The sequence below is a fragment of the Oryza glaberrima genome, chromosome 4, assembly GCF_000147395.1.
Source record: "Oryza glaberrima chromosome 4, OglaRS2, whole genome shotgun sequence".
Lineage (NCBI taxonomy): Eukaryota > Viridiplantae > Streptophyta > Magnoliopsida > Poales > Poaceae > Oryza > Oryza glaberrima.
Genome location: NC_068329.1, coordinates 2,431,810 through 2,503,898, shown reverse-complemented (window position 1 = coordinate 2,503,898; position 72,089 = coordinate 2,431,810). Strand labels below are relative to the sequence as shown.

At 41.9% G+C, this 72,089-nt stretch overlaps 5 protein-coding genes and 1 long non-coding RNA gene across 7 annotated transcripts; 3 read left to right on the top strand and 3 right to left on the bottom strand.

The window, feature by feature from the left end:
* Window positions 1–15,566: 15,566 nt before the first annotated feature.
* LOC127771818 (uncharacterized) lies at window positions 15,567–18,055 on the bottom strand. Its single transcript, XM_052297757.1, has 2 exons — window positions 17,980–18,055; window positions 15,567–17,824 (listed from the first exon to the last, which is right to left on the bottom strand). Exon 2 carries the CDS (start codon window positions 17,812–17,814, stop codon window positions 16,204–16,206), a length of 1,611 nt encoding a protein of 536 aa, XP_052153717.1. The 5' UTR covers window positions 17,815–17,824; window positions 17,980–18,055; the 3' UTR covers window positions 15,567–16,203.
* Window positions 18,056–23,563: 5,508 nt separating this feature from the next.
* On the bottom strand, window positions 23,564–25,840 carry LOC127771525 (uncharacterized). Its single transcript, XM_052297445.1, has one exon. It carries the CDS (start codon window positions 25,806–25,808, stop codon window positions 23,685–23,687), a length of 2,124 nt encoding a protein of 707 aa, XP_052153405.1. The 5' UTR covers window positions 25,809–25,840; the 3' UTR covers window positions 23,564–23,684.
* A 12,497-nt stretch (window positions 25,841–38,337) lies between these two features.
* On the top strand, window positions 38,338–40,375 carry LOC127772027 (uncharacterized). The gene has a single exon (XM_052297996.1). The coding sequence runs from the start codon at window positions 38,380–38,382 to the stop codon at window positions 40,225–40,227; it is 1,848 nt and encodes a 615-aa protein (XP_052153956.1). The 5' UTR covers window positions 38,338–38,379; the 3' UTR covers window positions 40,228–40,375.
* Window positions 40,376–46,603: 6,228 nt separating this feature from the next.
* Window positions 46,604–52,802, top strand: LOC127770181 (uncharacterized). The gene is made up of 2 exons (XM_052295847.1): window positions 46,604–48,780; window positions 50,594–52,802. Exons 1-2 carry the CDS (start codon window positions 46,604–46,606, stop codon window positions 52,710–52,712), a joined length of 4,296 nt encoding a protein of 1,431 aa, XP_052151807.1. The 3' UTR covers window positions 52,713–52,802.
* Window positions 52,803–53,940: 1,138 nt separating this feature from the next.
* Window positions 53,941–56,427, bottom strand: LOC127769283 (uncharacterized). The gene is made up of 3 exons (XR_008016752.1): window positions 56,350–56,427; window positions 54,981–55,140; window positions 53,941–54,324 (listed from the first exon to the last, which is right to left on the bottom strand). It is a non-coding gene; the product is annotated as an uncharacterized LOC127769283 (long non-coding RNA).
* A 5,340-nt stretch (window positions 56,428–61,767) lies between these two features.
* LOC127771904 (plant cysteine oxidase 4-like) lies at window positions 61,768–67,953 on the top strand. 2 transcript variants are annotated; one of them, XM_052297851.1, is made up of 8 exons: window positions 61,768–61,906; window positions 62,443–62,594; window positions 63,293–63,455; window positions 64,358–64,591; window positions 66,141–66,304; window positions 66,448–66,595; window positions 67,117–67,329; window positions 67,423–67,953. In XM_052297851.1, exons 4-8 carry the CDS (start codon window positions 64,492–64,494, stop codon window positions 67,545–67,547), a joined length of 750 nt encoding a protein of 249 aa, XP_052153811.1. In that variant the 5' UTR covers window positions 61,768–61,906; window positions 62,443–62,594; window positions 63,293–63,455; window positions 64,358–64,491; the 3' UTR covers window positions 67,548–67,953. The 2 variants fall into 2 exon arrangements, with proteins under 2 accessions (XP_052153811.1, XP_052153810.1); XM_052297850.1 differs by lacking the exon at window positions 63,293–63,455.
* The last annotated feature ends 4,136 nt before the right edge of the window (window positions 67,954–72,089 follow it).

Below are 72,089 nucleotides of genomic sequence, written 5' to 3'. Positions count from 1 at the left end.
GAGATTCAGGGATATGAGGAACATGTGTTATAGCTTGGCCTTGATAGATTCTCAGTTGGCCGATCTTGCTTTCCAAGGTTTAATAACTCCAATTAAGGAGAAATTCTCTGCTCAGGCTTTTGAGAGTTTGGCTCACCTTGCTCAAAAGGTGACATTGCATGAACAGAGGTTTGCACAGGCTAAAAAGAACTTCAAGAAGGTTAATCATGTTTATCCTTATGTTTCTGATTCCGAAGAAGATAATGATCCTGAGGTAGCAGCAGCCGAATAGGCAAGAAACAAGAAGGTTGTGACATGTCAGTGCGTGAAGAGTTCTGGGAAAGATGAAATATATGATTTTGATATCACCAAAGCTGACAAAATATTCGATCTACTACTTCGGGAGAAGCAAATCCAACTTCTTGCTGGCCATATAATCCCATCGGTTGAGGAGTTAGAAAAAAGGAAATATTGCAAATGGCATAACAATAGGTCTCATACCACCAATGATTGCAAGGTGTTTAGGCAGCAGATCCAGTCGGCTATTGAACAAGCAAAGATAAAGTTTGATGATTCAAGGAGGTCGATGAAGGTGGATGGTCACCATTTTCCTGTTAACATGGTCCACTCATCCGGGAGAGCAGCCAATGGGAGAAATCATCGGAGTTCATAGCTTAACTCGGTTATAATTATTGACAAATATCAAAGGAGGCATGATAAATAGGAAGAAAAGTATTTTGAAAATGATGGTGGTTTTGATCCACATTGGGACAGTGAGTTCTTCAGGTTTTGTTGGAATAAAGGGATGAAACTACCATCCATAGAAGATTGTCCAGGATGCAGTGATTCTACAGGGAGTTCGAGCCGATCTTATGATAGAGAAAATCGGCTGGGTCAGAGAAGGTTGCCTGTTCATCAAAGATTGGGTCCGATACATCAGGATTGCTCTCAGGATGAGGATGAGGGCAGGAATTCGCAATGGTGCCCTTCACTAAAAATCATAAAGAGAAGGGTTCAGAGGATGAGGAACATGGAGCTTTTTCAGGAAGTACAGCAGGAGATCAACCATCGGCTAAAGAAAACAAAGCAAGAGCGGAGTGTTAAGAGTAAGATTCTGACAGCTGATGAGGTTGAAGCTGACAAAGCGAAGATGTTAATTAAGGGGAAAGCTGTTGCATCGTCATTAGTCAACATGGTTTTCATGCTACCAGCAGAGTATGAAGCTAATCAAGCTGATGATGATGATGTGGAAGAAGCTTCTGCTGAGTTGGTTTTGTCACCTGATCAAGCAATCTTTGAGAAACTAGAGGGAATGTAGAATCGGCATCTCAAGCCATTGTATGTGAAGGGGTTTGTCAATGGTAAGCCGATGTTCTAAGATTATGGTTGATGGTGGGGCTGTTGTTAATCTAATGCCTTATGCTACATTCAGAAAGTTAGGAAAGAATGCAGATGATCTCATCAAGACCAATATGGTTCTTAAAGACTTTGGTGGCAATCCTTTAGAAACTAAAGGAGTATTGAATGTGTAATTGACGATTGGCAGTAAAACTATTCCTACTACAATTTTTTGTCATTGATGGGAAGGGTTCCTATAGTCTGTTGTTGGGAAGGGATTGGATTCAGTTGCATTCCTTCAACCAAGCACCAGAGTTTGATTCAATGGCAAGGTGACAAGATATAGATCGTGCCAGCTGATAGGTCAGTTAATGTTGCTAGTGCCAATTTAGCTGTTTGGGAGATGGATGGAATTAATTGGTTGTCTAGAAAAGTATGGGAAGGATATTATTTAAAAGTGTCCGATTATAATATACAGCCAATTGAAGATGGAGAGCCCAAATTGTTGCTTTGAGGGCATCGTGGAGGGTTCAAATTTCTACACCAAGGATATTGTAGATGATCTCGATGGCAAGTTAGGACAAGGTTTTATATCGGCCGATGATTTAGAGGAAGTTGATATAGTTCCAGGAGATAGACCAAGGCCGACTTTTATCAGCAAGATTTTATCATTAGAATTTAAAACCAAGTTGATAGAGCTTTTGAAAGAATATAGAGATTGCTTTGCTTGGGAGTATTTTGAAATGCCAGGACTTAGCCAATCGATTGTCGAACATCAGGTTCCTATTAAGCCAGGATATCAGCCATATCAACAATCGCCTAGGAGATGTAAAGCCGATATGTATGATGCGCTATTAAAGCTGAAATTACTCGCTTATATGATGCTGGTTTTATTCGGCCATGCCGATATGCTGAGTGGGTTTCTGATATAGCTCCAGTCATCAAGAAGAATGGTAAGCTTAGGGTTTGCAATGATTTTCGGAATTTAAACAAAGCTACCCCTAAGGATGAGTACCCAATGCCGCCTACCGATCAATTAGTTGATGCTACTTCAGGACATAAAATTATAAGTTTTATGGATGATAATGCTGGTTACAATCAGATTTTTATGGCCGAAGAAGATATTCATAAGACTTCTTTTAGATGTCCTGGTGCAATTGGTTTGTATGAGTGGATTGTAATGACTTTTGGTTTAAAGAGTGCTGGAGCTACATACCAAAGAGCTATGAATTATATATTCCGTAGTCTGATCGGCTTATTGGTTGAAGTCTCTATAGATCATGTGGTAGTAAAGTCAAAAGAGGTGGACGATCATATAGCCGATTTAAGGAAAGTTTTTGAAAGAACAAAGAAGTAGCTACATACCAAAGAGCTATGAATTATATATTCCGTAGTCTGATCGGCTTATTTGTTGAAGTCTCTATAGATCATGTGGTAGTAAAGTCAAAGGAGGTGGACGATCATATAGCCGATTTAAGGAAAGTTTTTGAAAGAACAATGAAGTATGGTTTAAAGATGAATCCCACAAAATGTGTTTTCGGCGTATCGGCTAGGCACTTCTTGGGTTTTCTTGTTCATGATAGGGGAATTGAAGTAACTCAGAGGAGTATTAATGCGATGAAGAAGATTCAACCTGCGGAGGACAAGAAACAGCTACAATCATTGATCGGCAAAGTTAATTTCGTTAGAAGGTTTATTTCTAATTTGTCTGGACGATTAGAACCTTTTACACCTTTGCTCAAATTAAAAGCCGATCAAGAGTTTATGTCATGCCCAGAAATTCACTAGTAATTTCCGAACTAATTTGTGCATGAAATCCTCGTCCAGGAATCAGCCGAGGCACACAAACCGACAATTTAATATACAGATTCATCATAATAATAACGTTTACATACTTACAAAAGAAAAGAGAAAACAGCAGCGGAATTACGGTCTAGTGAAGCGCTCCACTCCCACAGGCAGCTCAACTGGGGTATAAGCCAAACGTCTTCTCCTTCTGCATCCTTTTTCTTCCACTAAGGTTTGATTGTTTATTGCAAGGTGAGCATATGACATACTCCGCAAGCCACACAGCAAATATGCAAGTGCACAAGGATACCAAAGAATGGCATAATATAGGGCTCATTTGCAAAAGCAGCATTTAGCAAACATTTAAGAGAAGTAAAACAGTAGAGTAATTAATCATCAATTTTAATCAACACTGTACAGCACACCCATGCTGCACAGGCCCAACCAAACCTGAACAACCATACCCGGTTGTACAGATCTATCTCCAAACTAGGAATGTACCATTCCAAACCAGGAGCTAATCAAATTATTAGCTGTCATAGCATCGTTTATTATGGTGAGAAGTGTGAGACTAATCACGAAAGACATTGTTAGACTCGCCCATAACCGCGGGCACGACTATTCGAATAGTTTTACTCTGGCCAGAGGAGTACCACTGTACCCACAAGACACAGCCCCACAACATGTCACCATGCACCTCAATACCACCATGGTACCTTGGAAAGGAGCTGTGACAGTACCCCTCGCATAACACAATCCACCACAGCGCACCGTTCCTGGATCATAATCACCCCCTTATAAACAAGGCATGGACTCCCTAGCGACCCCCGTGGGCTTATCTCTGCCACTTCTTAGTCTGGTGCCCCGCAATGAACCATGCTATACAAAAGGTAAAGCCGTTGCCCATGCTGGCCTGTGGTTGGCACGGTTAATGTTTCACAACCGAAACTCGTGAACCGTTCCTTAATTGTCATGAGCGCGACCATCAAAACCAAGTGCTCACAACCCACCATTATCAAGTTTTAGTTGGCAAATTAATTAATTAACCAATCACGATTGACCATCGTGAGCTACCATTAAATATCCATCATTAAGTAATAGTGAAACATTAGTTATCCCAATCGTGTGCTAATGTTTCTAAGCATGGCTAATCAATTATATCTAATATATCTAGTTGAACGAATATATATAAATCCAACTAGTCAAATTATAACCCGAGGTAATCAAGAAATAGGGTAATCAATGCAAATTGGCCATAACAAAGGAATAGGTTCACACCACCCCATGGCATTCCAAAATAAATGCACAGTTAAAATAAATAGAGAATTTAAATATAGGATCAACATGCTCAAAGGAATTGTGTTTGGGATCTGTATGACTTGCCTTGCAATAATGAGTCTTCAATTAATCTTCTTGGATACTTCCGACGCACTCGCGAGCCTCCGAAACGACGGAAACGACAAGCTAACACGCAAAATGACGAAAAAGACTAATAAACACCAAATAAACAGTACATAAAAGTAAACAAACATGTAGATCAAGATTTTAGATGAATTTAGAGACTTGAACGGCCTCATTCCGATTTCATATGAATTAGTTATGAATTTTACAAGATTTAATCCAATTAAGCCTATTAAAGAAAAGACTATTCAAATTAATTAAACAATTTAGAAATGATTTATAACTGAGATAAAGATTAAAACAACCTCCGGAAAAGATTAGATTATATTTAGTAGATGACATATATTAAAAAGGAATATTATGTCATTGAAAAGAGGGAACGGATAGAAGTCTCACCGAACCAAAGCGATCGGAGAGGAAGGGTCGACGATGACAGTCCGGCGACAACACACAGAGACGATGATGACGCTAGGGCCAAACAAGATTAGATTAGATTAGATAGGATTAAGACCCTAGGGACAAACTACACCGGTGAACGACATGGGAGCAGCAGTTGCCGGCGAACCACGGCACAATAAAGCAAACGGAGGGCACCAGGAGGAAGAAGAGGCAACGGCGATGCTTACCAACACTTACACAGCGACGAACAGCAAAGGAGATGGCCGCGGACGAGCTCCGAAGGGTGGCGAGGTACTGTCCATGGCGGCGACGACTTTCCGGTGATCTTCGGCGGATGACAGATGGTGGACGGGCTTCTCCTCGCAGCTGCGAATCCAATGGAGACGACGGCGACCGAAGGCGACGACGGACGACGACGAACGGCGCGGCTAAACTAGTAGCGACGGTGCACGGGCTAGGGCAGCAGCGCGGCGAACAACAACGCAACAGGCACAGCTGCGGCACAGCACGGCCCGGCGGCCAGTGGCTCGGTGGTTGCAATAGCGGGACGGCAGCAACTTGGCACACACGAGCAGCGCCCAAACAGCAGCTAGCGGCAAGCGGTAACACACAGCAGCAGCAACACGACTGTGGCAGGGAGCGGCAAAATGGCGGCTAGGCGACTAGCGCAGCGGCGACGGCAAGCAACAGCGGCACAACCGGTAGCGACAGCACTGGGCGGAGGCGATCGAGGCGACGGCGAGGTGCGGCTGAACCAGCGGCCGGCGATGGAGAGAGAAGGTGCTCGCGGGGAGAGCGATTCCGGCGAGAGGGAGAGATGGCGGCCGAAAGAGGGGAGGGAGGGGGCTCTATATATAGCCATGGGAGCCCGGAATCGAGCCCACATCGACGGGAAAAACTCGGGAAAGTTTAGGATCCTCGCCGGAAAAAGGAAAGATTGAACCGCGAAATTGGAAAGGATTTCCATAGAAACTTTTGGGGATTTCTTGGGAAAATTGTAGAGGAGATTGAGAGGATTCCATTCCCGCAACTAATTTGGAAAAAGGAACAACGAGTAGGCCGGATTTGGAAGGGGATCAGCGGCAACTGTGCACGGCACAACTGTCCAGAGGTTGCAGAAGGAGCACTGTAGCGAGAGGGAGGATAAACAGACTTCTATGCGGGCTGAGAGGAAGGGAGAGAGAAGGGGAGGGAATGGGCTGAATTCGGCCCAAGACTGGAAGGAAGATTTTATTGCTTTTCCAAATAAATTAACCAATGAGATGATCTTTCAATTGTTAAAAATACTTCCAATGCTCAAATAATTCCAAGAAAAATCTTGAACATACTTGGACACTCTAAGTATTTAATAAAATTGAAACCAGCTCATTTAATGATTAATTTAACATGTGAATAATTATTAAAATGTTCTTTGTATTATTAAAATTAATAATTGAGCTCTGAAAAATCCGAGAAAATTCTAGAGAGTATAATTAATCATGGAGAATTTAATAAAAATTAAATCCAGCCATGCTTTAAATTTAGGAAATTTTATTTCCCACATTTAACTTCACCTATAAATTAATGTACATTTAATATAAATTCTATTAATAATTTATTAAATAATTTATAAATCTTGAAACGGAAATTCAGGCTGTGACAGTTTACCTGAGGGACAGAGTAGCATAAAGCTTTGGATAGTATTAAGGAATATTTAAGTTCCCCTCCAGTTATAATTCCTCCGCAAAAGAGAGTACCTTTCAAGTTATATCTATCAGCCGATCAGAAATCAATCGGTTCGGTTTTGATCCAGGAGTTTGAGGGCAAAGAAAGGGCAATCTTTTATTTAAGTCGAAGACTTCTGGATGCGGAGACAAGGTATTCTTTGGTGGAGAAATTGTGTTTGTGTTTATATTTTTCTTGCACAAAGTTAAGGCATTATTAGTTGTCCAATGAGTGCACCATAGTCTGTAAAGCCGACATTGTCAAATATATGCTATCAGCTCCAGCTCTGAAAGGAAGAATTGGAAAATGGATATATGCTTTGACAGAATTTGTTCTTAGATATGAATGGCCCAAAGCAGTTAAGGAACAACCTATAGCCGATTTCATTGTTGAGCATTGTGATGATTCAATTGGCTCTGTTGATATAGTGCCTTGGACATTATTTTTCGACGGCTCGGTTTGCACTCATGGTTGTGGCATCGGCTTAGTTATAATATCACCAAGGGGGGCAAGTATTGAGTTTGCTTATACTATTAAACCTTATGCTACCAATAATCAACCTGAGTATGAAGCAGTTCTCAAGGGGTTACAACTATTGAAGGAAGTTGAAGCCGATGCTGTTGAGATTATGGGTGATTCCTTGTTGGTTATCAGTCAGTTAGCAAGGGAGTTTGAATGCAAGAACGATATATTAATAACTTACAATGAGAAGTGCCGAGAATTGATGAATGGTTTTCGGTTGGTGAATTTGAAGCATGTCTCTCGGGAGGAGAATGTTGAAGCTAATGATTTGGCTCAGGGGGCATCAAGATATAAACCAACGGTGCAAGACATTGAGGTCGACATTGCTACGATTACAGCCGATGATTGGAGGTACGATGTGTTTCAGTATTTGAAGGATCCTTCTCAATCGGCTTCACGAAAATTGCGATATAAAGCTTTGAAATATGCCTTGTTGGGTGATGAATTATATTATCGGACGATTGATAGGATATTACTTAGATGTTTGAGTACCGATCAAGCTAAGGTCATAATGGGAGAGGTGCATGAAGGTATATGTGGTACTCATCAATCAGCTCATAAAATAAAGTGGTTGCTTCGGCGTGCTAGGTATTTTTGGCCGACGATGTTAGAAGATTGTTTCCGATACTACAAGGGTTGTCAAGATTGCCAGAAATTCGGAGCAAATCAGAGAGCGCCAGCATCGGATATGAATCCTATCATTAAGCAATGGCCATTTAGAGGTTGGGGAATTGATATGATTGGTCAGATCAATCCACCTTCAGGCAAGGGACATAAGTTCATCTTGGTAGCAACAGATTACTTCACAAAATTGGTGGAGGCAGTTCCATTGAAGAAGGTTGATTCTGGGGATGCGATTCAATTTGTTAAAGAACATATTGTTTACCGATTCGGTGTTCCTCAAACTATCACGACAGATCAGGGGTCCATCTTTGTTTCCGATGAGTTTGTTCAGTTTGCCAACAGCACGGGCATGAAATTGTTGAATTCTTCACCATACTATGCGCAAGCTAATGGACAGGCTGAAGCATCTAACAAGATTTCTGATTTCCCTCGGTAATGGCATACATGGTTAGCCGAGGCACAATGGTCCTATCGGATGGCATGTCATGGATCGATTCAAGTTACTCCTTACAAACTTGTTTATAGGCATGAAGCAGTTTTACCATGGGAAAGTGTTATCGGCTCGAGAAGAATAGATTTACAAGATGAATTGACAACCAATGATTATTATAATATTATGGTAGATGAAACAGAAGATCTAGTTCAATCTAGATTTCGTGCTTTGGAAAAGGTAACACGGGATAAGGAAAGAGTTGCTCGTCATTACAATAAGAAAGTTGTGCCTAAGTCCTTTTCTAAAGGCGAGTTGGTTTGGAAATTGATTTTGCCAATAGGAACCCGTGACAACAAATTCGGCAAGTGGTCGCCAAATTGGGAAGGACCGTTTCGAATATACAAGGTTGTATCTAAAGGAGCTTATATGTTACAAGGGCTTGATGGCAAAGTTTTTTGGACGAGAACTCAATGGTAAGTATTTGAAGAAGTGTTTGGATTAATTCATGATCGGCTGGGTTATACCGATACATGGTAGCCGATGTGTTGACATCGCCTTTAGATGGCCGATATAAACTATATCGCCCTTAGCATTTTTATTTTTATCATAATCAGTTGTGTTGTACTGATGTATGATGGCCGATATAAGGTATATCGCCCTTAGCATTTGTATTTTTATCATAATCGGTTGTGTTGTACCGATGTATGATGGCCGAACAAGGTATATCGCCCTAAGCATTTTTATTTTTATCATAATCGGTTGTGTTGTACCGATGTATGATGGGCGATATAACTAATATTGCCCTTAACATAGTTATAATTTTATCAATGTGTATTCAGCATTGCAAAATTAGTGGGCATACATATATGTAAAATAGGCGAATTTGAAAATCGGATTTCAAAAGCAAAAGCAAAGCATTTTCGTCTGGGTAACAAATATGGCAGACAGATAGTTTTTAGCCAGATACAAGCTTGTTGATAGCCGATATAGCTCGTTGCCTAATTTGTTCTATATCATTTATGGCTTGGGCATCGGTTGCATCGGTTCCGGGGATCACTTTCAAGGATTTACTCAGATCTGACAGATACTTGATGGAATTCCTTATTTTAGACTTTTGCTCTTCTATGGCTCTTCGGAGATCGGCAAGATTCTGTTCTTCCGATGCTATCTCGGCTTCACATTTCTCTAGTTCAGCCAGGAGTTCTGCTCTGCGAATCTTCAGCCGATCAATGTTGACTTGTACAAAATCGGCGGTCATTCTATCAAGCTTGGATTTGTCTTCGTTGATAGTTTGCCGATTTCTTTTCGCACACGCTTATCGGTAATCCTCTGTCTTGCTTTTTCCAGCTTGAACCGATGTTTCTCAAGGTACACAGCAGGGGAGATGATTTCATCTTGATCCTCAGGAATCCGATCATGGATCGCTTCAAATCTCACCCTTATCCAGGAGTGTTGCTTTGACATCATCAGTCACAAGGGCTAAAGGCAGGCTGGTGATCTCTTCTCTCTCGTCAAAGAATTGTTTTATGTCAAAGGAGAACATATCGGCTAAAACCTAGAAAAAGAAAATATTGAGATTGCTAATTAGTAAAAAAAATATAACAGCCGATATGTGTTATCGGAAGGAGCATTTACAGGGATAGCAGGGGCTGGTGCTACTTCTTCTTCAATATGGTGGCTGCCCACAGCCGATGGAGTATGCTCACTTGATTTATGATGAGGAGGAGTTGGAGAACGAGGAGGCTGAAAAAAGACAAGTTTGAGTTAGCATCGGTTGTTTGGAGTGTGAAAGGAAAGATTTTAAGATTATAACAGTTTCACCGATGGGATTGGTGCCTGTTGTTTTTTGGAAGCCAGCTTCTTTCTCTACAAAGTATAAGTTAGGAATCGGCATGTGAGACTTAAACAGTGGATTTAGAAGAAATACATACCCTTGGTTGACAAGTTGGATGTGTTGGAGTTAGTGGGGTTCTTTGAGGAGCAGGGATGTCGGTTGGCGGTGTTTGTTCTCTTGCTTCACTGATATCTGTAGCTCTATCATCCACGGCTTCTGCTATCTCTTCATCATCATCTAAAAATTGCTCTACATCCGGATCAATAGATGGCAAATCATCGGCAGCGACAGCTTTCTCTTTCTTGGGCTTCTTCTTTGTGACCGATGGAACAGTAGCCGATGATTTGGTTCTCTTTATCTTGCCGGCTTCAGGAGGAATATGCTCATGAGTTTGCCCATGAAGTAATGTAGAGGTCTTGGGGGCATTGTAGCCGATGATTGAAGGAGCAAATCCGTCACCATTGGAAGAAGTCTGGCATCATAGTTAATGTCTATGCCACTTTGACTGACGTGAGGAGGTGAGGATTCTGTGGTCTGCAAGTAAAAAAAAAGGTTAAAACATTGAAAGCTGTTGAGTTGCAATAAAGAGGTAAAGATACTTATTCGAGGGACCAGCTCTGGATGAATGTTGGTGTTGACGATCGTTAGCGATCAGTTTCGACCGCCAATATTACCAAAATAAAGGAGAACTAGTTATGCTTGCAATGCATATACATGTTAGAATAATAATATTCCACTAGGATTAGGTTCACTAACCTTTTGTCGATAATAACCATAAAGTGGAGGAGAATCGACATCAACTCAGACGATAAATCAATCGAACGATATCAAGAATTAGACTTATGCATGAATGGGCCAAGAACTCAGAATTAACATGACGAATTGGGCCAAAATTCATAAGTCTGCGGAGAGGAGCAGTAGAGGAGGCCACCAGCCAAATTGTGGGCTGGATGGGCCGGCCCCTGGTTCGGCCGAACACACCTGGTCACCGTTGGATCCAGGTTTTTGTTGGATGGCTGAGATGAAGCCCCTACGACGGTTGGAGGGTAATTCCGACCATTCCAACCGTCATAACCTTCATAGTTCAGCTATAAAAGGGCTTCACCTCCTCACTTCCTCCACACACCTCAAGCAAGAGATCTCTCATATTCTCTCAAGTTTAGTTTAGTGTTCTTAAGCTAGTGGAATAGGAATAGAGTAGAAATCGGAGTCCAGAAGCCTTCGGAAGAGTTCGGGTATGGCTCTAGTAGCTCTTCTCTTCTCTTTTATAAGCTTTGTACTTTATTTACAATACTCTTCTTTATACATTTATGGTATTGAAATACTTTCCGAGTATATGAATGCCAACTTTACATTATGTTCATGTTATACTGAATATACTGCTAGCTTATCTGAGAGATGCTTTGGTGTGGGTATAATGTTTGCATATGCAATTACTCTATGTCATGACGATGATATTAGAGTAGTATATGGTAGTTTAGACGTGATGTTTAGATTACGGTATATTATTATTTGGGGTTATATGCTGCGGATAAGAGGTGGGCCGCTGATGGTGACAGCTCAGTACGGGTATTCCTCAGCGCATGTATATAGTCCTAATTTAATTTCCTAGGGAGGATACTCCTCCGTATTTAGCCCCAGTTGTATGGTCATGATGGGCTGTTGTAAGGAACTCGATAGTCAGGGGTGGCTTCTCGAAGTACCATGCGGGCATCGGATAGAGGGTATTAGCTAGTATATCAGATGACTAGAATGTATGTATACTATGTATACTAGAAGTACATGAATAGATTCTCTTTCTCTTTTCTTTCCACTTAGCTTAGATAATTTAGTATGAGAATGAGTAGCTTACTGCTTGTGTGTCACTCTACCCTTGGATTATCTTAACCCCTACCTAGACTATGATTATTACAAGTAATATATAAATTATTAGTCAAGTTCTCTCTACCATGATCTTCCCACGAGATTAAATAAATACGATACCCTTGGTATACTCTCGGGTGAAATGCTACAATGGTATATCCGTGCGCTTGCGGATGAACTCTGTGACCATAATATACCAGGAGTATTTCTGCACCATTGCTGGGAATTATATTTCCAGTAATGTCATTAAGAAATACCAACAGTTGGTCAGATACATTGAAGCCGATTGATGAAAAAGGTGTTTTTTCCATTCAATCCACCATCGGTTGAAAGCTGCACTTCTAGCTAGGGCAAGTTGAATATTTTCAATACTGCCTAGAGGGGACCTTGGGATATTTAGGAGTCTGTCCATCATAAGGGCTGAGGTAATCTCTCCTCTAGTGTAGATCTTGTCAGCAAAAAATAGTCCGATCGACAGTTGGACCATTCCAAGTTGTCTTGCGGCACTGATGGAATGGTAGAATTCATAGGACACTTGGATATTTTTGCCTTGATGTATGACGACAGGGAGAATGCAAGGAGAAAAAGCCACACTAAAGACTTCCCGGGACTTCTCAAATTTTTCAGAGTTAATTTCGTCGAATCTGAAATTGGCTAGGTATTCAAAATTGTTTGAGTGTTCATAGGCAAACCAAACTCTTGAGTCCCTTGGGAATCCATCATAGAAGTTGCCGAACCAGTTTGAGAAGAACTCAGCCGATTGTTTTGATCCAGTATAGCTAGAAGCTGCCTCTCCAAATGACATACACCGGCGAGTTGTGATCTCATTCCCTGCATCATCTTCAGTTGGTTCTAGAGTTGGGAAATCGGCTTCAGCTAAGTCTGATTTGTGTGATACTTTGATGGTATGGAGATTGAGCCAGACTTGAAGGAGCCACCATGGACCTCCCGCACCGACAACAGAGTTTACAGCTATCCTAGCCGACGCAGCACTCAGAGTTTGGTACAAGTACCCTAGCAAGTATTTTCCGAGGGTTGATTGCTTCTTGTGTACAAGGGCTTCGACTATATGCTGCCAATTGGTGGTTGGACCACAACTTGGGCCACAAAACAGAAATCATTCTAGCCACATGAGTAAAAAGGTTGTATGCTCCTTGGGGGAAACAGGGCCAGTACCCATATTCAGAGTAATAAAACCAGACCAACCTCCAATGGATCTAGTTCTGAAGGAGACCTTATTCTTGGTATTCATACTGATTGGATTAGCAGATGAGGTGATATCTAAGCCTATGATCATGGTTATGTCCAACACGGTGGGTGTCATTGGTCCTTGGTTGAACAAGAAGGCATTTAAAGTATCAGACCAGAAATAGGGGGCAGCCGAGATAATTGGTTCATCCTTATCCTTGTTATAAATCGTATGAAATCATGAATTTTGATTGTTGATTTGAACTTAATTATAAAATCTTTGGTTCATGATTATATTTTAATGCATGCTTGCTATATTATAGATGGGTTCATCCTTTTTTTATTTCAACACATGACTTGATATGCTATATGTATGCTAAGCTCTTGAATATTAATGCACATAATTCCTATGCTTGATGAAATCATTGTCAAAAGGGGGAGAAGCAATGAGTTTTTGGGAGAAGAGAAGAATTTTTGGAGAGTTTTTGAGAAGATCATGTTTCTCTGGTTCAAGGGGGAATTTCTTTCTTTTCAAAAGTGGGAGAAGTTTTCTTTTGGATTTTTGAGCACGATGTGTACATTTTGTACGAAGTGTGCCTTTTACCTCTTTTGTTTTTTATTTTTTCAAACATCAAAACATTTTTTATGGGTTTACCAATATGTTCATCACGGGGGGAGATTGTAAAATTAAAGTGTTTTTGATTGTTATTCTGTGATGAATAATTGGCATTGGAGATTATTGGTTTTGATATTTGGAATTTATGTTCGAAGTGGTTTTGGAGGTGATTGGATTTTTGGGTGATGAACAACTTTGCTGTTTTGTCAGGTCCGGTCAGATCGGACATGTGATGCCGGTCAAACCAGCGGTGATTGAGTGGTAAGACCGGCCCAGCCCGCGGTCTGACTAGCCGACTCTGTGTCGGTTTCAGTTTCGGGTTGTTTGTTTGGATATCCGTGAATGTTTCATATTTATGGCTTCTAGATGGATACTATGCATATGTAATACTGTTGTTTGCTACTAATGAGTCAAGTTGGAGATAGCTTGGTCTCGAAATATGTATTCTTTGTTTGATTCATGTGTAAGTGACTTGATGCCTCTGGAGAGTATTGCCGGTGATGGATCGGGAGTCGGCTTGGGGATAGGACGATGTCCGTGATGGTCAGATATCATGCGTGATACTTAGGCTAGAGCTCAATGCACGTGGTTGGTGAAGATTCCATATGGCATACGATGGAGGTATTATGTGCGTATGGGATGTGGAGTCGAATTTGGAAGGAGTCCAAATTTGGTATGATTGGAGTTTGTAAAGTTTGTTTCTTGTACGAGAAGGTTTCCTAGGTGGTTTAGGACTTCTAGTATGAGTTTGGTTCGTGGCTTTAGGTTACCTACCTCATGTATAAATAGAGAGACAGCGTGAGGCTTCCCGGTATCACTTTTGAGAGCAATTGTGTTGATAGTTTAGTTAGGGTTTCGAGTTTAGTCGAGATTATTGTAAGTAGTGCTGTTGTTGCACTTTGTAAACACAGAGAGAAGCAATAAAGTTTTCATCTACTTTGAGAGTTCTTCAATTTGTGTTTCATTGGATTCGGCGGTCTAACCGACGACATACCGCGGTCGGACCGGTGACATCGCGGCGGTCAGACCGGCGTTGGCGTCAGGAGGCTGAGGCAACTTCGGAGCGGTCTGACCGGACAATCTACATTGGTCAGACCGGCAGCACAGGCAGGGTCAGACCGACGGGACTACTCCGGTCAGACCGATCTACATCGAATTTGAGGGTAACTTTTAATTCCGCAAAAAGTTTAGGATTTTAGGTATACCAACCATTCACCCCCCTCTCTGGTTGGCTTAGTTCTGGTGTTTCGATATTACATTTTCAACTGAGTAAAGACATGGTGTGGCACAAAAAGGGCCACCCTCTGAGCCAGTCCATACCGAGAGATATAAATATTTCAAGAAAAAAAATGGACTAAATATTCTCCTTGAGCCAATTAATTCTGCTTTTGACAGACTATGTTTCTGTTCTGCAGTTAAAATGTCCAATTGAAGCTTATTATATTCACCCTTCATGAAATCAGCAGCCAGGATATCCTTCACTTTCCCCTTAAGGTCTCCAGACTCCTTCGTGATTTTGCATGCTTCCTTCACCTCCACTAACACATCTAGTTCCATCTTGAGCCTCTCAACCCCTACTTCAAACAAGCTATGTTTCTGCACTGCTGTCAAGACCTCCAACCGAGTATTATCATTTTCACCCTTCATCAAATCCATGCTAGTCGGAATTTCCTCCTCTTTCATCTTATGGTCTTCCAGTTCTTTCATCGTTTCTGCCTTCTCAGCATCAAATGCATTTGCAGCTGCCTCTTTCCTGTGGCTTGCTCGGCCTGCATTCGAATAATTAGGCTATGTACTTCAGATAAATAAGCTTGCTTGAGAGGATTTTGGATGCAGGATGAATACCACTACTCAAGAGACAATCCCATGTTTTTCAGCTTACATTGTCGAACAGCTTACAGCCACTTACAGATTACAACCATATATAGGAAAAAAGAGAATTAAAACATTTTCATTCACCTCCGAATATTATCTTTTCCAACAAGGGAAGATGGATTGTCTACTGTCGCTATTCATTTACTTGTATAAAAAAGTTTTCTAACTTGGTAAAGGTGTTCTGTTAAAAGCCACAGGACAGTTGTTAACTCACCTCCACTATTAAGTTTCTTAGCATGAGCTTCCGTGCTGCATCGGTTAGCCGCATAGACAAGAAAATCGATCCACATTTGGAGGAGCACTTCCAACGAGCATGTCTTCTCTTTCTCTTTGTCATCTCTCTTCGCTTTCTCTTTTTCAAGTAGGTCTTTTGCCACATCAATTGCAAATCTGACACGAGAATTCTCAGGTGTCAGCTCTGGTTTTTTTTCAAGTAGTTTGCTCGCAAGCTTCTCCCATGGCGGGCACCGAGGATCATAGTTTGGGCTATCATGCAGGCGGAATAGTTCCTTAAGGATTGTGTATACATTACTGGTAGGATGATGGTTGGTAGGGTCATCCATAACTTTACACCATTCTTTCTCCAAAGATGTGCAGGTTCGTTGGTACAACCTATTCTGAGCAAGGCCAGGAAGCATATCAGGGCGGTCGACTAGGAGGAACATCATATAGTTGGATAGTGCCTTGATAGCCTCCACTGTGGGCGCTGCATCGTCGTCCTTGGCTCTCCTGCATCTTGCATCTAGTGAGGAAAAGTTCAGTTGCAATGTGCCAGATAATGATACCTTCCTGTAATTCAGCGCCCAAGTATGTGCTGGGACTGTCCACCAGCTTCCTCGACAGGAGTTTCAGTGTCTCCTCACCCCAGTTTTTCCTGATTACTCCGAGGGTATTCACATCATCCTTTCTGCCAATTTCTTTTATATATTTGAACACATCATGCTTGACCTCCCATGGAATTTTCACAGTCCCGGAGTAATGGAATGTTTCCCACCAATCGTCCTGACCGAGCAACTTGGCCAACCAGCCAAGTAGGGGACTGTAGGATGTGCAGTGACGAGTGCAGAAGTACAACATGTTATACTGCTCAATGGAACCAGACAACCTCCTTGAAGGTGTGCAGTATCTGTTGATTCCCGTTACCTTGAAAAGGTGGCGAAGAGACACAATTTTGTGACGAAACCAATGCCACTTTCCACTGCACAGAGCAGCGTGCTTAAGCCAATTCCACCGTGCGGCACAAAGAAAAGGAAATGTCCAACTCGACCCTAGGGCACGCAGCAGAGAAATCACCTCCAGGAGTAAAGCACCGGTTAGCAAAACATATGTGATAGCAATATCTACTATGTTTTGACCATATTTACCACTGAACTGGAAGATGATTACCGAACCAGTTATGGTGACAGGTGAGGCCACTCGGATGAAATAGCCAATCCAGGTATGGATCACACTCGCCTTGGTGTACAAGATATCATACATAAGGGAGAGCTCAATTCCCATCACCACATACAATTTCTCTTCATTAAGCTCCCCAACTAATGTGGTGTCACGGGTTTGGATATCTCCAGCACTATCATCCGAAGAATCATCAACAACCGCATACTTGCAAATGTGGAATAGTGTGTGAGCACAACAGACGAGGAATTCCTCTTCATCGGCCTCCGTCTCAAAGCTCCTCTGGTGGGGTTTATCCTTAATGTAAGAATAACACTTAGTACGTGGTTCCTTCTTGAGTGATCTCCGGATGGTTTCAGTGTTGCCGCACCTGAGTGCCCATGTCCTCTCCCCGTACTTGACCACACCTACAACGAACATCAAGACAGCGGCTAGCCGGAGCGAATTCTGGCTGCCGCTGAATTGTTTATAGAGGACATATGCAGCGCCAGATACTTGCACAAGGACAGAAACCAAGTGTCGGAGCCAGAGCTTGGTGTCCTCAAGGGAATAGGCGGTGATGCTGTCTGGTCCACCGAGGTGCAGAAGGAGGAATGGTGCCCAGAACGGCACCAGCTGATGCCCTGGTTGTGGGTCGCAGAGGGAGAGGTGGCCGATGGCGTATATCGCAGTGGAGTCAGCCAGCTGGTACGCCAGCCACAGCACGCCCTTCAGCACGGCCGTCAGCAAACTTGAGGCTCCCCGGTGCTGACGGATTCGAGCAAGGAGGAGCAGGATGAGCTGCAGAGTAAAGCTCAAGACAACCAGGATCTGGGGCGCCCACTCATTCCAAACGTCCGTCGGCCCTCGTGCCATATTGCGCGTTCTGAAAGATCATGTTCAGCATTTAGTTGCATCGTTGATTCAGATATATAAACATGTATATGCCTAGCATGTTAGAGAAAAAAAAATGAATATGCATATGCATGCCTCGTCATTCCATGCTGTTATGAATTAGGAGAAGGCAGCCGTTCAACTTACAGAGTGCCTGCGTGAAGCTTGAGAACAGCGAACTAGTCACAGACTAGCAACACCGGTAGCATCCACATGATGCCTAGTGGGCGAGTGATTGATTCAATATTGTTGGTGCTATATATATGTAGAGTACGTATTGTGTTAGAAAACCAGCCTCGAAATCGACATCGGTAGCTAAACGTGCAAGAAACGTCATAGGATATCCAAACATGATGACAACACTGAGACATGATATTTGGTAACGGAGTTCAGCCGTAACCTAAATCTTTGGGACACTATTTACGGGGTACTCCTCCCTAATCCAGCATATACAACGTATCAGAGTTACAACGACTCACGGCCCCTCTCGCTATACTAAGTCGCCATGCGATTACAACAGGCACGCCCCTCTATTTATGAGAGATCCTAAGGATAGAGTCCGACTATTACTCTAGTCCTAATATCTATTACAACTCCAAGTTCTAAACTGTAACCGACTTTGTACATATATTCGACACAAACTCTAACATATAGCTTGGCTAAGGAGACACTTGGCTAAGCAATGAGACAATTAAGGAGCTTTAGAATCGATATTATATTGTACAAGTTGGGCACATGCAATGGTCGATTGAACGTACATCACATTATTTGTTTAAATGATAAATAGTGATTGATAAAATTTTCTTATTTTACGATGCTTTTGGTTGGTTTAGTCCGATTTTAATTTTTTGTTTCCTGATTATAAAGAAGATACAGATGTTTTCCTGGTTAGGGCTAAGAAATTGGACTTTGGAAACAATTCAACCGCCCAAGTAAAGGGATTTCTATTTCTCATTTCTTTATGTGGTTCTACAGTTTTTCTTTATTTCCTTCTAGTCTTTTCTACATTAAGATGATCATTGTTTTTTAAGTATATGGAAGGCACACATGTACACGGCTCCGAATGCTCGTCATAACAAATGCTCGAAGAGATGAGGTAAAGTAATAAATTTTTGTTCTCACTAAATTCCTTTGAAAACACAGGATGTACACATAGTTGATATGGCATTAAGTTTTACACCATACTGGATTGAGTCATTTACTCACGATCATTCACCATACCACACGTGTTTCCACAGAGTCGGAAAATTATTTTACCTTCATGAAAGATATGCGGTTTAGGGCATCAATTTATATCAAAGTTACAGTTTTTTACATGGTGTATATTTAATTTATGCATTATAAACTTTAGGTCAATGGTAGAAAAATCAAGCGATTTGTCCCATCACCCTAAATCATTTCACTCTATCCATTCAACCGATCGAATACAGAGACCGTCAAGATTCAGGAAAGGGACATGTATCCTCCTTTGAATGCTCATTCTGTTACATCCTTAATTAATTGATTCTTTATTAGGTAGCTCAGAATAAAAAAAAACGATGTTAACAAATTAAACAGCAACGCCGACAACAATTTGTCAACTTGGTCGGACACGTCCTCTCTGCATACGTGCCCTCTTTCTTTTCTTCAAAAATTGGGAAAAAAAAAAACAATCTGTGCAAGTGACCGATAGCCCGGTTGAAACTCGATCGCCTCCTCCGATATCACATCACAATAACACTTGCACAGATTCGGCTGGTCATCGGCCTCAATCACGGCGGCGGATGATAGCCAGTGAGGAGTTGATTGCGATGCGGTCAATGCGACGCGATGGCTGTAGGAATCACAGTATATAATCCGCAACTTGCCAACAAATAATTGGACCGTACGATTGGGATGGAGCCTAACGTTTAAATTCTGGGTTTGGAGCCTTCGGAGAGTGCCCGCGTGAGCGGCCGGAGGCACGGGGGACATGGCCGTACCGGTACCTTCGAAATTGAAAGCCAAGATGAGATGGATGTGTGCTGCGTCGTGGCTCTTGGGCTGGGGCCGGTTGTTGTTGGTGTTAAATCCTGGCAACCCACACAAACGGCAATTGCAACAGCCCTCCGCGCGCCAACGCTTGATTTCTGGTGATCGCTGCCTCGTTCTGTGGTACAAATGGCTTAGAAGAAAAACAACCGTGAACCGTTGGAAACAAGAAGAGAGACCGGAATTAGATTTGAGATTTGCTCGTGTCCAGTGAAAAGTACATTGAGGCACCGGTAACTCACAGTATTAAATCGTTTCTGATCATTGGTTCTAGCTGGGTATTGTTAGTTCCAACGATTGAAAACGATTTGGTATCATGAGTTACCGGTACCTCGAGGTTCTTTTTTTGTTGGACCGGAACAAATCTCATTAGATTTTGGTGTTGAATTGTGTAGGAAGAGGGAAATACCATGTAAAGTGGATGATTCTAGAGTAAATTTCAAAAAACCACATGTTTTATGGTCAAAGTTGTAGCAAACCATATCTTGTAATTGGTTTTTCCCTACATTTAATACTCCATGCATATATCTAAACATTCGATGTGACGGTGTGAATTTTTTTGTTTTGGTACTAAACATTCGATGTGACAGCGTGATTTTTTGTTGTTGCATATATTGAGTACACAACCAACAGGGAGTAGAGCTAGGCTTCACATCCAATCTCAGCAAGAAGCCAAAGAGACAGCTCAAAGTTTTGAGGACTGACGTACGAGTCACCCATGTGAACCGTACTTCTTGCATCTGAGAACAATACTAAGTACAGTTAGGTAGCTCTGAGTAGTAATTCTGGATCATTAGGTACTTAAGTACGTACAGGTTCCAAACTTGCGGCCGGTTGATTGTAGTGATGGTCGATCTGATCTCGTTTAGTTAGCAGGTGACCAATGGACAAACACAAAGGCGCAAGAATTTGGAGTGCAATAATTTTAAAATTGGATAATTAAAAGTGTTTTACAATGCAGACTTTTGCCTCTTAGGCTCATAGTAGTTCACATACCGCCTTGAATGTACACAATGGAAGGGAAAAGGAAGACAACTAAACGCTGCCTTCCCTGCAAAATAAGAACTATAGATAGAACCATCTAAAGTGACATAATATTGTTTTTGTTATAAAATTAGCCCCAATTCAGCATAATTACGTCGTAGCAAAGTTAAGATGACCCTCGGCTAGCTGCCAACTACAGCCATTCCCTATCACCTATACTAAGTCTCTATGTGGTTACCAATTATGCCTCTCTATTTAAGAGAGAGCCTGGGACAAAATCCGACTCTAGTTATACTCTACACATATTACAACTCTAAGTCTTAAACTACAACCGACTATGTATACATCTTTGACACAGACTCTAATAATCTCCACCTTGGCGAATATACCACATCAAAATGAATTTGTTCATTACTCAAAATCTCCGTGTGCCCAAATTTGAGTTGATCTTTTTCACCGCTCATGCAGAGTCACCCCAACGAGCCTTCACCAGTCTCACCGTAATTGAGAACCCTGCTATCCCTGTCACTTCTTCCTTTTTACTCCACCTGCATAATGTTCTACCTTCTCTCGTATCATCACAGTCGTCTAGTCAAGCACAATTAGATTCCACCCTAGCCAGCACATTCCAAACTTCCCAAAGATTATGTTCACATTCATCTTCCATCCTAAATTTGATATAATCTACTCCATGGCCAGATAACCGATGTAATTACCAAGCAGACAAACCAAACTCATCAGACTATTGAAGAAAACACTTTCTTCCTATCATTTTATGAACAGAGCTAACAAATCCAATATCCATGCTTCCCGCATCCATAGACTGGATCCATGAAACTCTGAGAAAAATCACTATTGCCTTGAATCACCCGAAGAAATTATCATCATAACTCTTTAGTGACGCAAATTCCATATATCCCCATCATGCTCATTCGAGGGTAAACCCCATTCCTACAGTCTTATCTTGAATAATATAATAGGACAATGTCACTCTCATGTAGTCAAGGGTAATGATGTAATTTTCCATTGCATATGAATAAAACATACCCTCAATGGGCAAAGTAGGGGACCGCACTTTCCCATTCTCATCTATTCCCACATACAGCTGCCATCTCAACTCTGGTCCTCTCATTCTCTCCATCGCACATCACTCTATTAGCAAGGACTTCCCTAGAGGGAGGAGGTACTTGCCAAAATGCCTGTTAGATTTTGTTTCAATTATGGTTTGAGTCAGTGTTGACTTGTTTTTTGTGGATTTTCTAGATGCTTCCTATATGTGACTTCTAAATGGTTTATAGTCGTATGTGATACTATTGTGTGCTGATGTGAGTCAAGTTGGTGTAAATTTGTACATGGATATGGAACCATGAGATTATAGCTAGTGTTGGATCGGGACTAGGCTTGGGGAAGTTGATGTCCCAACAGTTAAGGAGATCATGCATGATGCTCAAGCTCAAGAGCAATACATGTGGAGGTGAAGGTTTTCATATGGCATACACGTGGGTTTTCTATGTGATTATAAGTCCTAGTTCTAGTCGAATTCGTGGCAAAGGGCAACCATGTTTTGGGTATAAATAGAAGTAGGGTTGAGGCTAGAAGTAGATCGACTTTTTCGGAGAGAAAACTTAGGTTTGCTTCAAGGCTTCGATTCTAATTCTTGAGTTAAGAGAGGAGTGATTTGGATGTACTTTGTAAACACATCTTGATGCAATAAAGTTTATCTACTTTCAAGGGTTTCATCGAGGTGTGTTTTTCTGGATCTCAACGGTCAGACCAGCATATGACTACCGGTTAACCGGTGGGTGGTCCAACCGGAGGTAGGCAGGCGGTCCAACCGACAGCAAAACGGCGGTAAGACTGGCTGCGAGCAGGCGGTCAGACAGGCGGGTGTACAGTGGTTAGACCGGCAGTGATATAGCGGTGTAACTTCATCGAATTTGAGCTTGGTTTTTGGTGATTCTGCCATTCACCCCCCCCCCCCACCCCCCACCCCTCGCTTTGGTAGGCTTGGATTCTTGTATTTGATCCTACATTGACTTTCAGTTTGAATATTGTGTCCGTCGTACTTCCTAACTAAGTAATGTGTATTTCTTGCATATCTGCTGCTTTTTGTCAATTTGCATCCGTTGTCGAGCTTGTAGGGACCTTCGGAAATCAAACCTGCCAGTCATTGGTTTATTTTAAGAGAAAAGCTATTTGTTGGGATCCCATCTACCCATTTTGGATGGGATTCCCTCAATCCCACGCGCTTTGCTCAGTCAGGACAGCCCCCTTAAAAAAAAGTGCCCATGCAGTATCGGGAAGGAGGCACGATGGAAAGCAAGCAGCATCAGCACCAGAGGTGGAGTCTTCATCATGAACGCACCACAGTCGAGCATCCTCCCCATCCTCCCACTCACCTTCAAAATTAAACAAATACAACCAAATAAAATATACTCCCTCCGTTTCAAATTAGAAGGGCTATTTTTTTTATACGGTCTTTAATGACATACTTTGACCATCCATCTATTCTATGTTATGTTTCCTATAAATATAAAATTAGCATCACATTAAAGCACTTTAAAATATGAATGTATAATACATAGCATATATATGGTTAGTATGATTATTAGTCAAAAGTTATCGAGTTTGATTTTCTTAAAAAATTAAAAAGGACGCCCTATAATTATAATTTCGGACAGAGGAAGTAAAGTACAAGGAAAAACCAAAAATAGTAAAGAGATTCAAATACAGAAGATTCTCTGACCATTATTTCATTATATATTAACTTTCAGGATTTCACATTCTTGGGTACGTTACATATGTATATGCAGAGAACAATAGTAGTGGAAAGAGAACTGATCACCATCACCATCAGCCTATGTCTCACTTTTTGGTTTTTTTTCTTTTGTTTGGTATATGTGTTCAACCATTAGCCACACGACAGTTGTAAACTCGCCACCGGAGCTAAGCTTCTTGGCATGGCACTCTCTGTTGCATCGGTTGGCTGCATATATGAGAAACTTCAACCAAAAGCGAAGCAGCATATCCACTGGATCTAAATCTTTCAATTCTTCATCACTATTCCACTTTAGCCATATCTCAGCGATCCCGCGTGCATATCCGAGACGAGGAACTGAAGGGTCGAATTCCTTGGGAACATCCATCTTGAGTAGGATTTTGGCGAGTTCATTGGTCTGTTTGAGCCCAACAAACATAGTGGTTGTGCTATTGTGGTCCCCCAATAGCAACTTCTTCATGAGCCTGAATACCAGGTTATCAACCTTACCGCCGGAAGAAATGAGTTGCTGACGGTTCTCTCTGCATTTCTCATCGAGGTTTTCACACGTCCGTTGGTACAACCAGTTTTGGGGAATGCCAGGAAGCATGTCAGGTTGAGTCACAAGGAGAAACATGAGGTAGTTGGAGATTGCCCTGATCGAGTGCACGCGTTCGGCCTTCTTTTTGTTCTCTACATTGTCACCGCCGGACATGCTGCTTTCTCTCGCAAACAGGATCATATCTGTGGCGATGTGCCAGATGATGACGTTCTCGTGGAAGTCGACAGCTCGCAACTCCTTCAACCTTTTCGCTAGCTTAAGGTTGGGGTACTTGTCTTTATTCAGTGGCAGCTCGTCCCACTTATGCCTAAGCAAGCCCATGGTGTTGATATCATCCTTGTCGAGCCTTTTCACTACCTTGTCCTTCACCATCTCTGGAATGTCGAATCTGGATGAGTAACAAGTGCTATCCCACCAATCCTTGCCGCCCAGCATCTTAACTATCCTGCCCAACCAGTGGTTCGACTCATGGACTTGCGCAGCACGGAAGTAGAGCAAGTTGAACTGCCCAATCGTGTTTGGCCAATTCCTTGATCTGCCTAGTAAGCCTAGTGTCATTGCAGTTACAATCCAGCGAAGATTCACCACCACCCGGCGGAATCGCTGCCATCTTCCGCCGCATAGAGCCACGTGCTGAAGCCATCTCCACCGTGTGCCGCACAGGAAGGAGAGCGCCCAGCTTGACCCTAGCGCGCTCAGCAGCGAAGTTGTCTCCATCACGAGGGCACCACCCAACAAGACATAAGTGACAATGACGTCGACTCCGTTCCGTAGATCTTTGCTTCCACTGAAATGGAACAGCAAGAAGGAGGCAGCAATGGCGACTGATGTGAAGACTCGGATGCAGTAGCCAATGGAGGTGTGGATGACGGCTGCCTTGGTGTAGAGGATGTCATACATCAAGGACAGCTCCATCTCCATCACCTTCCACATCTTCTTGGGTGTTCTCTTCAAGTTATTGATTATCTTCTTGGTGGATTCGCTCTCTATTATTTCTGTATCCACATTGATCACAGAGTCTACTATCCCACGCTTGCAGATGTGGAACAGTGAGTGAGCACGCTGTAGAAGGAATCCATCATTGGAGTTGTAATGATCCTCACTCTGCAGGTGACCTCTGTACCAGCGGATTTGCTTACGCGGTAGATCCTTCACAGAGCTCTGGATACTACTGAAGTCACTCTGCTTCAGCGCCCATGTCCTCTCGCAATACTTAACAAGGCCAACCACGAACATCAAGACGGTGGCCAGCAAGAGAACGGTAGCCATGCCACCCATGATGATACGCTTGTAGAGGACATACCCGGCACCAAGGACCTGGACAACAAGAATCTGCAGGTGACGCAGCCACAGCTGGTTGTCCTGCAAGGCGTAGGCGGTGATATTGTCCGGCCCGCCAAGATGCAGCAACAAGAACGGTGCCCAAAACGCCACTAGCTTGTGTTCGCGTATTACGCTGCTCAGGGAGAGGTGGCCGAGGGCATATATCGCAGTGGTGTCAGCCAGCATGTAGGCCAGCCAGAGGAAGAACTTCAGCACGAAGGATGACCCACACCGGCGGATCCCTGCGAGGAGGAGGAGGAAAATCTGCAGCGCGAGGCTCAATAGAACCAGGATCTGCGTCGACCACGCATTCCAAAGGTCCAAAGGCCCTCCTGCCATTGTTGTAAATTTGGAGCTGTATGGAATACCAATTTTTGAGTGAGCTAGAGAGCAAGCAAGCTACCTACATGTTTATACTTTGAAACAAGGAGTGAGCTACTGACATAGTGCGAGAGTGCGAGTGCGAGCACAAATTGCAAGCTAGCTAGCACGCCACTGAGGGTACACTGTCCATATGTAATACTTTCTCCGTCTCAAAATATAGTGACATATGATCATATATATTAGATATATTCTAGTATAAAAATCTAGATAGAGTCAATATAGTAGCGTATGACCGGATTAAACATATCTTAGTACTAAAAATTTAACAGGTACCATATCCATAGTCGTAGTATTAGAATATATCCAACTATTATATTTTGGGATGGAAGAAGTGTAGAGTGTAACGACATGTAGTACAGGGCTGATAGGCTTCATCATATCCACTTTCAACAAGAAGCCAAAGAAACAGCAAAAAAAAGTTTTAAGCACTGACAAAATCAGGCCACTTGCTTCCATCTGATTACAGTACTAAGTACAGTTTGGTAGGTTTAACTAGTAAATTTTGGGATCATGCGTTAGGTAGCCAGTCATGTACGGTTCCAAACCATGTGCCTTGCCGGTTGCATTGTACTAGTGATGATCCATCTGTGGCTGCAGTGGATAAACAGAAAAACAAGGCTTGGAGCTTAGTAAATATAAAGAGGATAATAAGAAAGTGTTTTGCTAACTAATCATGCTTCTACTTTTTGGTTCACACAGTCATGAAAGGACAAAATGAAAGGAAAAGAAAAGGAGACGGGACAAAACAGTGCCTGCCCTACAAAATAAAATGACAAAAGATTTCTCTGCTGTACCAGGATAACTTCAACTTTTTCGGATCGGGGGCGGTCGGCTTGTTGGAGGCGATCGAAGGAGTGTCAGGGATGTGCCGGATACTAAACAGGACCAAGACCAAGGCTCAGTTCAAGACCAGGTGTAGCTGCAGCTGCACCTAGGCTAGCAGCCGCATAATGTGCTTCAAGATTCGGTATAGAACAAACAGCGCCAAAACTCCTGACCAGTGCTAAAATACAGCACGAATCTAGGGAGAGGATCGGACGGCATCCACGCTAGGTGCAGCTGCACCCAGGTGTTACAAGACAAGTGGGCCGTGAGGACGTCTTCTCGCATCAAGTCTAGTAATGCTCGCTACTATGGGCCGATGTGGGCCGTGTAAACTTTTCTTTCTTGCTTAGGAGGAAAGGAGTTCAGAGAGAGAGAGAGAGAGAGAGAGAGAGATATCTGAACTCTGTAACTTATTCATACATCTATCGAGAGAACGGAGGCGGCTTGGCGGTGGCGCTTGATCCTTTTTTTTAGAGCAAGGGCTAAAAGGCCCCTTTTCTATTACCAGAAATGGAACAGAGTCTCTTACAGAATTCTGAGAGGAAAGACGAGAAGAGCAGCTTACAGACTAAAGAAACAGACAAGATAAATGGAAAGGACCAGTTTTTTAAGGCTACAGGAAGAGCTTCATACATCAAAGGAATAGAATGGCCTTCCATTAACCCGAAGCAAAAGCGCACTAAAACAGCAGATCGTGCAGCACCACCAAAAAAACAACTCTTCTGAAGCCAGAGGTCTTCATCATTCCAGTCTTCTCGTCCCAGTGTACCATCCAAACTTTGAGTTGAAAATCTCACTTGCCACCTGCCTTATTATTCTGGCTCCCAGAAGCAACCCTTCTTGATTTGCCTCCGACTTCTGCAACACAGCCCACGTTTCAATCCAGTGACATGTCAAGAACACAACATCAATAGGATCGCTAGGGAGTTTATTTTCCAAGCATGCTCTGTTTCTAGTTTTCCAGATTGCCCAGAAAATAGCAACAATCCCCACCACCAACATTTTTTTCATCTGTTTACTATAATTGTTTAACCAGGCCCCAAACATATGCTGCCTACTAAGAGTAGGCTTCAGATTGAGAGCACAAATCACAATGTTCCAGATTAATCTTGCAAGAAGGCAGTCAAAAAAACAAGTGTTGGATAGTTTCTTCCCTATCACAAAATTGACACTTTGTGTTCCCTTTCCTCCAACCCATTTTATATAGGTTATCCTTAGTGAGTATTTTATTTTTGATGACCAACCAAATGAAAATTCTAATCTTCAAAGGCACTTTAAAATTCCAAAGTTTTTTATGAGGGAAATCAACATTCTGCAAGCTCAAAGCTCTGTAGAAAGATTTGACAGTGAAATTTCCATGTTTAGTCAGAGTCCATCTAATCGTGTCTTCATTTCTGTCATCTAACTTCAGGGCCTCACAGGACTTTTTTATGTCATCCCAGGTTTTCCGTCTATCACCATACAAGGTCCTTCTTAATTTTATACAGTCCCTACCCAGATTTTTGACCATAGCTAGAGTTATCTTTTTTAGAAAAAGTCAGATCAAACAAATCTGGAAACTGCAGGTTCAGAGGCTTGCTGCCCAGCCAGCAATCTTCCCAAAACAAGATGTTTTTACCATTGCCCACAGTCTTTTCTGCAAAAACTGAAAAAGAGATCTTTGATCTCCGTAAGACCATGCCAGAAATGAGAATCCCCATTTTTGAAAGTAACTTCAGACAACAGTTTTTTCTGAAGATATTTGGATTTAAGGATTTCCTGCCACCAACCTTTTTCAGTTTCTAACTTCCAGAGCCATTTACCCAGCATGGCTTTATTCATAATGTCAAGGTCCAGGATACCCAAACCCCCCTGGTCTTTTGGGGAACAAATTTCCTGCCAATTAACCAAATGGTATTTCCTGATCCCCTGATCTTCCTGCCATAAGAATCTCCCTGACCCCAACAGGCAGTCTATAAAAAGAAATCATATACATGGGGGACATTGGTGAGACTAGAATTAATTAAAATCAACCTCCCCCCTATGGATTTAAGTTTCCCTTTCCAACAGCCAAGTTTTTTTTCTATTTTATTTTCCATTTCATTCCAGTCTTTTCTTAAGATCAGGCGGCGCTTGATCCTGTTGGGTCAAGGCAAATATCTATCTTTTCTTGTTGTGTTCTTAGTAGATTAGTTCCCCAAATCCACCTGTGAAACGTTAGTAGCTAACAAGGAGCTCGTCTCACCGACGCCGGCGACAAGCGGCGCGGCCGAGACAATAGTGAGATTCTCATGAGTCTACGACGAGAGTTCCGGCGCACCATGGAGGTTTTTAGGGGAGTGCTCCAAAACCCACGAGATGGCAGCCGATGTGACGTGGCCCAAGGAGCCCACTACCGTGGAGTTGGCACTAAACCAAGCCCAGACAACTACAACACCTGGATCGCCACATCCAACACTAATGGGGGATGAGTCCGAGCAAACTAGGGTTCCGAAGTGGCCGGTGGCAGGGAGATCCAAAATAGACTAGGGGCGGGGAGACAGAGGAGTTGCCTCGACTGGGGATTGGTGGCGGGGAAGCTCGATGGAGGGGCACAATCTAGGGAGACATACGGAGATTTGCGAGAGTAGTGTGAGGGTGGAATCAGGAGATGGCGCATCAAGGCGGTCGATGGCAGGGACACTTCCAGCCAAGGCTGGCCAGATTCCGCAACCACGGCAAGAGGCGGCACCTGCAGGGACCGCCGGCTCAAGGGCGCTCTGCTTACGAAGGTGGCGAGTCACAGCGGGGGGTCGGAAGAGGAGAGTTGGGAGGCCCAGCCATGGCGCCCAAGCGAGGGGTGACGCAGCAGTATTGCCCAGTGCAACCGAAGGAGAAGGTACCACAAGCGGGAAAGGCGGCAGCTGCTACACCAACTCCACCTGAACAACAAGCTCAGCCGCAAGTCCTCATGCTTGTATGTAATTTCCCAACATTCATTAGCCGTAAACACAAGCACTACTACAGCACCGATTGTCCCGTGCGGGCGAGCCGATTTTTGCATGCGGGTGGGGACCCGCACGCACCCAGTCGTCTGGGAAAATCGCGATTTTAACGTGCGGGTGGCGCACCCACACGCGAAAACCGATTTTCACGTGTGGGCGCTTAAGCCGCCCGCATGGAGAATCAAAAAATCGAAACAAAAAAAAACCCTAACCCTAATCAGCCGCCGCCATCGCCGCTGCCTAGCCGAGGCCCGCCGCCGTCGACCCCGCGATCGCCTGCTACGGATCCGCCGCCCACTCCCGTCGCCGGCGCCAGATCCGTAGTTGCACATCGACACACAATAGACCTCACATCAATTCCAATAACACATCTCACATGAGCTACAAATGAACTCATGAACGCATCTCACAAATCACAAAGAGTCAAAAACAAAGAGATCACAAATTACAAAGAGTCACAAACAAAGAGAGAAGGAGGGGGAGAGATGGATCCGTCGGTCGCCGACGCCGTCGCACCTCCTGCCGGTGGCTCCACCTCCACGCCGGCCGCTGACGACACCTCCCAACTTTGGTCGCACCTCACGCCGCCGCATGCAGCAGCTCCGCGATCTGCAAGGGGAGGGAGGGGAGGGGGGACGCGCCACCGGATTGCCGGATCTGGAAGGGGAGGGAGGGGAGCGGGCAAGCGCTGCCGGATCCGCCGCCCCCATGCCTCCTCTCCGTTGGATCTGTAAGGCGAGGGCCCGCCGCTATCACCGCTGTCGCCCACCGCCGCCTGCACGCTGTCGCCGCAGTCGAGGGAGAGGGAGGGAGGCGCCGCGCGCCGCCTGCTGTTGCCGCCTGTCGAGCGACAGCTCGGCGGGACTTGGAGGAGAGGACAAAGGGAGGTGGGAGGAGTGGAGTGGGAGAGGGAGGTAGGAGAGAGGGAGGTGGGAGGAGAGGAGTGGAGAGGGAGGTAGGGGAGGACTAAGATAGGTGCGCGCACGGTTATAAAATGGATGAGTTATTCTTGCATGCGGTTGGCTTAAGCCAACAGTACAGGATAATGTGTTTTCCCGTGCAGGCGATAGCCCCGCACCGGTTCCCTATTTTCCTGTGCGGTTCCACTTCCGGACCACATGGAAACAAAATGGGAGTGCGTCCAGGAAAATGAATCATGTAGTAGTGAAGCCAACTCATACTGGGGTGTTATGCATTTCCTGTAAGGTAGTACCAGTCCCGGGATACACTAGCTGGTGCACACAGAATAAATAGGGAATCAAAGTAAACTGCTTTATTACAACACTAGGTAGTAGTCCTTACAAAAGTTACCATCTTGGGCATGCCCATAGATGACCAACACAGCAGCATAGAAAACCATAAAAGTGGTAGCGCAAAGAAACTAAGCGACTAAGCAACTAAACACAAGACGAGCACCTAGGCGACTAACTTATACCACAGGCGAAGCTTGGGGCTAGGTATGAAACATTTAAATGTCTTCATACTCGACTTGCTCCTGGAGGCACTCCTCAACTGTTGGGTCGACGTCTTCATCTTCGTACTCTATATATTTATATACGGGCAAGGGTGAGTACTCAATATACTCAGCAAGCCAGGGAAAAGAATGACATGTTCGGTTTAAACAAGTGTTAACGACCAAATTTGGTAATCCAAGGATCGGATGTGAAAAAGGAGTCGAGATGGAGTTCGAGAAAGAGATCGTCCCCGAAACAGAGTAAGGATCGGCTGAGGTGCGAATCGGCAATATGACACGGCATACGTTGTCGGGTTAGGTTGACGTGCTTCATGGTGATTGCCACGCATGGATAGAGTCCTGAAAAGGCAATTGTATCTATTAATTAGGATATTTTATGTAATTTCCTTAGAGATATGTTTGGCAAAAGTCTATCGCAAAGACTTATGGTATCTTAGAGTTTGTTAAAGATAAGAGTCGTGTCCGATATGGACATATTTTGTAATTCTAGGGTATAAATAGACCCTGAGCCCCATGTAATCAAACTAACACACGTTCAATACAATCTCGGCGCATCGCCACCCTTTTTACTTTCATTTTGTTTTGACGAGTTCTTGCTTTCGGGTTGAGCTGCATCGGTTCCGATCTTCAACAAGAGGTAAAACTTGCTATGGCAGCTTGCGTTCTCGGGATTAGTGCTTCCATCTTTATGATACTCTAATCTCGTTTATGTAATTCGTCGTTTTATCACATATCTTACATAACCTCCGGCAATATCGTTATCTAACCTACAATCGGCTAACATCTGTTAACAGAAGGCAGCCGATTAGGTTAAATACCAATGTTGACTTAGATTATATAAGATATCTACCACCCTATGAAACATCCGACGACTTGATTGTCTAGATATTGTCATTCTTTTCATACTTATAGCTGCATCAGTTGAGTTTGATCTTATGAGTCGTGATTAGAATTTCAATCTCTAGCCTGCCTTTGGTTGCCGATTAGGGTATTTCAGCCGATCTTATATGATTTAACTACTTTTATCTTATATGCTTTATTGGCATGTTAAATCTGCCCTATATGTTAAGATCTTGTTGCATTCAAATATATTAGGCTTTATGTTTGGTGTATTCTACTTGCTTTAATATCTTAATATAGAGTAGTATCGGAGTATTAGCCAATACATGCTAGATCTATCTGATCGGCTATGCTATGAATATATATAATCTTGTTTTTACATCAACAACAAGGAGGCTAAGGTTTTATTTGCGAAGGTAGTCTTTTCGGCAAATAAATTTATTTCAACTTCAGTAAGTCAAAGTTTTAGTTGTCGGGAAGAGGCTCACGCCTTGTCCCATTCCACAAGTTGCTTTGCAACAACTTGTCACAATGATTATTAACAGTAAATTAAGTTGGTTTGTCTATTAGTTTTTTTCTTTTCACTTTCACAACAACTGGATTAAAGCAATCACAACAACACTATTTTTCATATGAAGCATTATATAGCCCGTAATGGTGGTTTTGCAAAGTAGTATTCGAATGGTGTGTGTTTGCACTAGTTCATTATTTTATTTCCTTAGGAGGCATTATATTCTTGCACACTCCAAAATAGCCATAATCACCATTCCGTCGTTGACCACAGTATCCCAGTATTGTAACATTCTTGAGACCGTCCAATTCTTTTGGCAGCTATTCTTCATGGTGATCAAGTAATGTTCCTCAGGAAACTATAAAATGGAACCCTGAGGGGATTCGAGCGATGAGTCAAGCTGCGCAAACAAAAAAAAATTAACCACTAAATGGCTTGGATTTGGCAAGAAAAGAGAAACAAAAGTAGGGCATATCAATAGAAGAATAATAATAGATGTATTGAAATAGTTCGAGAAAGTCTCCAACCAGTAGACACTAGTGTGTGTATAGCAAATCTATTCTACACCCTCTCCCATGGGCAAACCCACCTCCCCCATTCTTCGTAGGGTCCAAAACCCCTTCCCACCCCGGTCAAAGGGTGATCAAAGCGTCCTCCCGATGGTCAGACCTCGGTCAAACCCGCCCATTGACTCCCTCCCCCGCCCACCACTTTGTTGTTCACATCTCGTAGGAATTCCGTAGTAACATAACGGTCGCCGTGCAGTAACAACATCGAAAAACAGTCATGATGGATCTTTTTGTTAAGTACTTTTTTATAAACATCATGGTGCAGACGGATTAGAAAAATACTATATAACGTGAGAGATATTACTCTCTAAAGATTGAGATTTACTTTTTTTTTAGTTTTTGTCTCGTTGGAACAGCGTAGTAACGCAACAATCAATGTGCAGTAACACGACTACTCTCCGCAGTAACAACATTATAATTAAAATAGTCATGATAGATCTAGTTTCATTAAGCATTTTTGTGTCGATCATCGTGTAGTAACATGACTATTGTCTTGCTGTAACGTCATTTTAAAGCATTATGGTGAAAATAGTTATAAAAATAATATGCGATGTGAGAGATATTATTGCTTAAATATTAGAATTCTAAAAGTTTACTTGTACTGAGCTTGCTACTATGTATATTTGTATGGACAAAGAGAAGTACTTTTAGCACTTGTGTTAACTTGTGACCATGCACATGCACTTTTTTAGCACCTGTATTTTGCACAAGATTGAGATTTAAAAATTTAGCAATACACAAGCAGTGGTACTGTATTAGTACCGTTACTACCATATGTTCTCTGTTACTGCAATTTCATCATGATGTTACCGTAAAAAGTGCAATAACGACCTATAAATTTTGCAGTAACGTATCGTGTTACTGCACTTATGCGATAATGTTACTACCGAATCATAGTAATAAGGTATGATTCCTACGGTAACATAACGGGTTTGTATTCACAAAATTTGAACAGATATACAGATAAAGCAAACAATGATCTTAAATCATATAGTGTCATAGGGTGAATTGGTTATGAGAGTTTGTTATGAACCGTGAGATCATGGGTTCTAGTCTTGAATTCAAAATGAGAGATAGGAGAGAAAAAAACGAAGAAAAGAAAAAAATGTAGAGGCGCTCTAGGAGGAGAAACAGCGAAGGAAGAAAAAGGAGGGAGAGGGAGGCGGCACCGAGGCTGTTGGAGGAGGGAGAGGGAGGGATGGGCTGGTTGGGAAGGAGGGGGTGTAGAATAGTTATACTAAGAGGGATGTTTCGGCAGAGTCTTCTCTAAAAATATGGACATCCACGATAGGCACGACATGCAGTTATAAGATAACTTCATAATGATATAATCCACACAATCCAAACCAACCTAACTCCTTGAATTCCCCGTGAAAATAAGGACCAGAACATTAAATGACATTTACAAGTTCTACACAAAACTTATGCTAAGCAGAAACATAGTCTAAAACTAAATTTCAATAGTGTACAATAATAATGTGTAGTCCAAGGATGCTACTCTTGTCCCATGCCGATCAATATCATTAGGTACCTAAAAACCAAATTAAACACAAGAGTGAGTAAGGAATACTCAGCAAGTACAATATTGAACTATTAAACGTACACAGGTTTAATGAAGAAAAAACCAATATGAAACATTTGATTCCCTCTAATTTAAAACAAATGAGGCAAAAAGTAGTAGTTCCCTCTCGGGCAGGTGTGAATATCCTCTTAGCATTATCGGTAAGTTGAGCAAGCATGATCAGCACTTCTCAAGGATCATGAATAAAGATCCAAATTGCACTCCCATGATTACGCATGCTACTTGAATAATGTAAACAAAACAGCCGGAATAATGAAACATGAATAACGTCGTGAACTTGAACATGAAGTAAAATATGAATTGTAGCATAATACCAAAACCACACAATTAAAGACAATAAGTTTTTTAATAATAATTGGGTAAAAGAACCAAACAAGAAACATAGTTTATGCATCACACAAGTCCATCTTGTACTTGCCTTAACTCCTTCGATACTCCGACTCAACTCGAACGTTGGAACCCTCCATACCTGTGGAGCAAAACTACGCATAAATCACTATATCTAACTAATGATAGTTACAAGGGATAAGTAGTAAAATCGATACCGATTTGTATTAAATAAGCTATAGCAGTTATATTACTGTTTTATTCGTAACTCGCAAACCGTCTAACGTAATCTAGCAAATAATATAACTTCGGACATCTAGACAAAATTGTCTACAACTTTCATGTTGGGCAAAAAATCAGATTAAGCCTATGTAAGTCCCAGATTAAGGAAAACGAATTGCTGTATTGATTTCCAAACCCGGTCAGCAGTATTGTTTTCTGTTGTTTCTCCCAAACCGTTTATCGGAATCGAGTGAAACCAGCGCCGTTAAAAAGATATCGATGATGACTACAAACTTTATTTAGGACAACTAACCTAAATCCTGATGGTTTATTACCAGATTTGAAAATACGATTTTAGCCTATAATCAATAACTTGAAAAATTGCAGAAACGGCTACTATCTATTTGAATCTTATACTTCTAGGGAGTAAACAAAAGTACCATTACAGCGATGATACTATAATTTGAGAACAAACCCACTAGTTACGAAATCACCGAAATCCCTAAAATTTCCTCTCTTCCTTTTTTTTCCCTTCTTTTCCCCTCCTGTTTTCTCTGCCTTCTAAACCTTCTCCTCTCTATTCGTTGCAGACCACCAGCAGTAGCAGGCTAGCAGCAGCAAGGAACACCGGCACAGGCGGCAGCAGCAAGGAACCCCATCACAGATCAATTGGCGGCAGCAGCAGGGAAAACAGAAGCAGCAACTCACCGAGGGGACGAGCAGATGGAATCACTTGGTGGCGAAGGACGACGACGGTGAACCAGCGGCGGCGGCGCAGAGGCAGCGCCGGGTGGCAAGGACAGCAGCAGCGGCGGCAGGGCGCAGGGGCTGTGGCGGCTAGGGCTGCAGCAGCGATTTTTTTTCGTTTTTTTTGTTATATAAAGAAACTAAAAAGATCTAACGGCCCACATCTATTCAATCCTCGGGACTTCGTTCGGACTCCGATTACTATAAACTTATAGTCTATTTTGCACTACTCAGCGAGCTCTACGCATCCACGGTTAATGATCGCCGATTCGAACAATGGTTTAAAAGTTGAACTTTTACGAGTTTATTCTGATATTCCCCGAAATATACTAATTCGAAACCCGGGGCATTACATTCTCATTAGATTAAAATAGTAATTCAGAGTGTTTTTTGATCAAATATATCCATCTCATATTTTTTAGAACTAGAAAAATTACCGCTTGATAGCGTATTTTCGTGCATTGGGAGAGCATTTATATATGGGATTTGTCGATCCGTTTGGGAGCACTAGAATTGTTTTTATTCAATTCTTTCTTCATCCTTGGAAGTTGTTGTCGAACCTGAATATCGATGTGTCATGAATAGTGCCAAATGAATTGAATAATCATCAGGACAAAGTACATGCAATTAATTAGTATGCATGAATTTGAATTACATTTTCAAGTCACAGATTATAGAATCTGTACTGAATCATTCAAACATTTCTAAAGTATTTGTGCTTTTTGAGGAACGCAGTTTTTTTCTGAATTTGTTGTCATATACAGTTGAACTATATATATGTTCGTCACAAGCACCTGAATTAGTGCAGATAGAAGACAACTGAGCAAGAAAAATTTGTTACATCATTGGTATATGTACTATACTTGTCTGACAATTATATATAATCAAGAGATTTGCCCCGGTCCAATAGAAAGTACCTCGAGGTATCGATACCTCACTGTACCCGTTTTCGATCATTGGATCTAACAATGCCCATCCTATCCAGCTAGATCCAACAATCGGAAATGATTTGGTACCGTGAGGTATTTTTTACTAGACTGGAGCAAATCTCATATGATCAAGAGATTTGCTCCAGTCTAACAAAAAGTACCCTGACGTACCGTACCTCAAGGTACTTTTTATTGGACCGGAGCCAATCTCTATAATCAATGAGCTATTAGAGCAGGTACAATAGCATACTATTAGCCAGCTATAAACATATTTTAATGAGATAAAAGATAAGAGAGAAGAGCAGCGGGCTATAAATTTTTAGCCAACTGCAGCACGGACTTTAAGACGTAATGTGTGTATGATAGGTAGGACCATATATTAATAGTAGTAAACAACTATTGTATGAATTGGCTATTAGATTAGCTATAGATGAATTGGAGCTAGTAGTGGGCTATTACTATTAACCTTGCTCTTATTGAAAGAAATTTTATGGTACTTGAGAAAGTACCTTAAGGTACTTAGCACTTGCAGGTATCAAATTTTACATAAAAAACATTTTACCTCTCGGTACCTTCGTAAGGATGATAAAAATACTATATATTATTAAAAGGTATGTATGTCTAGTTTTCACTGTGTTACAATAGGTTCTCTATAACTGGTGCTTTATGCTTGGCTATGCAAAGCTGCACGGGTTGATCACTAGGGCAACATATTTGTTGAGAACCCTTCTGGATTCATTGGGATCTACACCACCAATCAAACTAGATCAGATCGATCATCTCCTAAATTAATGCAATTGGCAAGTAAGCACATGTTTGACGCTATCACCTAATCTTGATTCCAAATTTAGTACTCTATCTGTCCCAGAATATAAGAAGTTTTAGAGTTGGACATGATTATTAAGAAAGTAGGTAGAAGTGAGTGGTGGAGGGTTATAATTAGAAGAGTAATCGAGATGGGTGCGAAAAGTGAACGGTGGAGGGCTGTGATTGGTTGGGAATAGAGTGTTGATGGAGAAGTTATATTTTTGGACAAATCCTGAGGGCTAAAAGTTGTTATATTTTGGGATGGAGGGAGTTCATAGCAAAGCTGCCTAATGAGGAGTTGGATCGAAAGATGCAAGCATGAGGCTCACATGCAGTAAAGCATATGAAACAGGTATCTTACCACTTGTGTTGTTAATTATTCCTTCATTCTTGGCTTCATGTTTGTGGCAGATATAGATATATCATAATCCTTGTACTTACTTAGCCAACCCATCATGGGAATCTGATCGCTTTACAGTCTGTACAAAGTGTTATACAAACCAGTGAAGTATTGGTTATCACTCTACACTGTATAGATAAGCCAGTTAATGAAGTAGTGGTGTTGATGACTGTGTGATCATCTAGCTCATATATATAACAGCGTTGATTATTGTCAATACTGTGCTGGCACACCGCATAAATAGGTGCTCTGCTTGTGCATCTCCTAAATCAAACTTTCAAAGGGCAATCCGTGCAGGATCGCTCGAAGGTATAGGAGGAGGAAGTGTCGATGGCTCGATGGCTGATAGACATCTGGAACGCATGGGAGATCCAGATCCTCGTTCTGCTGAGCTTCACGCTGCAGATCATCCTCCTCCTCCTCGCCGGGATCCGCCGGCACGAAACATACCCTGCACTCAGGCTCCTTCTATGGCTGGCATACCAGCTAGCCGACTCTACTGCCATATATACCCTTGGCCACCTCTCCCTCAGCGGCGCCCCACGGGGGCACCAGCTGGTCACATTCTGGGCGCCATTTCTACTTCTGCACCTTGGTGGCCCCGACAATATCACTGCCTATTCCCTTGAGGACAACAAGCTCTGGAAGCGCCATCTGCTGACTGTCATCATCCAAGTCCTCGGAGCTGCATACGTCCTCTACAACCACATTGCTGGTATCGGGCTCCTGGTTGAAGTGGCTGCCATCCTGATGTTCATCGTCGGTGTTCTCAAGTACGGTGAGCGTACTTGGGCGCTCAAATGCAGCAATTTGGGCAGCATCCGGAGTTCTGTGAAGACGGAGCCACTTGCTAGGCATTATGTTTATCCGGAGTATGATGAGGTTGATCTCTCGTCTCAAGGGTTGAAAGGGCCGCTCCATTTCCAGGAAGAACTCCTTTTGCGGCGTGCACACTCTGTCTTCCATATCTGCAAGCGTGCAACAGTCGATTCTTCTGTTGTCATTTATCCACATAGCAGCGATAAGAAAATACTCGGATATGGTTGGAAAACCATGTGGAGACTGATGGAGATGGAGCTTTCCCTATTGTATGACATTCTGTACACTAAGGCAGCCGTCATCCACACATTGCCTGGCTACTGCATCCGTGCCTTTTCCATGCTCTCCACTGTAGCCTCCCTCCTACTGTTCCATCTCAGCGGCAAAGGCCTCTACAATGCAGTTGATGTCGCCATTACTTACACCTTGATGGTTGGTGCCTTGTTCTTAGAGACGATTTCGCTGCTTGGTGCTCTGGGATCGAGCTGGACACTTGACTTTCTGTATTCAACTTGTTGGAGTTGGCTTCAGCATGTTGTTTTGTGTAGCGGAAGATGGGATCGGTTTCGCCAATTTGTTGTATCTCTTCGCCATCTTCTCATGATAGGAGAATGCAGAAGGTGGCCAGGCACAATGGGGCAATACAACCTATTGGAGATGTGTAGTCATGATACCACTAGTACTAGTCTGTGGGGAAGCCTGATGAAGATGCTGGCCTTGGAGGAGTGGTGGAACAAGCAGCAATTCTCACGGACTGTCGATATCTCTGATCATGTCAAGGAGTTGTTGTGCAACCATGTGAAGAATAGCCCAGAAAAAGTGAACACAATGGGCATGGTCAGGAAACGTTGGGGTGAAGATGCACTCGAGAAGCACAAAAACCTCGAATTCCTCCTCGGCGTTGACATCCAAGAGGGCATCCTCACGTGGCACATTGGCACTGATATTTTCCTAGGCATAAAAAAGTGGAAAGCTGGATATGGGGCAGACAATGTATTTGTGAAGGCAGTTAGGGAAATATCCAACTACATGATGTTCCTCCTCGTGAATCGCCCATACATGCTGCCAGGCCTTCCCCAGAATTGGTTGTACCAGGTAACATGTGACAGATTAGTTGAGGTATGGTATAATAAGGGCCCAACTGCAACTATGGCTGATGTAGAACATCATGACAGTAACATTGCCTGGAGTACAATATCCAATGAACATTCCACTCTGCAGGACGATGACAGCTATTCATCTAAGCTCAACACAAGAGATGAGCTTGCCAAAATCCTGTTTGTCAATCGGAGTGGTTTAAAATTCCACAGCAGCAAAAACCCCGTCTGGAATATGCGATTTTTCTCTCACATAGATTGAGCGAAATGCGGGAAGATGAAGCGTTAAAATTGCTCCTTAACGTGTGGATAGACATTTTATTCTACGCAGCCAACCGGTGTAGCAGAGAGTCCCATGCCAAGAAACTCACCAGTGGCAGTGAGCTCACGACTGTTATTTGGCTCATGGCAGAGAATCATCATAACTATTTCCGCATGCTCCACAAGGTAGGAAAATGATGAAATGTTTGTTGTAGTTTTTTTTTTAATCAATGACTATGTAATTTATTCAAGAGACTATCTGGTACAGCATTATCTTATACTAGATCTAAGCAGCTGATTGCTGGACTGCAACAATTGGTGTGTATTTCTAGTATATTTTTTACCTGGGGTGGGAAGCTATGTAAGCTTGTGAGTTGAAATTATATGCTCTGGCTGCTCCGGGCCACGCCTTGTATGTGAACGAGTTTTCTTCAGTCTCGTTCTTGTTGTGTTTTGTAGCTTTTATTTTACCTGCTTGTGTTGTTTAGTGTTTTTGTGTTTTTTTTGTGTGTTTTCTTTTTTTCTTCACATCTCCCAGCTGTCTCCCCTTATCTTCCCAGTCACTTGGCCATGTAAACTCTTGACCACCATCTGTCTATTATATACTAAAAATCCATTAAACTTTCTACAAACGCTCTTAAGTTGCCATGTGGCGTCCTAACAAATTAGAGAAAATCCTAGAAATTTTAAGAAAAAAGCAAAACATCTACCCCTTAATTTTCACTTAAATTAGTGGGTCCAATATTATACACCGTTAGATGAAATTGATCATAAAACAAACATAATACTGTGGATACCACCTCTCATCTTTCTCCCGTGCATAGGCCACTACGTACTACATGGGTATGTAATACGTACGGCTCCCTCCATTTTTTTGTTTTTTTCTTCTTTTTTCCATTTATGATATATATTTTTAAAAAATTTACAGACAAAGAATATACCATCGTATAACTCTTTATAAACACATGTAACTAAATTAGCTCTACAATCTTTGAAAATAAAATTTACACCATTATACGTTTACCCATTAAATCAATATAATGTAAGATAATTTCCACTTAAACCGGTGTACTCATTACTTTGTACTATTATTTTCAAATAATACACTATTTTAAAATAAAGTTTCCACAATTATATTGTGTACCTATCAAATAAATAATTTAAGATCCACATTAACTAATTTATACGTGCGCTCAAACAGATGGATCCATTATTTAAATCATCAGATATGTTTTAATTACTTTGGACTATTATAATCTACGATTAGTCGACTAGTCGGTGCCCTTACGACTAGTTCCGACTAGACGACTTGAAATCACCGGGTTAACCACAGTTTAACAAACTCCACTTTACAGGGTTATATGGGTATTGCAAAGTTTGAGGGATGGATGTCTAGCTTTAAAGTTCAAGGGTGCTAATGGACATTCATATAAAGTTTAGGTGGGTAAACTCTAATCAGGAAGATTGTAGTATTTTTGTTGCTTTGTTATAGCAGTATGAAATTTTGTTCAAGGCAAGCCAACAGAAATAGACCAAAATGCATACCGGCCTGACGTGAAATAGTCAAGAGAGTGCAGCTACTTCATGCTTCATTCGGCATGTGGGGCTAACTATAAACAAACTGTATGTGGATTTGGTTGAGGCCCCTCCCCACACGGCCACCCAATATCCCTCTATCAATCCCCTTCCACCTTTATTTGTTTGGAGGCGATTGGTTATATTCGAAGCTGAAAACAGAAACAATTCAAGCCTGAAAACATGAGCTCTTTTAGACACCAACAGCGAAAGTGCTCAACCTGACGGATTTGTAAAATTTCAGCACATTGTCAGGATGCGGCAGTTTGATACCAGGGCCCTGTTTAGTTCCCCAAACAAAACTTTTCTTAAGGAAAAAGTAAACAATAAAAACTCAATTAAAAATGAAAAATACTTTACTTTAATTTCAACTAGAACTGTTTCCAAAACTAAATAATATGTATGTCCACGCGAATGCACAGGCTATCTTCCTATTTATATTAACTAGGAAGATGGCCCGCGCGTATGCGCGGGCACTTATATTACAGTACCGAAGGTGGAGAGGTGGGACCTCGTAGTATTTAGTTTGTTCTAAGATCAATTTAATCTAATGGTTTATAATATTGGATCCACCGATTTAAATGAAAATCAAGTAATAGATACTTTGCTTTTTTTTCTTAGAATATGTAATATTTTCTCTAATTTATTAGAACACCACGTTACACCACGTGGCAGCTTGGGGCATTTTAAGAAATTTTAATGGACTTACCACATGTGATTAGAATATTAACCATGCAATATATATGTATTGGATATATGCTAATATTCGTTCCAGCTTTGTCCATGATTATATACATGTAGAGAGAAATTAAATATATTGCTAGCAAGCCATTAAAAATCTAATTAATAGCAAGTAATTTTGACACATATTTACCATTATTCATAGTAGCTATTACAGATTCATCTTACGATCTTGATTATGCGTTCATATTAATTATCATAGTATACTAGTATAGTATAGTACAAACTAAGGATAATCAGACTTTCATAGTTGATAGTTCACACTTGACTTAAGGTCTTAAAGTTAAATCATTTACCTGCCCTAGTTATAGTAAGTCCATCTTTTCTCTCCTCTCTCCCGTGACTAGATCTTAGATGGCTGGTTAGGGTTAGATGAGAGGTATAGGACTTCCTGGGTTGGGCTAGGCTAAAGGTCTGCCACTGAAGTGTAAAGCCCAACACATATTATTAGCCCTAATAGATTAGTCATCCACGACTAATTTGATCGACTAATCATGACTAGTCGGACCATAAGATTTCTGGTCGAACTAATCGCTTCAAAGTTCCTGATCGAGGTCAGGGTAGCGATAAGGACGACTAGTCACGATTAGTCGCGACTAATCATAGAGGAATTGAAAACACTGGGTTAACCCCAAGTTGTTGTGTGTTTGCACCATTGATCGATTTGTGAGATCTTCTTGTTAATTCTTTAATTACCTCCTTGTCCATCAGAGTGGTAGGTATGACGCTGCATGAACGAATCAAGAAATGCCAGTTTAAACGGGGCTGGATTATATTGAGATGGGCCGGTCAACAGCGACAGGAAGAATAAAGGTCGACGGAGCCAATGATGTGGCCGCCGCCGTGCACGGCCTCGACGACCTCGCTCCCCCATGAGACCCAGGCTGCCTCCTCCGTACACCAAATCCACCTTCTTCGCCACCTACCATGGCGTGTTCGATCATCATCCACGCATGCAATTAATCAACTAGCGCCGAACCCTGGGGCAAGCGGAGGAGCGGCAGTGGTGGCGTGAGTGGGCGAGAGCAAGCACAGAGCTGCACGACGGTGACTTGGGCAGCGTGCGTGATTCGCCACACCGTGCTGCAGCGCCAAAGAGGACGAAGACGGCGAGGTCCCTGGCCGCCCCTTCCGCTTGAGATGCGGTGGAGGTGGAGAAAAATAGGAGGAAGATGGAGGCGTCGTGGAAGGCTTCACCTTGAGCCGCTGACCAGCGGAGCTGCCACAGCCTTTCCGCCGCCTAGCAGCGCTGTCGCTGCTGCCCACCCGCCGCCGACAAGCGGCGCTGCCGTAGCCTTTTCGCCGTCGCCGTGCAGGAGCTTCACCTCAAGGCAGTGGCGAAGCCAGAATTTGATGGGGGTGTTGGCCACGAGATGTAAAAAACTCACCAGCGTCTCGCGGTAGACAATGGTGTGGATCTTGATGGCTCAGTTCATGCTGAGTGGCAGATTAGCCTCACCTCACCTCTTGTTCGCTCTAATATGCGTAGTCGCCAAAAGAATCATTTTTTAAAATTAGGCAACTAAATAGCACCAAATTTAGTGAATACATGAATATCAAGACATCATTTCTATTCATCCATTTTAGTTTTGGAGACTTGCAACCACATCGCTTAGTTATATTAACTCAGGTAATCACGTAAAGCTAAAATCTATTGGTCAGTTATGTATAGGCTCAACTTGCAACTAACTAATGAGTTAATTGTATGGATTAGATGCCTAATCACTCGGGGGGTTTGCAGTGCATAGGGATGGGTGCCAGGCCCACCCCGGCACCCCCGGTGGCTTCGCCACTGCCTCAAGGTGGTGTGCGGCGTGCGTGGACACGGGCGTCCGTGTCAAGGCGGTCAATTCCGGCCGCTGCAGGAGTCACTTTGACGAGGAGGGCCACGCCATCGCTCCAGCGTCGCCGCGTCGCTAGCCGTCAGACCTCCTCCTCTACCGCAGTACCACCTCCCCGCGGCGACCTCCTCCCCACTCATCGGCCAACCTGACCATAGAGGAGAAAAGTGAGAGAGAGAAAGAGGAGGAGGAGAAGGAAGGGAGAGAAGGAGAAACATTTAGGGCGATGATGTGGTATTATGATATGTGGGGTCTACTTGGATCTCATGCTGACTCAGCCGATATCTGGGGTCAAAATTACCGAAGGAGCTAAAGTAAACGGCTTTATAAATTATCATATATTTCGTTTTATAGTTAGGGGACGATGTGTAACTCAATGACAACTTGAGAGACCTTCGGTGTACTTTTTTCTTGTTCGGAGTCACCCTGGACCAGCCCGGCCCGGCCCGCAATCCCCCGGCCATCGCCTTGCCGTCGCCTTCCTCCTCGCCTTCACCGCTTTACTCTCCCCACCCTGATGCCGCTGGCGCCAGCTCCCCCACAATGAGGCAGCGTCATGGCCTCTTGGGCACCGGATCTGCCCGAGGACGAAGGTCATCCGTGCCACATCCCACGGCGACCCGGGACAGATGGAGGCGCCGAGGCAGTGAGCTCCGGGGAGATGGGAGGGTGGCCGAGCGCCGCGTCGGAGGCGGAGGGTGGAGGTGAGATGAAGGAGAAGCAGATCTGGTGGCTGGGATTCCGGGGCCAACGACGCACATGACGAGGACTTCAAGCCGAGCGGCGGCGGGCGAATCTAGCGGCAGTGCATCTCGGCTGTTGTCCGCGCGAGATTGAGCTCAATTCACTCAAGGTGAGGAAGCTATTGGAGGAGAAGTGCATCTTATGTAATCTCTTTACCTACATGAAATTCTTCGTTCTAGGTACATGCATGACTCGTGCTCAATTCATCAATCGTGATTCAAGGGTATTCAGTGAATAGATTCAGTATGTTTCTACATTTTCCTTATGATCAGGTATTCAGATCGCGGGAGAGACAATTTGTCATCTCCAGGCTATGAAGTAATCTAGCAAACAACTGCATCCTTACAATATGCTGAAATTTGTCTTTTACAACTCACTTTCGATCAGGTTGATTACTTTCGCTGTTGGTGTCTAAAAGAGCTGATGTTTTCAGGCTTGAATCGTTTCTGTTTTCAGCTTGGAATATACCCAATCCCCCTCCAAACAAATAAAGGTGGAAGGGGATTGATAGAGGGATATTGGGTGTGGGGAGGGGCCTCAACCAAATCCATATAGTGTTTGTTTATAATTAGCCCCACATGCTGAATAAAGCATGAAGTAGCTGCTCCCACTTGACTATTTCACTTCAGGCCGGTATGCATTTTGGCCTGTCTCTGTTGGCTTTCCTTGAACAAATTTTCATACAGCTACAACAAGCCTACAAAAATACTACAAACTTCCTGATTAGAGTTTACCCTCCTAAACTTTGGATGAAAGTCCAGTAGCACCATTGAACTTTAAAGCTGGACATCCATCTCCCGAACTTTGCAATACCGTTCATATAGCCCCATATGGTGGAGTTTGTTAAACTGTGCTTAACCCAAAATGGTGTGTGCTTGTACTAGTTGGTTATTTAATTTATTTTCTTAGGAATGATGTTCTTGCACTCCATAATAGTCATAATCACCATTGCATGGTTGACCACAGTTTCCCTGTATCCTAACAGACATTCTAGAAACGGGCCAATTCTTTTGACAGTTACTCTTAATGGTGAGCAACTGTTTTCAAGGAAACTAACTATAAAATGGAATCCTGTGTGGAGCGGCTAATTGTGAAACTAGTGAATCAGTCTGCAGTTCTGCTTTTAGAGGAATAATCTGTTTGTAGTACCACCTATTTATAATAGTCTGTATGTTCTACTCAAGCAAGCAAGCTATCTAGTTGCCAGATTAACTAAAGAACTAAACACTAGTCAATCAGTTGGGTCTACAAACATATCACGTACAAGCTCACAGTTTTGTACCAAACTCTAGTCATCTTGCTGTGAGCCTGTGAGATGATTGATCGCTCTCCTAAGTAACAAATTTTTCGTATCGATCAGCTAGGCTGCCGGTATGTGTGTCCTCAGTCGTTAACTCTAACTTAATATGTCAAACAGTGAATGCGTGCTACACCATGAAACCCCATTTCAGTGCAGTAGAAGTTAACAATATTGTCATGGCTGCAGGCTGGCTGAACCAGACATCCCTGTTCGTCAATGACTGGGCGATCCGCATCGTGGTGCTCTGCAGCTTCACCTCCCATCTCATCCTCGCACTGTTCGCCAGAATCCGTCGGCGTCAAGCCACCGGCGTGCGGGCGCTCATCCTATGGCTGGCATACCAGATTGGTGGCTGGGCTGGGACGTATGCTCTCGGCAGCATGTCGCTCAGCCGCACAACCCAGCAGCAGCAACAGCAGCTGGCGCTCTGGGCGCAGTTCCTGCTCCTGCATCTTGCTGGCCCTGACAACATCACGGCTTACTCCCTCGAGGACACTGTTCTCGCCAGGAGACAGGTGCTCACCGTCGCGGTACAGATCGTCGGAGCAGCCTATGTCCTTTACAAGCAGATATATAGCAGCACTGCCGGTGCGGGCAGTGCTGGCAACGCCTTGATATGTGTCTCTGTCGTCTTGTTCATTGTCGGCGTTGCCAAGTACGTGGAGAGGGCCCTGGCTATGAGGCAGGCTGACTTGGGAAACATGAGGAGCTCAAGCAAGAAGAGCAAGCTAGAAAGAAGAAGATTCTTCAGTGATGTTAGGGAGTTGGGTAACGAGCATGCCTTGCTGGTTGCCCACGACCTTCTCTATATCACCAAGGGCGCCTTCGTTGATCATTTGGACGACGGGCATCCTCTTGATCGTGAAGCTGTTAGATCAGGAATATTTCGTCATGGATGGAGGGAGATGCTCAAGGTGGTCGACATGGAGCTATCACTCATGTACGATATCCTCTACACCAAGGCAGCTGTCGTGCACACATGGTTTGGCTATGGCATCCGTGCCTTGTCACCGGTTATCAGTGTCACCATGTTGCTGCTATTTTGGCTCCATGGTAAAGATGAGCAGAGGAGAGCTGACGTTTTCATCACGTACATCTTGATGGCCAGCACTGTCTTCCTCGATATCAGATGGCTTCTCAGAGCAGTGGTGTCGACATGGACCTATGTGTTCCTGATCGATAGGCCATGTTGCTGGCTTCATCATAGATTACCAGCGAGATGGCGCGTGCTCCGTCGTTTTGTCCTTTCTCTGGATCCATGCCGGCTTCTTGTGAAGGAGCCAACTTGGTACAGGATGTGGTCAGGCACCATTAGGCAGTACAACTTGTTGCACGAGTGTACTCATGACACGACCAGCATGTTCAGCTCGCTGGTGAAGAAGGTTGCATCGGACAACCACTGGATGGAGTACGAATACCACTACTCCAGGGGCATTCATATATCAGAAGTTATCAAGGAGAAGTTGTTTGACTGTATTTGGAAATATATGAAGATAGCATACCCAGCTGTACCTGAAAAGGAGGGCAAAATGAAAGGGGCATCTTGCTCGGCTAGTGTTGAAGGAGTTCGGGAATTAGAAGAAGCTCTGGATTTTCTTCCTGAATTTCAAGAGTCCATTCTTATCTTACACATCGCCATGGATTTCTTCTACCTGTGCGCTGAATCTGATCAAAATGCTGCATCATCCAAACAGCTGATGAAGACGATCAAGACATTGTCAGACTACATGGTGTTCCTTGTTGCGGTCCGCCCAGGCATGTTACCAGGCCTCAAGCTCCGCAACCTTTACGAAGCTACCCGGTTTGCTCTAGAGAAAATATGGAGCGAGAAAAGATCTTCCTGGAACAGCACGAGATCAACAAGAGAGAAGTGCCTTGCCGACATCCTGCGTACCATGGAGGAAGAGAAGGGTGAAACAGTAGTGAAGAATCTCAACAACTGGAGACGAGGCTATAGGACCAGGAACTGGAAGCCAGACTTTATAAGCAAGCTCTACGACTCGAGTATTATTCTGTCAGATGGAATTAAATTAGCCGAGCTTATGCTGAGATGGCTACGCACTGGTTACAGGGACTTCAGAATTCCGCACACCAAATCGGAGAAAAGATTTAAGAAGATGTTTCCAGAATTGATGAAAATCATGCAATACAAGATGTACAACTACCCTACTGATGACAAAATGAGAAAGCTGCTGGAATGCATCTTTGCTGAGTGGGTGCGTCTCCTGATTAACGCGTCCGTCAAATGTACGAGAGATTCCCATGCCAAGCAGCTCAGCCGTGGTGGTGAGCTCACTTCCGTCATTTGGATCCTGGTTGAGCACGCTGGCATATTTCGCGTCGATCGTGGCAGGTTTGTGCCTAGTACCGCATTGAGGGAGAGAGATAGTATTATCCTTACTGATTTACAGCATATATTATCCCAGTTTCTGTTAATTTGATCCCCTTTTGGGGACTTCTGTCATCCATGCGTACATTTATCACTCAATTTGTATGAGTTCACAGGATATTCAGTTATTACCAGTCTTTATCTGTGCAACTCGATCTGTACTAGTTTGGAGTGTTCTCCTCAATAGGTTTGTGCAACTCAATATATTCTGTAAAGTCTCCACCTGTGCAACTCACTTTGTAGGAGTTGTTAATTTGAAGGGTGTTTCCAATTAATATAGCTATGTATGAGGAATCTATCATGGCGTTTATAATCTAATGGGTTCTCAATTCAGTTTTTCTTTTTCACAGTACACCAAAACTTTATGGACCATCCATTAAACATTGATACAATGGTTACTTTTCTTACCTCTTGGATGGTAAGGTGTCATTTACTAGCATTTAAATCCTATTACTGTTTTTATTTCAAATTGCATATTGTTCTAGCTTTGTCATAAGTTAAACATTTGTATCTTTAACCATTAATTTCTAAAATTGATATAGTTTAGCATCCAAAGGTTTATGTTTTTAGATTCACCATGATAAATACTGAAACATTCTAGTACTATCTATTGCTATGCTGAAATAAGGAAAAAGGCAAATCTAACAGTAAAATTCCAATTTCGAATCAAAATTGAATGATCTTACTTTTCTTGCTCAGTTTGTAATCAAATATTTTTAAATAATTTTGGAACTTGAATTGTATTTATTTGTTCACATATAACGATCTATCACAAAACTACTACTTAAGGATCTATATCACAAAACTACAGATTTAAGGCATCGTATTACAAAATTATAAATTTAACAATGATTTTTATCACAAAACTACAGCTTTTGGAACTTTAGAAAGCTATATAGATCTAAACTCTACAATCTGTGCTTCTTTAATAGCTTCATCACCAAATCTGTAGTTATATGATATAATACATTAAATATGTAAGTTTTACAATAAATTTGATGCTGAATTTATAGTTTTGTGATACACATCCTTTGTGATGATTTGGTATCTATAGTTTTGTAAAATTTACTTAATAGAATAGTTGTTTCACGTTCAAAAGCTCTTTTGAATTTACTTCAAATATCATCGAACTATTTTAAAAAAATTCAATGTATAAGATCCATGACATTACAACTTCTCCAGTTTTTAAATGGCGTGATCTAATTAACTAAACTAACGTGATGGTCTGTCATTTGATGTGTGTACCGCAGACTGCAGGGGTGATGGGAGGGAGTCAGTGTTGCTTTGTTCTGCTATCATATGGCAGATCCCTCAATTAGCATCTAGAAGCCCTCCTAATTAATCAGCAAGCTAAATCAGATCGACCATCCCACTACAAAACCAGCAGCAAGGTTTGGAACTATACTTAATTAACTACCTAATCACCTGGTCCCAAAATTTAGAATAACCAAAGATCTGCCTAATGACGAGTTTGGCCAGAAAATTCAAGCATGTGACGTCACATGCATGACTAGCACGTCACTATCAAAACTTGTTTTGCTACCTTCTGTTTGAAAGTGGACATGAAGCTCCTACTGCTTGTTTGTTAGTATACAGTGAACCTAGCTCGCTCCTTAGCTCCAACAAGTGTACTGTCAGTGCTACTTAGCTTGCTCTCTATGCTCGAGCTGTGTGACTAGCTCTCGCTTTTTGTTTTAAAGTATCACAGGTAATTTGCAGCTATCTTCCTTGATCTAACTCACATTGATTAGTTTAAAATTGAGTTCGAGATTTTCAGTCTTGCAGGATTACGCGGGGAGACTTCGAGCGCAACAATGGCGCGAGGGCCCTTGGACCTGTGGAATGCATGGGCATCGCAGATTCTGGTGCTCCACAGCCTCACGCTGCAGGTCGTGCTCCTCGTCTTTGCTGGGATCCGCCGGCGTGAGGCCCCCGCCGTGCTGAAGTTTCTCCTCTGGCTGTCGTACCTGCTGGCTGACTCCACCGCGATATACGCCCTCGGCCACCTCTCCATCGGCAGTGCAGCCCGCGAGCACAAGCTGGTGGCCTTTTGGGCGCCATTTCTGCTGCTTCACCTTGGTGGCCCGGACAACATCACCGCCTATGCCCTTCAGGACAATGAGCTCTGGTTGCGTCACCTGCAGATTCTCGTCGTTCAGGTCCTCGGAGCCGGGTATGTCCTCTACAAGCATATCATCATCCGCAGCGAGAGGACCGTCCTCCTGCTGGCAACCATCTTGATGTTCATTGTCGGCCTTGTCAAGTACAGTGAGAGGACATGGGCGCTTAGGTGCAGCAACTTCGGTAGCATCCGGAACTCTCTTAAGGAGTTACCTGGTTATCAACTCCGTTGGTACAAAGGGTACCTACAAAGTGAGGATTATCAAAATTTCAGTGATGAATTCCTTTTGCAGCGAGCTCACTCCTTGTTCCACATATGCAAGCGTGGGATAGTAGACTCGGTGATCGATGTTGATGCAGATAAAGATGACACCGGAACTACAAAGGTAATCAGGAAGCTCAGGAAGGAGCCCATACTGTGGAAGGTGATGGAGCTTGAGCTGTCCCTGATGTATGACATCCTCTACACCAAGGCAGCCGTGATCCACACCTCGATTGGCTACACCATTCGAACCTTGTCGCCGATCGCCATCGCCACTTCCTTCCTGCTATTCCATTTCAGTGGCAGCAAAGACAACCATAGGGGAGTGGACATCATCGTCACTTATGTCTTGTTGGGTGGTGCCCTTGTGATGGAGACAACATCCCTTCTAAGCGCACTAGGTTCGAGCTGGGCGCTCGACTTCCTGTGTGCCATGCGATGGAGTTGGCTTCGGCATGCGGCCCTTTGCACTGGAAGGTGGCATCGGCTTCGCAGGATGGTTCTATCTCTTCGCAGGCTTATCACTACCATGACGGCAGGCTACTTGAACAGATCAAGGGGGTGGTCAGGCACCATAGGGCAGCTCAACTTGCTTAGCTTCCGTGCTGCTCAGATCAATGCAACAGATCGCTGCCTTGGGAAGCTAGCCATGATGCTGGGGATCGACGAGTGGTGGGACAGCACATGTTACTCTTGGATTGAGGAAATCCCAATGGAGGTGAAGGAGGGTGCGGTTGATATGGTCTCCAGGAATGATCTCAACACCATGGGCTTGCTCAGGCATAGGTGGGGAGAGGTGGCACTAGATAAGAAGCATCCTGGGCTGTTAGAAGAACTACAGGGATGGCGCCATGGTGTCGACTTCCACGAGAGCATCATTACATGGCACATCGCAACTGACCTCATCCTCGCCGAGAGAGAAAACAAACAGCCTATGGATGAGATGGAAAAAACAGGAGGCAGCGACAGAGCCCAACGCGTACGCTCGATCAGGGCGCTGTCCAACTACATGATGTTCCTCCTTGTCACTCGCCCTGACATGCTTCCTGGCCTTCCTCAGAACTGGTTGTACCAGCGGACTTGTGATAACCTCGATGAAATATTCAGAGAGCATCGTGGGCACCTCATGTCTTCCAAAGGCAAGGTTAATAGCAGGATCTTCACTGCGCTCAGTGCGCTGCTCCGAGGCCATAATAAAATCAGGCCATTTGGGCTCAAGCAGACGAATGAATTTGCCAAAATCCTACTGATGGCACTCAAGCATATGTCTGGCAAATTTGACCCTTTGGTTCCTCGCCTCACATTTGCTCATCAGATTTCTCAAATAGTGTTAAATTGGAAGGAAGCAGAGCCAGAGGATGTACTCTTTGATTTGTGGACGGATTTTCTTATCTACGCAGCCAACCGATGCAACAGGGAGTCCCATGCCAAGAAGCTCAATTCTGGCGGTGAGTTTATGACTCTCGTGTGGCTGATGGTAGAACACATACATAAAACAAAACCAAAAAAATGAGGCGTAGTCCAGCCTATTTATGTATTTATCTATGTATGCGATAATTATGCATTTTGAGGAAATTTTCATATACATCTTCAAAAATTTTAATTATTGTTTTAGAAAACACAGTACAAACATGCACGTGCTCAACGCATGCATCCCACCCTTATAAAGATACGCACGCATACTCTACCTCTTTAAGCAGCTATGAAAAACTAAACCAACAATCTTGAAATTGAGTCATCATTGGTGTCTTGACACCCTAGGATATCTTGAAACGTTGTCTGTCACTTAAAAAATAATTAGCGGTAAAAGAAATTAAGTACTCGTGTGAAGTGTAGTACTTAAATCTGGATGAATTGATTCCACCAAAAAAAACCTAACCAAACCTAACCAGTCGAGCTACGTTCACCTCGCACAATTAAACCAATATTGTTGTTAAGGATTACCACATATGTCAAAATGACGCCAAGAATATCAAACTGTGTCAACGTTTATCATTTTGAACACATGAACAAAAAAACAATGTCCCAATTTCAATATGCGAGCAAATTTGAAGGATGTAAAATACTCTCTTTCCACCAAAACTATAGTTTCATCCAGCTCTCTTGCATTAATAAACAAACAGTAAATCCTATACATATCAAATTAAATGCCGAGACCATGTATTTTTGCCAGCAGCTCAATACATCAACACAATAATTAAACAGGAAGGAGTTAGGATGCGTTCGGAACACCCCTTCCCCAACTTCTATTCCTTCATTTTTTTCACACACACGCTCCGAACAGTAAGTTATTTGTAATTTTTTTCTTGTATCAAAGTTGTTTTAAAAAAATCATATTAATCCAATTTTTTTTATAATTCTTAATTAATCAGACTCTATTGAGTCACCCCATTTTTCGTGAGGGAAGTATAACTCCTTAAGCTACTCTGCTCGACCCGTTGGGTATTAATTAAGAACTAGTTAGATGCCCGTGCGTTGCAACGGGTAAAAGTTATAAACCAATTTAAAAGCATACAGTAAGATAATGTTAAATAATTATTAAGTGTAATTCCTTTATAATAAAAACTTTAATATAGCACGAATAATAATTACACCACATGTTTATAGTTTTCATATGGTAGTAATACAAATCTACAAACAACGAAAGTTGGTGAATAAAATAGCATGTGAGTTGTATCAGAAAATAAAAACATTTTGAAGCTAATAAAGTTCACGGGTTCACGAACAACATTCGGGTGAAAATACTTGCAGTTTTGAATTTGATAATCTGATCGAAAAAATAGTTAACACCAAAATCCTTTCCCAAAACCATGAGCTAGACGATTACTCTTGCTAACTCCAACTATACAATACACCATTTTCTGGAACTAAATATTGACACTACCATCCTTTCACAAATTAATAAAAACTCTACATATTGACACTACCATCCTTTCACAAAATAATAAAAACTATACATAAAACATGAGGTTGATTGCTTTTCATAATTCCATCTATACTATACACCATTTTCTGGAACTCAATGCTCATTCATTTACTTCTTCCGGATGCTTCTCACTGGTCAATATGAAATATGTTATACTTGACCAATATCGTCTGAATATCGAGCACCTTGTCTTCATCAGCTTTATTGAGATGGTTAAGCTAGCAGTCAGCAGTGAATTCTCAGATAAAACAACAATTAAGAGCTAAACACCAATAGAAAATCAGAAAGTTCTATACTACTTCATACTTCAGAATGAATTAAAAAAAACTTCAAATTTTCAACCAGCAAGCTTAATGCTGACTTGAATGACAATAAAGGATATCATCTTTAAAAGTTTTGTTGTTATGAAAACAGGGAAATGAATTTCTAGATTAACTTGCAGTACAATCACATCCAAATTCATTAAATAACATCCGCAAGAGTAGTTGGCCTGAATTTAAGATTAAATTAAAATACAGTTAAAACTTAGGACAAATATGAGTGGCACAAATATGAAAAAGAGCTCGAGTTGATCACGTAATTTTACCTTTCTATTTGCCTATAGGACCACAATTCACAAAGATTCATACATGCAAAAGTGGCTATGAAAGAGGCCATGCTAGCTAGGTAAATCCTACTCGTAAATGTTAATTTGCAAACACTGAATACCTTGTTTCATCTCCAAGGGAATATCAATGCCACACATTCATATGCATTTTGCAGTAAAAAAGGATCTAAAATTCAAAGGCAATGCACCGACACCAACAAAGAATGTTTAAATAAATAGATAAAAGAACGAAGTGTTTATAGTAGCACCTTTGCAGCATAAGGATCACATTCACATACATTGGGTTTTGCATAGCAAGCATAGAGTGCATGCACCCAGAAAGAAATATTGAGGGGAACATGAAGAGACTTCCTTGAGGTATAGATATTGTCCATAGCTGGTGCCTGGAGGACGAGAGGAACTACCAATCTGCAAGGCAAACATATTGGTAAAAAGATAATTTTCCATCAGATATATGATTCTCTAATTTTGATTCAAGCAAATGGATTCTCTAACAATGGACATAAAATTGAATTTGTGTATCACATATGGTTCCCTGAAGATACATAGAATATTTTCTTGAATAAACAACAGATGGCTATATGGGATAATTTTCTCTATACAAAATAGTTTTTGACCTCTAGGCTCTAATATTACCAATACGTAAAGTATTTTAAAGCACCAAAATAACTGTAAGAGAAATCGCATGTGCATGTGCAGACCTATTTGTGCACATGAACAAACACCACCTAAAAAGAATCAACAAGTAGCCGACAATTTTATAATTCCTCCATCCCAAAATATTTGACGCCGTTGACTTTTTTAAAAATGTTTGACAGTTCGTCTTATTAAAAAAATTTAGTAATTATTAATTTTTTTCCTATCATTTGATTTATTGTTAAATATGCTTTTATGTATACATATAGTTTTACACATTTCATAAAAGTTTTTGAATAAGACGAACGGTCAAACATGTTTAAAAAAGTTAATGGCGTCAAACATTTAGGAAAGGAGGGAGTAATAAACATGAATAGCAAGTCGATCATAAAGTTGAGTGATTCTTTATCTTGGTTATAATCTGAAATTCCGAACTGTGATCTTCTCCCAAACAATATGCTTACGTGTTCACTTTCATTTGGTGGCACTATACTGCTGCAGCAGTTCAGCAAAAATAGGAAGCCTTGGCAAATAGCAATTTCAGAATCACTGCATTATAGCCAATAGCAGTCATCTGATCATGCACACGACACATGACTGGATATTTGCACATATGGTTTATATTGTGATCATGGATTATTTAATTAAAGTAATCAGAAAACAATGGTTTCAAACACATGACTGGAAATTGACTGCAACTTAAGCCCAGTTTTTGCACCAATTAAGCACTGCATCCAGCTCAGGACCAGACAGGACACAATTTACCCAATAAAACTCAAATAATGATATGACACAACCAAATGACATGAAAAAATGGAAGAATATTTGACTCATAAAACTCAAATAATGCTGGCGCCTCGTAAGATAAAAATATCGTAACTCTAATCAAGTCCCATGTCACTTTTTTATCTGTGTACAAGTTACTCATTTCACTTTATCTATTTGAGATCAGTCACAGATCAAGCATAAAAAAATACTTACTTTGCTGGATTCAAGGGCCATTGGAGCATTTCCTAAAACAAGATATGTGTAAGTGCAACTCGATCTGTCAATTAACCTAACATAAAGAACTGAAAAGGTTACTTGGAATTTTTAAAGAACATAAGCAAGAAATTCGAAGCCTAATTATAACATTATATATAAGGCAGATCTTGCTCTAAAACATAACAAATATCAGAACATTGCAGCTTGCAACTATCTGTAGCCAAATCCCTGTAACGTAAAACTAAATAGCAGTCTAGGAGTGTTTCTTGCAACCACCTGAGCTGAAGTCATCATAAGTGAGCATAATCAAGAGATTAGAGGGTTGGATAAGGACCAATGTCTAACACAAATCAGTGGTGCCGCACTGCCGCCACCAAACCCAATCTGCTGAACATTAGAGGGAATCACCAATAAAAAAGTTCAGGAGCAAGAATTGGAATCGAATTACCAGCCTGATCCATTGTATGAACCACGATATGTTATGATGTTGTTACTGCTGCAGCAAAGCAAGATTATAAGGAGTGCGAGACACGTCGGCCTCGGGCGCTCCGGAGACCAGTGACGGCCTGAATGGTTTGTGGAGCACCATCGTCGGTGAGTCGCGGGTGAGGGAGAGCCGACGGCGGGGCAGATGCCACTGGTGGTCGCAGGGAGGCAGAGAGGCCGACGGCGCTCCGCTGTTTTTGTGGATCAGGATTCAGGAGCAGATGGGGACCGCGATAATAGGGAGGATATACGCAGGGCAACCGTCAGTGGTGGAGAAGCAGCAGCGGACGACGTTGTCTCGACTCGGGATCAGCAGCGCCCGCGCCCACGCCCGTGCCGACGCCTGCAACGACGACGATGCATGGTGCTTGAGGCGGTGGATTGAACGGCGCGGTGTCAATCTGGCTGCGGAGGGGGCGAGGAGGCGATGCCGTCTCGACTGGGGAGGGAGGCGGTGTGGTGGATGCAGGCGAGCAGGGGCGACGGGGTGGCTGCGATGATGGGGAGGCGGTGCGGCATGGAGGAGAAAGGGATGGGAGTGCCGGGGAGGACGGCAGCGATGGTGGGGAAGGAGGAAAGAGGGAGAGAACGGATCGGGGATGCGGGCGGTTGAGGGGGTTGCGGCGGCGTGGATCGGGGGGTTGAGGGTAGGGGAGAGGAGAGAGCGATCGAGATTCGAGGGAGACGCGTGCGCTGGATGCGTAGGAAGAGAAAGGCGATCTGAGCCGTTCGATTAGGCGATCCGACGTTCTATATTTCGCGTGTCACCGTCATCACTATGGAACTTTTAAGTAGTAGAGATAATTATTGTTTCTCTTACTGGAAGTATAATAATATTATAATATAACCAGTGGTATTAAGGGTAAATCAGTAATTTACTAATACAATGATTTTTTTTAATAATGGAATGAAACATTCTAGCCTTTTCTCAAGAGCTACAGCCAATTATTACAAAGTTCACACAAAAGCAAACTCACACGGTGAGTATGTAGCTAAAGTAACAGAACCAAAAGTAAAAGCAAACTAATAAAAACCAAGCAAGGTAAAGATCACACAACTACTGAATTCTATTGGTGAATCTCCACCCGAAGTTGGGAAAGATCTGCATGATCGTCGACTCAAGTTTATGACACGCATCTTTTATTAGCTTGATATGATTATCATGCCTTTGTAGTTGACCCCATTCCGGGAGGCAATATGTTGCCCTGAAAAGAACCTGCAAATAAGATTTTGAAAGTGATATATCAAAAACCATTTCATTTCTACTAAGTTAGAGAGCCCAACATACAATGGAAGCTCTAACAAGAATAAGTTCCATAATCTTTTTATTAACACCCATAAGCCAATTTATAAACATATGAGATATACTATGTGGAGAGTATAATCCAAACGTGAATTGTATAGATCTCCAAAGAAATCTGGCAAAATGGCAATCCAGGAAAAGATGGTAAATCGATTCATTTTTCATTAAAAAACAACATCTCAAACTACCATTCCAATTCCTCCTAGCCAAATGGTCTTTTGTTAAAACAATCCCCCCTAAGGAGATACCACATAAAAATCTTAATCTTAATACAGTGACTAGAGGTAACTTTGTCGTTTATGTTTTTTTCCCGGCTAGATCGATATGTGATCATCCATGGTGTTCATATCGCTTATATTCCATCGGAAAAGAAAAAAGGGAAATAAATGTTTAGTCACAGCTAAATGATGATTATATCTCTCTGCACCTTTTTTTTACAATAATGCCCCTCCACATTTCTACTACCGCTAACTAGGATGCTGGTATAAACATATCTAAACCTTCCTATCAAATAAGAGCAACGGTTCAGATTGCTTTCTACTGCAAATAGAGAGTATTGGAGCATCACTCGTATTTTAGAGGTGGAAGTTGTGCAACTTATACCTTTTAAAGGAAGCTAGCGAGGCTAACCACTAGAGGAAAACAAATAGAAAATCTAGCATGTTTGTGTCATGCGATGAAAAACTTAGGTGGTGTTTGGATCAGGGACTAAATTTTAGTCCCTGTCACATTGGACGCTTGAATACTAATCAGAAATATTAAACATAGACTGATAATAAAACTAATTGCATAAATGAGAGCTAATTCGCGAGACAAATTTTTTAAGCCTAACTAATTCATAATTAGTACATGTTTACTATAGCATCACATAGTCTAATCATGGATTAATTCTCACGAATTAGTCCAGGGTTATGTAATGAGTTTTGTCATTAGTCTACATTTAATACTTCTAATTAGTGTCCAAATTCCGATGTTATAGAGACTAAAATTTTAGTCCCTAATCCAAACAGCACCCTAGTACTGTATATTGTATATGTCCCACATCTGAATTATACTCCCCCCGTCTCAAATGAGTTGTCGCTTTAGAATTTAAATTTTGTCCCAAAATCCTTGTCACATTACAACACTTTTTGTCAGATCAATCATTTCCAATTTAAAATTTTCTTCATACTACCCAACTACCTCCTCACTCCCATTCATGCACCATTTAATAGGGGGTATTATGGTCATTCTTTGTAAACTTTAAATTTTGCTAAACAACCTAGAATGACTACAATTTAATAGTAAGTTCTAAAAGAAGTTGCATTGTTTTAAGAAACATGTTTGTCTTCTAGATAATTTGAAAGAAGTAGCGTAAATAATTAAGCGTGACTGTTACGCGGTTTTTTATGTGAAACTGTATAATGTATCAATTGCAATAGTCATGCATGCTAAATTTTAATGGGATAAATGATGCTAAAGTTAAATTTAAACTTATTTAAGGATATAGCTTAGAATTTTTCCTTGAAAACGGGCATGCGAGTCTTTTTCTCTATTTGTGTTACATAGTACAATTATAAATGATCGATGATAGGGGAGACAATAATGCAATGTATTGAGAAATCAAACTTTGGAAGGTGTTCAATGTAAATAAGTAAGAATGTATGGGTACTTTGGCAAATTCTCACTGATCATCCGAGGGCACTATCCTTCCCGAGACATCAGGAGAAACCTTGTAATTCTGGTTATTTCCAACAATCCTTCCTCCTACGGCTAAGATTCATTCTAGTGTACATTTTAGGACTGAGAAGTGAGTCACAGAGTTAAAAAGAAAAAGTTCTCTGTGCGTCCCTCAACTATAGGTCAAGTTTAATTTCATCTCTCAACCGAAAAATTGGATATAGAGTGCCTAACTTATAAAATTAGTGCAAGTCGACTCCCTCGATAGTATTGATGGTGGTTTCAACCAACAATACGACACGAGACACATTATCCGACGTGACACCTACATGGCACTTTCGTGCAATTAAGGTTAGTGAAAAAAAAGTAATTTGTGGAATGTATTCAACGCGGGCCAGGTCGTGTCCATGATGGCCCATCGATTCTCAGAATCATCGCCGCGGACTGGTCGGCCGAAGGTTTGCGGGTGTTCCCACTCAACCCAGGTACCCAACAGGCCATGACGCATCGTCTCGTCCTGGGCCAACCGCCCACGGCCTTTCTTGCGGCTTGCCCCGTCAACGGAATAAGTTCACTTTAAGTCCATCTTAACGTCAGAGTTTGGATTATGTCCCTGAACCATATACCAAACAAAAGTCTTAACCCCCAACCCCCCCCCCCTCCCCCCCCCACTTGCAAAACCGGGTTAAATTAGGTTCTCCAGTATTATAGATGACTGATTTTGTTGACATGTAAAGTTGACCCAACCCACTCGTACTAACTAGGCGTTTACGTAGAAAAAAAAGTGGATCCAAATGTCATCCTCATTCTCCTTCTCTCTTTCTTTTTCCTCCCTCTTTCTTTGCCCTGCTCTCGGTACCTTAAGATGTTACTTCCGGCTCGACTGCTCCCCATGCTAGTCCCTGTCTCTGCCTGACAGGGTGGGAACACTGTAGGAATCAGAGCAATGCTTGCTGGAGCACAATGCGGCGGCAAGGCTGCTTTAGGCTCTAGACCGACAGCTTGGAGACGACGATGACTGGCCCAACTTCCTTCCACCAGCTTCCCGGCTTCCTTAGTTGGGCCTCTCCGAATAACATGCCACCTCTCGATCTAACACCGCAACGTCGATCTCGCACTCATCCACCGTTATGGTTCGTGCCCTACGAAATGATTTTATAGCTGGTAGTCCCTCATCGATGTACTTCGAGCATCAGTGGCCCCATCCCCTACTTTACCGTTGGCCTTGCCCGTCGCCCGGATCTATCGAGTAAGACCCTTGGCCATGACGAGACTCACCGGGGCCCACTCATCCCCGACCTTCTCACCAGTCCGGTCATCCTCAGATCCCCTCGCAGGAACTAGAGGCTACCATCATCACCGACCCGTGCTGGCCGCGATCTCTGCTCCGCCGTCCACGCCTCCAAGTCACCGCTGACTTCTCTCCGCCACCAGAGCCAACCGTGCGACTCCGGTCCACTAGCCATACCCATGACATCATCTCGCGTGCTCCACTAGGTCTCCCTCTACTATTCAACATCCACGAACCGGGAAATGGGTGACATGCTGTGGAGGTGGAACAGCCTCCCACAAGGGGGCTGCCGCCCCTCTTCGCGTTTCCACCACGCCTCTCCATGGCGCCCACTACCCACCGCCTTGAAAAAGATGGGAAGAGAGAGAAGGAAGTAAACAATGGTCACTAACATGTGGGTCCCAAGTTGTCTCATCAAACCACTAAGCTAAAAACCGAACACAATACTGTGTGGGACCTCAGGTAATCCGGTTTTATAAATTGAGGGACCCGTTATATCTATTATTACGGTTCATGGACATAATCCAAACTCAACATCAAGAGGAGGGGGCTAAAATAAACTTATTCCCCCCGTCCCAAAAGGCGGCCCAAGTCCAACACAGCAGGCGGAGCCCAGGACGAGAGGCGAAGCGGGGGCCTTCGTCGTTGACTGCCTCGTGTTCCCCGTGCGAGCGGAGCGGCTGCGCCTACCTAGTACCTCCCCCCCTTCTCTCTCGCTGCCTCCCTCCCTCCCCTCTCCTCGCCGCCGGTTCCGCCCCTCTCTCGCCTCGCCTCGCCTCGGCCCTCCATCCCCCCGCCTCCTCCGCGGGTTGCAGGTGAGCCAGCAACCTGCCATCGTCACCATCATCTTCTCCCCGTCCTCGATTCCTCGTTTTTTTTTTGGGGGATTAGCTTGTGTGTCAGAATTGGTTGTAGCTGCTTCGATCTGATTGTTGTGTGTGCTCGCGCTCGGGGAGGCCGTGTGATCTGTGAACTCCCTCTGCGCGTATAGATCTGGATCGATTGGGACGGGGAGGGAGGAGGCGGGTGGACGGCTTCCGTTACTTTCACTTTTTTTGCTAGTGCAAAGGAGGTTTAGAGCATCACCAACAGTGCCCTTATTTCATCCCCAATTCTGGGAGGACTGTACACATTTTGTTTTGTGATATTCTTAGTTTCTAACTTTCTATTGGTACGGTGACTAGCTTGGGACCGTGAAGGATCATGCACATTTTTAGCAGGTCGCTCGCGGTTGTTTTATTTAGTGCTTGTTCGTCTGGTTTCCTAATTTTATTTTTACCCTGTACCATGTGAGTGTTTTTCTTTTGCTTTTGCTTATACTGATTCTGCGTATCTGCTCAATTTGGATCAGGGTGTCGCGCGTGGACCAAGGGCGGCTTTTCACAGCATGACTTAAAAGTGGAAATGAGTGCACATCCCAAAAACGATTGCTTGATTTGCAGTTCTTGGAGCTGTGCACTGCTATTTTGTCCAATTTCAATACATTTGCCTCTTGTTTGAGAGGTATTGCTGCTTCCACTTATGCCTTTGTTATAATTACAACCTGTGATGTGAAAGACAGCATATACTTCAACATTTTTTTTAGATAATGGAAATGGTTTACATCTCCGGCCTTTGCCAATGGGTACACAACCAAAAGGTCTTAGAAGTAAAAAGGAGAAATAAAATGAATGAGGTGATGGGACAAATCCCAACTCCTGCCAATAAAAAGATGAATTGAAATACTGTTTCCAAAATCACATATATTCTAGCACGAAATTTTATAGGTACTACGCCATCCAAACTTCAACACATTTGCATATACTTCAACATATATATTTGTGCAATTAAATTCAAGGATTCACTTATACAGATGCTCGTGGAGTCAATCTAAACTATTCTATTTCACCCTTGACCTTCTATTGTCATGTTAAATTTTATGAGTTACCTTTCAATATTCTCTTAGGTGGTTCTGCCAATAGTTTTCTGTATATAATTATTCATATTTACATTTTTTAAAGATAAATGGCTTTCGCCCAGCTTTTACTGAAAGCATACGAGTTTGATACAAAAGAAAGAAAAAACAAAAGCTGGGGTTGCCAGCTTTTAACATATTAAATTGTTGACATAATCATATTTACATCACAACTAAATTGTTGTGTTGATAATCTTGTCCTCTTGTGTGCGTCCTATCCCCACACCATGACGCCGCGGACCATCAGCGGCTGCTCGCCATGCGGACGAGGCTGACGGAGAGTGAAGAGGAGTGCCCTTGGAGCCTAGAAGGGTAGTAGTAGTAGTAGAAGCCTAGGTAGGGTGAGGACTGGAATGAGGAGGAAGAAGAGGAGGCGAGGCAAATTAGGGGTTCTCCAAATCGAGTCATTAGTAAGCCTTTTCTGCCGCTCAAATTTTATTTTATTTTTTTCAATCGCATGATAGTGTACTAGGTGCTGCTGCATGTGAGCCCCACTGCGCTGGCGCAGCCAAGTGCCATGGTACGGTCGACACAACGCTCTTCTCATCACACGCGGGTCCCTCGGGAGGAGGCTCCCATTCTCTCCTTGTGCTCGGTGCACGCGACGCTACTGAACTTACGAGGGGGGTGTGCCCAATTGACCTGCCCTGGGCAACCGCGGCCTCATCGTTTGTCCGTCCTCGGTCTCGTTTCGTGGTGTGTATGTGAGGCGCTGGGTGCGTGGGTGGATCTGGGTCCGGTTTTAGCTATCTCATCGCTCCGATTCCGGTGGGGTGTTTGATGAAATGCCGATCGCGTCGCGGTGACCCCTGAGCGGGAGTTCTCGTCGGGGATGGGGATGGATTTGCCTGTTTGTGTTTAGTCGGTATGCGGTCGCAGCGAGCGCGGTTTTGCGTGAATCTGCACGGCCATGAATTTTAGGGCGTGATTGGGTAGTCTGCTAGTTCATAGGTTTAAGAGGACCTTACTGGCTTTACCCTATGCAGACATCCCTTTAAACTGTGAATGCAATAGGGACCATTTTTGAGATGGCTCGAAATTTAGTCATTCCGTTGGATCTTGATGTCTAACTGATTACACATCAATGTGGTATACTCATTATCGTCATCCGAATTTAATACGAGTTCAGCATTTGCTTTACTACATTTTTCTAGATATGATGATTTTTCTTCACCGCGTATCGATTAAAGGGATCTAATCTTGTAAAATATGTTTTGTTACCCCAAGTTCTCCTATACTTTTCACACAATTCTTTTTGTTTTTAGGGATTTATTCATGTCTAATGTCATAAGATACTTTGTTGCCTGTGTAGGTGCTAAAATTGACAGCCTGTGCTTTATCGCCACAACTGTGGGGATCCGTTGAGCAATTATCACGTTCCAAATTCACTCAGTCTTTTGAAGGTTTGACAATTCCAATATTCTCAATAGCACATCGAAGTGCAAGATGCCAAAAATAAAGAGCCTGTCTAATGCTTGTAAAGTATCATTTTCTCCGGATGGGCCCATATCCGATGAAGCACTTGAGAGAGTTCGTGCATTGTTAGGTCAGTCAAACTTATATAATTTATAATCTTTGGTAGTAATCTCACCTTTCCAAGCATATTTTCATCCTGAACTCAATATTGGAATAGTTTATGCACTCTTGCTAAAATGTTTGTTTTGGAAGAAAGATCTCTGTTGCTTGAATGTTTGTTATGGAAGACGACCATCTTGCTATGAATTTAAAGATTTGTCATTTCGTGCTGCAATGGCATGTTTTTTGCTGCTAAAATGGCATGAATTTAAACTTGCTTAAATGGTGATTAGCAAGTTTTGAAATAACTCTATAGGTTCCGGATTTATCGGTAATGGCAGATCTTGTCCTCTTGTGTGCAGTTCGCTTGATCTTTTAAGCATTTTTTTAGTTGTAGAGTGGTTTAGCTGGGCCTGATATTCAGCCAAAATCAAAAAGGTTGAGCACACAATAATATTGTCGTAAAGAATTCTGTTGAAATGTTGGTATCACTGTAGAGCTAGGCTTGTAAGCACTGTTGGCATGTAGCCAAGTACTCTGAAGTTCAACTTCAGAAGAATACACAGCAATGTCCTTGACCCACTATGACTATTCTGTAAACCGAGTTGTATTGAATTCTTCAGCTTATTTATAGATTCTTGTGTTCCTTGCAAGTAGTATTCCTACTTTTTATTTTTATTAGTACAATCTTGTATATAATTTTTGGTTCATGTGGCTCAAATTGGGTTTCATCTCTTGTTTACCTCAACATGCTTGGGACTAAAAGCTCTTGTTGAATCCTTTGCTAGTCATATGTGCTCACAGCAGTGGTGCCCTCTGTGCTTGCATTATTGATTCTTTGCTGCTGTGCATGCGGCGTGATTCTTGATTTACTTCATGTCTTATACAATTTTGTATTGGCGAACAAGTCATCTGCAACTAGTTTTCTTATTTCTTGTTATGAGCAACATTTTTTCCATCACAATTATGATGGCTGGATGAGTAATTTAAATTGTTGGATGTTGGTGATTTCATAGTTAACTGTAGATCATCCTCCGTCATATCTCTATTTTACTTTTACCATTTTGGGCTGCTCTTTTGCACGGTAGTTTCTATTGTGAGAAACAAGTCTCCGACTTGCTTTTCCTAGTTACTAGTTCTTTTAAACAATAGCAAATGTTCAAGCATTGCCAAGATATAAACCAGTAACTTTTGAGATGTAGATTTTCTCATAGTCTTAATGGTTATTATTACCAATTAAGAAGTATGTCCAACCATGTAACTAGGACGATTTATCTCTGCCTGTAGTATGAGTTGATTAATTTGATTTATTTAATGCTGATGCCTGACAGTATACCTTACTGCTAGTTCCGTGCATTTTATCTCTGCCAGATTGTTAATATCATGATTCAAGAGCAAGATGTTCCTGTTTGCTTAGATATCTCATTAATCCGCATATTCTATTAGAGCTTTCAATGTAAGATTTTTCTGAGATAGTTCAACGCAAATGTAGGATAAAAATAAAACTTACTGTTGATCTGATTCAGTGTAATCCAATGCTTCAGCAGACTTAAATTTTTTAGTTTGTTTATTTTTCCCAGATGAGATAAGACCTATAGATGTTGGCCTAGACAATGAAGCACAGATTGCTCGTAATTGGAATAATTCAACGCGCCAACCAAATGGAAGAAGAGGACGTAATGGGGCTAACCAGTTCACATCTCCAATCAAATATTTACACATTCATGAAAGTGAAAGTTTCTCTGTAAGATCTCATCATCATTTTTTTAAGATCGTGATGTTTTTTATTTGAACTGTTCTGTAAGTACTTTGAGGCTTTAAAATTAGTAGATAGAACATTCCTGTGTTTCAGCATCTGATGAACACTAAATTTTTCAATATATGTAGATGGGTATATTTTGTATGCCGCCATCATCAGTTATTCCACTTCACAATCACCCAGGAATGACAGTTCTGAGCAAGCTTCTCTATGGCACGCTGCATGCTGAATCTTATGATTGGATTGATGTAACTGATCCAACCGATCAATTACAGGGTGAGCTTTGATGTTTGAATTCATGTTGTTCACTTATTCTGCCACATAACAATAGTTGTCCATATTTACCATCTATTTGTTTAATCCTTTCAATGGATGACCAATAATCCAATTACTGGCTACTTCAAATCAGTTGTTTTTGCACAACTCAGTTGAACTTGTTTCTATGTTGATATGTAAAGGTGTGCAGAGCACAAATAGATATCATATGTTTCAGTATATCATTTCTAGCAAACATGTTTGCAATTAAGCATGAGCCTTTAATCTTGCCATTGAAGTATTAAAACCCCCGTTTTCTATATACACTTTGTTTTTTATCCAAAATTTAGCTTGGTTTCTTAAATACTTCATCTTAATTACCTGTCTGTTTGACTAAACAAAATCTAATTGTTCTTTCAAAGTACTTCCCAAAATGTCATTTTCAGCAACTACTCATTTATGCTCTACTGTCATCTGCTTCTACTTACACGGCACCTTCTATCAGTGACTGATAACATGGTATTTTTATTCATACCCTGCAGAACTTTCAGTGAGACCAGCAAGGCTTGTCAGAGACCGTGAAATGTCTGCTCCAGAGACCACCATTCTTTATCCCAATAGAGGTGGTAACATCCACACTTTCAGAGCGATCACACCTTGTGCTCTCTTCGATGTCCTTTCTCCTCCTTATTCTGCTGAGAAGGGGAGGGACTGTTCATACTTCCGGAAGTCTTCTGTAAGGGAACCACCACCTGGTATGTAGAGATCTTATAACTTGAACTTGTTATTACACCACTGCTGAGCGCTGTTCTAACTCCCGCCCCCCACCCCGTCCGATATTCCTCCAGTTGTTTTGCCCGGTGAAATAAATAGCGCAGAAGTAATTTGGTTGGAGGAATTGGAGGACCATCAACCTCCAGAGGGCTTTGTTGTCGCGAGAGGTCTGTATAAAGGCCCTGTAATAAGGAGATAGTTAGGTTCGAAGCACGTCTGTCCACGAATCACGAACCAGTTGAGGATGCAGCTAGGTTCCTAGCTAGTATCTGTGTCATGTGGGTTAGTATAGAGCAATGCATCGTTGAGTCACTCATCTGCAACCTGCGATTTACTCTGTACATGTCAATGCAAAGTGATCTGGTGAAGATTTAACTGCCAGGTTACAAAACAAGAACGAAAAACTTTTATGGTTGACAGCCAGATGTTGTTCTATAACATAGTTGAGTGGCCCCCCTATCAGCTGGAGGATGTTACTTTTTTTTTTGTGTCGACTTGCAGAGCGCCTTGTCATGCTGTATTAGGTAACCTCAACGGCAGAACCTTTTCACCTATTGATGATTTCAGAAATTGAGTTGGTGTGTGATATTTGTCTTATCACATGATGTGACTTTTGTACGCACCGTTTATTACTGGACGTGGTATCAGTTTATGAAAAAAAAAAGAAAGCATGCCGGGACCTTGAAATTCAAATTATTTCGATGATTTTACCAACTACTACACCTGTCTGGGCGTGCAAACTGAAGTTCAGAATGGTTCAATTAAATTGTAGGCTTGCTAATGGACCATGATTTTCCCAAACTGCCAAAGGCTGGTAACCCAATCTGAATCTCCAAGCCCAAGTCCACCAATAATGTACAGTACTACCTAGTAGACCAGCACCACTTATCCAGATTTGTAGTGGATGTGTCACGTCTCCATGTTATTTATGGGATGGATGGAGTACGTAGCATATTCAGTTGACTAACTAAAGGTTGCATCTACAGCAAATACTCCCTTCGCCCCCATATAAAAAACCAGGTTTGAATTCGTTGTAATAGGATAGAGATTCACAGATAAATTTTACATCTTATGATAAAAAAGAATCAACATGAACAACTTGATAGATGTACGTTTAAATTTTTTGACAAAATTGTATCTACCTGTTTCAAAATAATGTTTACTTTTTTCTAACAATTATTGCATTAGAGTGCATAAAAGCAGGGAACAAATGTATTGAAAGTGGATGAAGTGGGGGATAATTCCATTGCGATTTAAATAGTGAAGGGTATTTTATTTTTTTTATTTTTGTGTTGATATGTGTAGAATAAGTGAAAAATAAATTATTTTGATAAAGTGAGGAATATTTGTTTAACAAGGGTGTGCTGTAATTTGGCCCTGTTTTTTCTTATTAAGATACAAATTATATCTCGGTTTTCGTTAGTATGCTTCTTATAGTGTTAAACGGTTTATTTTACAAACAAACTTTTCTATTGCTTTAAAATATTAAATATTTTTTTCAAGTTTATAATATATATTAATGTTCGGCTCTGTTAGAAACAAACATGGCCATAGGCTTGTTTTTGGTTGGCAACTAAATTTGTCATACCAAACTTTAGACAAGCAAGGGTTTTAGTAGAAAGTGTTTTGTTTCTGTCCTAACTCTACTTTACTTAACTCTCAGCTACCTAACCCACATTTTATACACTTTATTTACTTACCTAACTTTATCTAATCTATGTCAATTTATTTGTCATAAAAACATGACAATACTAAACTTAACCACCATGATCTATCTATAACTCTATAACCATGCTAATTCGGCACTTTCTACGAGCTCTCATGTTAATTAGAAAAATCTAACCGACTAGAATAGTCATAAAATTTGAATCATAGATCCATTATAATTTAATGCATTGAGATAATCTTCCTTTGTAATTTTGTGGGCTCATCAATCCGTAGAGACGCAGTTATTCATGACTTCCTGTTGATCTCATCTTATCGCTACCTCAGTTGCCGATATGATCACCAAATCGATAACACAAGCAGAATTTACATGGGAAGTCCCAACGTGAATGAACACGAGCGCATGGGACTTCGCCTGTAATGGGATCGAGATGCTCTAGTCGACCTTGATTTGGACTACCGCTGCTACTTCGCGTTTGCTTAGTGAGTATTATTGTGTTCAAGTTAAAAAATATTAACAACTATATTTAGCCGTAGTTCAAATTTTCCATCCAAAGCACGATTCCTGAGTAGCTATATCAAAAACAACTGTAGAGAAAAACATTTTCTACTTATTTAGTTTGATTTATATATCAAAATTCTTTCAGTTTACCATTAGAAGCATTACCTTCTAATTCAGTAATTTATTCCCTTGCCGTACTTTGCATATTCTAGAGATATGCACGATTAAGGCCATTAACCAGCTTATGCAAGATTTTTCAATTACCTCTCAATATCATTTAAATTTTCATTTGTATATTTTTATAACACATTTAATAGTAAGTGCTATAGTAGAAATTAATTATTTTTTTTGAAAAACACAATATGAACACAGACGCTCAAAACGCGCGCGCACTCACACGGGTGGATTGGTTCCACCACAAAGAACCTAACCAGTTAAGCTATGCTTACTTCACCAGTTGAAATTAACTATATATATGTACGGACTCACCGGTCATTACTTTTAGTCTCTCAAAGATTCATAATTCCAAAATTCATAATCAATAAATATGAAGTTGTATCCATCTTATGCTCTTAATGTATTATTTGATTAGTTCAATCCAAAATTTAAAATTAATAGTAATTAGCAAGTTATATGGGCTCTATCAAAACCGCTATTTTTGTTTCTTTAAAAAAAAACTAATGTGAACATATTCACTCACAACAACTGGGCTCTCTATGTCAGGATATATTAACCGTCCATCAATTAGATCGAATATATTATGATAATATATCTTACTGGGAGTTTGTATCAAACAAAACATACAAGTATAAATTAATATCTCCAATCAATTTATTATTCTTTAATTTAATTCTAAAATTTGAAATTAATAATTGCATGTTCTAATTGAGGCATGGGCTCTTTGTTTAATCTAAACAGTTTTACCTAAGAAAATATCCATTGCATTTAACATGCGGTTAAAATTCAGTATTTATAATAATAAATTTATAATAATAATAGCTCGTACAACGTACATGCTGACGGCTAGTAAGGACCTATTTAGATCCCCTAGTAAAATTTTACACCATGTCACATCGAATGTTTGGACTCATGCATGAAATATTAAATATAAAAAAAAAACTAATTACACAGATTACGTGTAAATTTGCGAGACGAATCTTTTAAGCCTAACTGCTTCATGATTTGACAATGCGGTGCTACAATAAATATTTGCTAATGATAGATTAATTAAACTTAATAAATTCATCTCGTAGTTTACAGAAGGAATCTATAATTTGTTTTGTTACTAGACTACGTTTAATACTTTAAATGTGTGTCCGTATATTTGATGCGACACATCGAAACTTTACACCCATAAATTTAAGCACCTCCTAACAATATAGACCCTTAAACCCGAGCCAGCAGCGAACGATCAAATCGAAGAGCGATGCGAACCAGAACCAGAGGGGAACCATAGATGAGATTGAGATGGCACCCAAATCTTATGCGAACCTGTTAACCACCATGAGCGGCATGTGGCAGCGTGCGTTGTGTCAGGAGTCAGGAGTGGCTTCTGTCAGGAGCTTGGAGTCTCCCTCCATGCAAGTAGCCAAAACAATGACAGAACCGAGATGTCCCCCGATCCGCACACGTAGCAATTCTTCAAAGCTGCAGTAATGAGTGTACAACGCTATGATAACAGTTCTAAAAAAAAAACACTATGATAACTCTAGTATAAGTGACATTGCTATTTTATATACTCACCATTGCTATTTTTCCCTCTTAAATATGACAGTAGGAGAAGAGGAAGATTCTGTAGCATGCTGACATTCTTAGCAGATGAATGGAGAACCGATCGAACTATGTCACGACCCTAATCAACTGTTTGTGATATGTTACTTGGGACTACTATACTATAATGGTTTTCGTTGTTGTTTAACTGATAGGACAAGACCCTAATCCTTGTAAAGTATTAAACTCTCATTTAACCTAAATTCATACCGATATATGTTTTATCCTGGATATGAATATGTGTACCAATCACCAAACCAAGAATTGATACACAAAAACATACGAAATTTCCAGTTGTCAAAACTGGGGGCTGACAGAATGTCTTGTTCAAATAGAACTCGGAAAACAAAGTATGGATATAATCCAAATATACTTGGTAAGATAAAAAAGGACTTTACGTTTTTCTTTTCTTATCTAGGATTCATTCCTTATCTACTTAAGATTATTGCTATATGATCGAGGTTTAATTTCGTACATGATTTGGTATACGGTGGATTGATGGTCCTGTCGAGTTGAGTAAATAAGTATAAGGGTATTCCATATCTAGTACACTAAGAGTCGGTTATGTTTTCTTAAAAAAGTCAGACACATAAAACAATAAATTATACCTTATGTTCCTAAAATTTATCTCCTATGCAATATTTTTTTTCAAAAAAAATGCTATAGAATAATGTGACTTTGCGGATTTAGCTATAAGATATTGCAACAATAAATCTTTGGGGAAACACATAGTTGAAATGTGGATATTTATTGGGAAACACCGTCCACACTATTTTATTCTTTATGGGAATATCCTCGTATTTT

Bases quoted from the DNA above. Each gene is read 5' to 3' on its own strand.
- LOC127771818 (XM_052297757.1), bottom strand. From the start codon at position 17,814: ATGGCACGAGGGCCGACGGACGTTTGGAATGAGTGGGCGCCCCAGATC.
- LOC127771525 (XM_052297445.1), bottom strand. From the start codon at position 25,808: ATGGCAGGAGGGCCTTTGGACCTTTGGAATGCGTGGTCGACGCAGATC.
- LOC127772027 (XM_052297996.1), top strand. From the start codon at position 38,380: ATGGCTCGATGGCTGATAGACATCTGGAACGCATGGGAGATCCAGATC.
- LOC127770181 (XM_052295847.1), top strand. From the start codon at position 46,604: ATGGCTGCAGGCTGGCTGAACCAGACATCCCTGTTCGTCAATGACTGG. The intron at 48,781-50,593 runs GTTTGTGCCTAG...CGAGATTTTCAG, and splicing joins TTTCGCGTCGATCGTGGCAG to TCTTGCAGGATTACGCGGGG.
- LOC127771904 (XM_052297850.1), top strand. From the start codon at position 64,492: ATGCCAAAAATAAAGAGCCTGTCTAATGCTTGTAAAGTATCATTTTCT. The intron at 64,592-66,140 runs GTCAGTCAAACT...TATTTTTCCCAG, and splicing joins GAGAGTTCGTGCATTGTTAG to ATGAGATAAGACCTATAGAT. The intron at 67,330-67,422 runs GTATGTAGAGAT...ATATTCCTCCAG, and splicing joins TGTAAGGGAACCACCACCTG to TTGTTTTGCCCGGTGAAATA.